This window comes from Narcine bancroftii, chromosome 11 (genome assembly GCF_036971445.1).
Source record: "Narcine bancroftii isolate sNarBan1 chromosome 11, sNarBan1.hap1, whole genome shotgun sequence".
NCBI classification, from domain to species: Eukaryota; Metazoa; Chordata; class Chondrichthyes; order Torpediniformes; family Narcinidae; genus Narcine; species Narcine bancroftii.
In genome coordinates this window covers 89,318,386-89,390,474 of record NC_091479.1, presented here as the reverse complement: position 1 = coordinate 89,390,474, position 72,089 = coordinate 89,318,386, and the positions used below count along the sequence as shown (strand labels likewise).

Below are 72,089 nucleotides of genomic sequence, written 5' to 3'. Positions count from 1 at the left end.
TTTTTTCCATAACAACTCCCAAAATGACTTAAGTTGTACAAAATTGTAACAGCTCTGTTTTTATCTGTGAACTATTTCTGATTATTCATCTTGCAGAAGGCCAAACTTTACAGTTTTATTGCAGTTAGCATTGACAGCAGGACAACTGCAAGACTTCCAGCAAGATAATCAGATAAATAGTTTGACATATAAATAATTCGCAATGGAACATTAGTATCACATGGATCTATTCAGAATTGGTTTTCTGCAGTGCAAACTTGCATAAAAGACATGGGTACTTTTGAGATACAACCTCAACGAGTTTTTGAATGATTGCAAGAAACTGTCACAAACCTGACATTACAGACAAGATCTGCAAGTTTCTTGCAAAAATGAATATGCAGTAGTGAGGAAAGAGAGAAGCAACTGAGCTGCCAAGTAGCAGTTTGACCAAGAGCAGGCAATATTCACAATACTTAAATGCCACGCTTCTATCAAATGTAGGCATCACGGAGGACAAAAAAGTAAACTTATCAAGCATAACACATATCCAGCAACACATTCACAAACAAATGGAAACCACATTGCGGTAAATAAACACAGTAATTAAAAAAGTATATCTAAAATGTTGTCCAAAATAATTATAGCATCTAATGTACTTACCATTGGGAAGATCTACATAAATATCAGTAGAAAATGAAAACAAATTCAAAGTTCAAACTTCAAATTTATTGACAGAGTACCTACATGACATCACATGCAATCCTTTTCTTTTTAAAATATTTTTATTGATATTTAAAGTATAAACGATTGAACATCATGCAACCATGAGATTCGTTTTTTCCTGCAGGTCATTCGGAATTTCTACTTATAAGTAACTTTACTCAAGAAGAAAAATATGAATACAAAAGAGAGAAATGTGAACAAAAGAAGAAATGTGAACAAACTGTATTTCTGTGCAATACAGAAATAATCAATATCCAGTAATAAATAATGTCCTTAAACGAGTCCCTGATTGAGTCTGTTGAGGAGTCTGATGATTGAGGGGTAGCAATTGCTCATGAACCTCGTGGTACAAGTCTTGTGGCACCTAAACCTCTTTCCTAATAGCAGAAGCGAGTACAAAGCATATCTCAGAGGTGTGAATCCTTGATGACTGCCGCTTCTCTCCGATGGCAGAGTTCCATGTAGATTTTCTTGATGATGTAGAGAGTTTTTGTACTGGGCTGTGTCCAGTACTTTTTGTAGGGCTTTCTGCTCTGAGGTATAGGTGCCCCATTCCAGGCGGTGATGCAGCAGGTCAGCACACATTCCACTACACATCAGCAGAAGTTTGAAGTTTGCCAAGGTTTCCAATGTCATACAGAACCTCAGTAAACTCCTGAGGAAGTTGAGGTGCTGGCATGCTTTCTTCACAATGATATTAGTTATGTTGAATCTAGAAACGGTCATCTGACATAGTGACTCCCCACCTCTGATTTCCCTGAATGATTACTGGATCAGACATACCTAGCTTTCCTTTCCTAAAGTCTACAATCGGCTCCTTGTTCTAGGTGACATTGACTGAGAGATTGTTCTTAGTATACCATTCAGCCAAATTTTCAATCTCCCTCTTGTATGCTTCTCCTTTTATACAGCTCACTACAGTGGTATCAGCACCACATTTGTAAAAGACCTTGAGGTTCTGAGCCATAGCGAGTTGAGCTATACTTTCTGGTGCTTTCCGGTCCTGATGGAGATTGTGGAGATGTTCTCACCGATCCAGATTGAGGACTGGAGGAAATCTAGGATCCAATTGCTCAGTGAGGTATTGAGGCTCAGTTCTTGGAGTTTGCCATTTTGAGGGAAAGATGGTTTTGAATCCTGAACTGTAGGCCTATTGCTGTGCCAGGCAAATTGGAATGGATCCATGTTGGTACTCAGATAGGAGTTGATATACTTCAACACCAGTCTCTCAAAGCACTTCATCATTGTGGAAGTGAGTGGCGCTGGTCAGTAGTCATTAAACCACATTACCACCTCTTCTCGGGCACCAGTATGATTAAGGCCAGTTTGAACTCAGAGGGACCACCCTCTGTTGGAGTGAGATGTTAATGATATCCATGAATATATTGGTCATCAGATTTTCAGGACATGGCCAGGTACTCTATTCGGACTGGATGCTTTCCTCGGATTTAAATGTGAGTGAAACTTGAATCAACAGTATAAAGAGGAGCCTCTTTAAATAAATAACTCTTTGAAATATGCAAGTTCAAAAATTTGTTGCCATAAAATAGAGGGAAATAGGTGGATGTTGTGTTCTTGGATTTCCAGAAGGTGTCAGACATGGTGCCTCATAAAAGGCTTATCCAGAAGGATGCATGGAGTTTGAGGTAATGTATTAGCATGGATAGAGCATTGGTTATCCAACAGAGGGCAGACGGTTGGCATAACAGTGTGCTTCTCTGGTTGGCAATCGGTGGTGAACGGAATGTTGCAGGGGTTGGTGCTAGGGCTGCAACTATTCAAAATTAATAACTTGGAAGAGGGGACCAAGTGAGGCATATTTAAGTTTGCTGATGACACTAAATTGAGCGGAAAAACAAATTATGCTGAGGATAAGGAGGAGGTGCAGAGAAATATAGATCATTTAAGTGAGTGGGCAAGGTGGAATACAATGTTGGTAAATGCGAGGTCATCCACTTTGGAAGGAAAAATAAAATATCAGATTATTATTTAAATGATGAAAGATTGGTTTGCAAGGTGCAACAGATAATCAAAAAGGCAAATGGCATGTTGGCTTTCATTGCTAGAGGGACTGAATTTAAGAGCAGGGAGGATCTGCTGCAACTGTACAGGGTGTGAAGGTGCACCTAGAGTACTGTGCACAGTTCTCGTCTTCTTCCGAGAAAGGATATATAGCCATGGCTTTGGAGGCAGTGCAGAGGTGGTTCATCAGATTGATTCCAGATGTAAAGGGATTAGCCTGTGAGGAGAAATCAGGTTGCCTGCAACAAAATCGCTGGAATTCTGAAGAATGAGTGGCGATCTTGTAAAAATATACAGTATATAAATTATGAAATTATTAGAGAGGGGATAGAGGCAGGAAAGTTGTTTCCACTGGTAGGTGAGATTGGAATTGGGGGACATAGCCTAAAGATTCAAGGTAGAAGATTTATGACAGAGATGAGGAGGAACTGCTTTTCCTGGAAAGCGGCGAATCTGTGAAATTATCTGCCAAAGGAGCAGTTGAGGCTGCTTCATTAAGTATATTTAAGGCACAGTTTGATAGATTTTTACATGGTATCAGATTCAAGAGTTATGGGAAAAGGCTAAATAATGGAGCTGAGTCCTTGGCCAGATCAACCATGATCTTATTAAATGACAGGCCAGATAGCCTCCTCCTGCTCCAACATTTTATGTTCTTATGATCTCTCTCTTTAGCTCTGCACTTCTGTACTGTGTCCTCCTTGCTGTACTAAGCATGAAATATGAGCTGCACTGTTCGCAAAACAAACTTTATCACTGCATCATGGGGAAAGTGACAATAAACTTGAACTTGAACATGAGAGTAAAGCTGAGTATTTGGCATGCTCAGCAACTTAGTGTGGACACTAGAGTGAATGATATTTACTTTTAACTCCACAATGTTGCTGACATAAGCTTGAATAAGTATTTAATATTCCATTGGTGGCACGGTTAGTGTAATGATGCTGTTGCAGCGCCTGTGACCTGGTTCAAATCTGATACTGTCTGTGAGGAGTTTGTACATTCTTCCCGAGTCTGCGTGGCTTTCCTCTGGGTGCTCTGGTTTCCCTCTGTCCTTCAAAATGTATGGGGGTTGTGGGTATTCAGCCTATAGGGCCTGTTACCATGCTGTCTATCTAAAAAAAAAATTAAAAATTAAAATCTGGTGTTTTATTGTTTTATTCAAATTAGTAAGAAACTAAAGACAAAACATGAAACTGACTAGAAAATACAATAGAAAATTTGCAGAGGATCTTGTAGAAATATACATCACTAGGAAAGAGATAAATAAAAAAGAGGTAGGAAAATGATATGGAAGGAAAGGAATATCTGGACACTGGTGGACAACAAGACTTCGTTTTGCAATTGTTTCTATAGTAAACTGGCAAAGACACTGAGCAAGTGAAGATCCTCCACCACAAGAGGGAAGGAGTAGGTCATGAACAATGCACTCCAATCCTTAGTAAACGTGTGTAGACTTCATTAGAATGAATGTCCTTAACAGTCTGTATAGGGGAATGAAACAGAAGGAAGCTGAAGGATGCTAGAGTTTTACTGCACAGAAACTTGTCTGTTGATGCCACCCAAACTGTCCACCCAAGCGAGTCCCATCGGCATGATTTCAGCCTATATCCCTCTATACTTCTCCGATTCAAATACCTGTATAAATGATAATTGTTCCTGCCTCTGGCAGCTTGTTCCATATAGCCACCCTGTACAAAGAAGGTGCCTCTCAGATTTCTTGAAAATATTTCTCTCTCATAATAAATCTGTCCTCCTGTTTTGACTCCCCTACCCTCAGAAAAAAAAACCTATGGCCTTATTTATGCCTCCCACACTCCAAGAAGAAAAGTCCCAGCCTATCCAGCCTTCTCCTGATAATTCCAGATATGCTAAGAAAGCCGTAGATAAGAAAGTCAGAATATTTTCCCATGGTAGGCATATTAAAAGCAGAGGGGTATACTTTTAAGATGAGAGAAATGAGTTTTAAAGTAGACTTGAGGGAAAATGTTTTCTTTACACATTTTGTGATTGACATCTAAAATTGACTGAGAGTCAAGTGTAATAACTACGTTTGAGATTTAATGCGGGCAAATGTGATTAGTGTAGATGTGCAAAATGTGGACAGGGACATGGTGGGTTGAATAGCTAGTTCAGTGTTATATTACTCTATGACTCCATAGTTTGTTGCTCAGTTACTGCCTGTGGATACTTTGCTGTTTCATAGTTTGGCCCCTCAGCAGCTGGAGGATGGCAGTTTTAGTTGATGGCTCGCCACTAACTTTGAGTACGCAGTATGCACAATAATCTTATGATGTGCAAATATTTTTCCTGTGACAAAAGTATGTGCACACTGAATGCTTGTGCAAATGTGAACTTGAAATTGTTTCAAGATAATTTCAGCACGGCCTTTCTCCCACGGCTAATAAAACTGTATTGGCATGTTTTAATATAATACAAGTATGATCGCCTTCTACGAAGTAACATATTTAGTTACTTATAATTATTAATGACTACATTATTTTAGAAAACTAACCTTTTGTGCGCACATTAATTTCCTTTGCACTCTGTTTGCAAAGCATGTTTGCGCGCGCACACGCACACAGCTTAGAGGAAACAGTGCGATTGTGTATTCCATGGCTGTTGGGCTCAAGGGAACCAAATGTAACATAGCAGTGCAGTATGAAGCTGAATCAGTACACAACCAACTGTTATACATTGCTTTGCCTACAATTAGTGAGGTGGTAATTCCACAAATACTCCTCAAATTTTGTGCCAAAATTAAGTCACCTAATTTCTGTAATTTAAAGGTATCCAAAACAGCTGTATTTACCTAAGATTACAAATAAATGCAGGAAATATCACCTTAGGATTTAGAGCAATCTGTTTTTTTAATTGAAGTGGGTTTTTTTTAAACCTTGAGATTTGAACCAAGATGAAATTATGCCTGGGGTACCTATTTGTCATTAAAACATTTTTTTTCTGGAATACATTACTCATCTATTTACCACAGCTTGAAAATGAATCCCCTTTTCTTTCCGACAAGCAATGGTACATCTCCAATATAACAGCCTTGATGAATATACTATCATGCATTACATTTCCAATGTCTCATATTCATTAGATCATGAATTAACTTAGATATGAATGTAATAGTGGTATATTTTCTTAAGAATACACATCATTAAATGGAAAATCATTCTGGTAACCACATTTGAGATCTTACATCACCAATCTGAAGCTACCCTTGAAGCCATTAAAGAACTTCTTCCATATCTCTGGAGAATGTTAATTTATGTGTTGCTTATCAGTACTATATTAAGGCATTTAAAGTTCACAATACTGATCCCCCAAATGAAGCCTCAATTCATTGTTTTACAGCTATAAATTTCTTAATGGAAGCATTACAATTCTCCCCATCTATCTGCAAAACGAGTTTCAATACAAAATGTAACATTCTTGAAAGATGTTGAAATCTAATATGATGGGCCAGAATTGATCATGAAAATATTCGCTGGAGTTTATCAGTAAAACAATTTACTAACTTGGATACGCAGCTGAACGTGGAGACGGAAAATATTGTTGTCTAGGAAAAGGAGCTGCTAAATAAACCACATGAAAAACTGTCGCAATAGTTAGCACCCATTCAAACCCAATTCCTGCCATTAAGTTTCTGTACTTCTGTTGTAGGTGCAGACTAATCTGTCACAAGTGATCAAATCAGATCATATTCTTCACCATTTTTATCAACAAGGCAAGAATTACTTACTCTCTTAATCCAATCCAATCTTTTACTCTCTATATTTTGCGTTCTTCTCAAATTGTACTGCAGCTAAATACCTAGATTATTTGAATAACACTTACAGCTCACAACATGCATCATCAGAGATGAGGGCACTGAGTCTAAGTTCTGGAACTCCATGCCCAGCACTGCTGTGGTGGATGTTCACCAGGACCACTACCTTCTCAGCAGCATTCAGGGATGAGCAGAACTTGGGCTTTGCTTGCGAGGCCCCCCCAGGGCTTGAACATTGATTTTGTCCATCTCTTACTTCCTGGTTCAACTCTTTGCTCTCTAACACACAATCACAGAAGGTGCAAAGAGTCACTGAAATTAAATGGGCATTGTACTGACAATAACCACACCAGCAGTACGAGTATAAGACAGCTTTAATAAACTAATATGTACGCTAAGAGGTCTTGTCTCTCTGCAACACGAACCTGGAAGGCTAGACTGTAGCTCTGGACTGCTTTATATACAAGGTCACCGGGATGACCCCTGGTGACCTAGTGGTGTAATTACATATTACCACAGGCATAAAAAAGAGATCTGGTCACCCAGTCTCAACAGAGTATTCAAAATTGTCACGGTATCAAAACTGTTGGTTCTATTCACAACATATGTGTGAACATTATAATTACATAATTACATTAACTACATAAATGAATGTTGCTTAAAAATAGAACAGTTTGCAACTAAGCTGTTGATTTTAGATTAGTTAGTATTTAGTACCAAGATATATTGATTTAATGTTGTAATTCCAATGACTGCCTGTGCTTATTGACTTCCAAATGTAAGTAAAATGATGCAGCAAAGTCAGAACCATGAGAGGAGTTGAAATTAAAATGAAAATGACAGTAAAGTCCAACACAAGCTTGAGGAACAGCATCTCACCTTCCATCTGTGCATACTACAGCCTTCTGGGCTTATTACTGAATTCTGCAACCACATTTCACTTGATTTTGTATTTGTATCTGTTATCCAGGTAACTTGCTTGCTTTATCTTCTCCCATGTTCTTTTTTCTCCCTCTGTAATAGAAGATGTGCCCAGCCTGACCTGCTGCAATGCCCTCTTGCTCCATTCCACAACTCCCACATTCTTTTGTTTGGGTTATTTCCCCATATTCTCATTCTCTAACAACTTCCATTCACTCATTGACCAGATAACCTTGCTTACAGCTATCCCCATGGTCCTACCAGAGCTATTCCCCCCTCCACCACCTTGACAAGCTTCTCTCATCGCCTTCCCAGTTCTGACAAATGGTCTCAGACTTGCAATGTTAATTCTTATTTCTCTTCCTGCAGATGCAGCCTGACCTGCTGAGCATTTCTAGCATTTTCTGTTTTTATTTTACGAGAGAAGTATTTAATTGTGAGCATTCATGGGGTGTTTTCATTTTAATTGCAAAAGTGAATAGAATCGAGTCAAATTAGGGTGGCATGGTTAATGTAGCAATTAGCACAACACTGCTAGAACGCCATTGACCGGAGTTTGAATCTTCCGCTGTCTGTAAGAGTTCTCCCCATGTCTATGTGTGTTTCCTCCAGGTGCTCTAGTTTACTCCTATCCTTCAAAACATACCAGGTTGTAGGTTAATTGGGTGTCATGGGCTTGTGTGCTGAAAGGGCCTGCTACTGTGCTGTATGTCTAAATTTAAATGATGATCTGAGGTAAACAAACAAACCCACCTATTGGTGCACACTTGTGGGATGAGCTCAAATAAAATCTGCACATTATATCCTCCTGCAACGTCACTTTTGTCTGCACAACACAGCAACTGGTCGTCATTTCCTGTGATACTGAAACTGGAGCTAACAGGCCTTTTTCATTTTGTAAATGGTGGTGTCTTATTTAGTTGATGTTTTGCTGCCGAGAGTTTATGAAAGACCCCATGACTCAGTCTAACAATAAAAAATATGTAATGTTTCTAGCTGTAAAATGATGAAATGAGACTTCATTCCATCAATGTCTTGAACCTTAAATGTTTTTGTTCTAATTTTTACTTCCTGGTTCAAATCTTTGCTCTCTAAAGTCTAATTTCAGTATGTAAATCATGAACTACAATCCTCCAAATTAGAATGGAGCAGAAGACTTCTCTCACTACAGTTTGTACTTCAGTAAGAATCTTCAATTGATACCTGCATTGTACTATACATGAAATGGGATAATGAAAGGGAACCCATTATCCTCACCTTTGAACATTGTCATATTTCCAGGGGCAGTTCTACAAAGCACTCCAAATGATATTTTTATTGCATCGTTTAATATTTAACATTTAACATGTGCACCAAACAATGGAAGTTAATTAAAATTAAATCACAGTGCACACAATGTGCCTATAATAATACATGATTTTGCTTCCAGGACTTCTGTGCACGTGGTTCTTTCAGACAGAGAGGCATCGAGACATGAGCATTGTGCAAGGAGAGGAATAATTTTTGTGTGCTTTAAATGTGCAGGGCCAGTTCTAATACCCATGCCTCAGGTCTAATGCATAATGACACTGAGTAGTGGGGTGGCCCTTTTACATGTCATCCACTGGCCCAAAAGACATGCTTGATGCTCCTTTTTCCACAGGGAGAGTGCGCTGGAAGAAATGTTCGGATAATATCTTTCAGGAAAAATTAACTGGATATTAGCTTCTTCTCAATGGTGATATTGTTCCCAAAGAAACAGAACTGACCAATTTTTTTTTTTGCTGATGCAAAATTGTTATTACAGAAAAAAAAATATTAACTTTGAATCTGACACCATATTTCCAAGATAGCAATTGCATATTTATGTGATTTTCTTTCTTTAAACTCGAGCATTGGGCAGACATCATTCAGGTCATTTGTCCAAACTGCATTTTGCAAAGCGCCTGTGCTCTGTCTGGAATGGCTATCCTAAGATCCTGGTTGCATGCTATTTCAAGTCCCTTCCCCACACCAAACTGTCCACACTTGGCCTTCACTGCCAGAAAGGTGCTTAATGTAAACTAGAGGAACAACACCTTAGAACATTGAATTTTCCCCTTTCAGGTAACATCACATCTCTCTTCTTCCAAGCTATTTCCATTTTTCCCACTTTCCCCTCCCTCTCTTCCACCATTGTTGTCCTGTTTACCACCATCACCTAGCCCTCCCATCCATTCTCGTCTTTGGTGACATCCACCTACTGGATTCCTCCCCTCTTCCTCTGCTCTTTCTGGTCTCTCATTACACCACTATTGTCACTTTCTCTTCTGATCAGATTCCGGCACTGGCAGCTATTGTCTCCATGTATCATCCACTTCAGCCACTAAGACCCACCTTCCTCTACCTGAGCCCTTTGATATCTCTCTCTCTCTCTCTCTCTCTCTCTCTCTCTTCCCCCCCCCCACCCCCTCTCTTACCCCCACCCCCTACTTTGTCTGGCACCTGCCAAACATCTGCCCTTCCCATCATCATTCACTCCCTCCCTAGTTCATCATTGCCCATCTGACCTCTGCCCTACCCCTTCCATCCTACCCCAGCTACTTCTCCTCTGCATTCTCCAGGTTCTAGCCCGAAAGGTTGACTATTCTTTTTCTCCCACTGTTGCTACTCAACACACAGAATTCCTCCAGACAGCATTGGCTGTCTTGTGATGCTTTTAATCTGATTTCCAAATTATAATATAGTTTCAAAAGATGAGATCGTGAATCATTATCAGATCTGCTTGCATAGAAGAAAATTCAGAACTATTCCTAAGAGTAAATGCTACATCATTGCAACAATAATAAATGTTATAACCTCTTTAAACAAACTGAAAAATATTTATAAAACAATATTTCTGAAAGGTTCCTTTCAGCATGTCTTTTTGGCTCAGGTTCAATTAACCAATTGCTTTTCTCCGACACTTGGAGTAATTATTGCTGAACTCTAATTTTGTGCTTTGTGGGTTGTAAAGGTGCTTATCAGCAAGTCACATTGTGCCATTGCTATTTCCTGCTGCTTATTTTGGACACTGCAATGCTACGACTCAAAGTTTGCATCGACTGGGTTGAAAAAGATGACTGTGGTTCTTTGGTTGGATTCTCTAGCCCCAATTGTTGAAAAGCTGCTAGGTGCAGCCACTTGACATTTGTTCTTGCATTTAATGATGTTGCACAGCACTGGCACAGTGCACCCATCTGCAAGAAACATTTCCTGCTGCAATAGTCTTTTATAATAGTGCCACCTGGAGTGTCAGGGTAGAGTGTGCCATGACCACCATAAACTAAACCTTAAACTCTTCAGGAATCCATCTTCAAGTTCAGTATTTGAACAATAATTTGCCTGTTTGCTACATCTTCAAACACATTCCCAATTATTTTGCAAGTCTCTTTTGGATGGAGAAGAAAAGATTGGGGTTCATTGGCTGCACTTTGCTCTCAATGCATCTGAAAGAGCGGGAGTCCAATGAGCCAAGGGAACTCTGGTCGTGGCCTACCCAGGAGGGTGTGGGAAGAATTCATGCAATTAAAAAACCCCAGTGGAAACAATACCAGAGTGGAGTGCTTCTCAAGTGTCACGGGACTGCGGTAGTTAGGAAGGTGCTCAAATGTGATGTAGAGCTCGTGAACAGTAGACAGATCAGGTCAATGGAAACTATTAATCTGTTTCCTCACTTGGAAATGAAATTGACAATTCCTTCAACATTTGAACCTAGGGTGGTAACATCTATCAACCCCTCCTGCTCTTTGTGGATTGCTAGCTTTATTGTCACAAAGAAAGTTAGAATTCTGGGAAAAGTGCGGAGCATTGCCACACTACGAGACCCACCTCTTTTTGCAATGCCAGAAACCCAGTAAGTAAACATCCCATTCCCTCATCACATTCTGGCAGGAATGAGGAATTAAAAGTGAACTTACTCCTTCCTTGCCTAAATATATCCAACTGAATTTTCCAATCACAGTAAATCCTCCAAATTCAGTGGAATCCTCCTAAATGGATTCCATTGACCTTATCTGGGGTCAGTATACTATTTTAATCTGACACCTCTGTGAAGACTTCCTTCTTAGGATGAATCTTTGGGAGTGGGCGTATTTTTAATGAATTGCTGGAAGTACTCAGCAGGTCAAGTAGCACCCGTGGAGGCAAAGGAATGGTCAACTTCTCTGGGATAAGTCCTTGCACCATGACTGGGAATGTAGAAAGAAGGGAAGTAATATAGAAAGGAGAGAGGGAAGGTGAGACAAGGGCTGGTAGGTACCTAACCAGGTTAGGTAGGGGAGATGTATTCCTGTATTCATCTTCTAAGCTTTAATTAGATTGTTTTACCTTCCCTTTTGTCTTCTAGTTCTTTCCTCACCTTCTCTCTGTTCATCAAACACTTTTTCACCGTAATTTCTTTAGCTCTCAGATGCTAATTATCTTTCTTCATCCTTCCATAAGTCTCTGCTTTCTTCATTAGGCCATGGACTGATACAAGCTGGGAAGCAAGCCTAGATGCCATGGACCTCTGACCAATTTAGGAGGACTGCGAGCAGACCTCTTATGGGTTTCATTAAGGTTTATTGAAGTTTCCAACCCTGCGATTCCCAGATCAATCAGTGCTCTAAAATATTATTCAAATGCTCTGGGAGAAGAAATCAGTGTTAGGAACCATGTGTGTACATTTTGGGATGGGGTGTGGCAAGGAGCTTTCCTCATTTTGCCGTATATGGTCTAAATCGGGCTGCGTCATGGCTAGTACTTTTAATGAAGCTACCCAGTGGTCAACCATTCACAGTACAAATTCTCTCAAGTTCTGCACACATGTGAAACTCCAAAATGATTTGGAGGTCAGATTCAGATGCATCTAACCTCTAGTTCTGATACTGGACTCACAGTACAACAAAACAAACCGTGTGGGGGGAAAAATTGTAAGTGCAGGTATTTACATTAATTTAGAGTCATCGAATCATAAGGCACAGAAACAGATCTTTCGGGCCACCAAGTCCATGCCACCTATTGACACAAATCCGATTTTATTCTCCCCACCATTTCCCATCAACTCTCCTTACATTTTTCGCAAACCTGCACAACGGTGACAATGAACAGGACCCATTGAAACTACCAACCCCTATGACTTTGGGATATGGGAGAAATTGGAGTTTGTGGGTATTCCTTAGGTGAAAGAAAGAACTTACAATTCCATACACACAGCACACAAAGCCAGGATTGAACCCAGGTCACAACTGTGCCACTTCAGAGAGTAAGTATTTAGCCAATTTTATCATTGCAATTGATCTTACCTACATTCTATTCTTAAACTATGTTTCACCCCATCCTAAACATGCCACCTAGTTTCCTGCTGAAGACTCATTCCCAAAGCCTTCTCCAATCCACCCTGAAAATAAAATCAGCCAGTTTTTATTGGTTACAATAGACTTACTTTATTTTAAGTGTTGAATTATGCTTTAAAGAATATTATGGTGCTTATAATTAAATTTGTTTTAATTTTACATTTTATTTTGTTTAAATTATTCAAGTTATTTACATTTATTTTCAATTTAGGCTGTGCAATTGTCTTTGACAAAGGCAAGTTGGTTCAAAATTAGGCAGTACAGTTTGCGTAGCATCAGCGATCGGGACAGGAGTTCAAATCCCGTGGTGTCTATAAGGAGTTTGTACATTATCCAGTGTCTGTGTGGGTTTTCCCTGGGGGCTCCAGTTTCCTCCCACCATTTGAAACATACCGGGGATGTAGGTTAATTGGGTGTAAATTGGGCAGCACCGACTTATGGGCCAAAATGGCCTTTTACCGTGCTGCATATCTAAATTAAATTACTTTTCTTTTTAATCAAGAGATTTTTGGAAGCAGTGAGTAGATCAGGCAGCATCAGTGGGGAGGGAACCAGACAATGTTTTGTGTCAAGGATTCTTCATCAGAACTGCAAAAATGGGGATTCAAACATGTTTAAGCTGCAGAGATGGGGACCAATGAAGAGAAATAGAGGGAAGATCAATGAAAGGGTGCACCTCAAAGTTGCCACTATTCAATTCAGCCAAATGCACCTAGAAGTCTTGGATCAAAATAGACTTCTGTAAAAACGTACAGCTGCTCTTGACTGCAAAAGGAATGCTGTTCATGGCCAGATACTTCAGGACATCTGCTCTGCAATATCCTCTGCCTTAAACAGCCAAATTTTCTTCTTTTGTCCAAGAATCTGCAAATAACCTGTTAGTTATTGCAAAATGAAAATGATCATCAGTTGCAAAATAGTTTGTCAAGAATTAAATAATCATGTAAGATGAAAGGTAGCATAATGTTAGATAATTACCTTTCAAAATATATGTTTAAAAAATCAATAGTTTCGATTCTAAAACTTTTGGTTGAAGCTACGTCCTATCATTTTAAATATTGTATATGCATATCAATTATGTTTTTTAATTCATATTGTTGATCACAGTTTTTATTCCACTAGTTCCACTTTGCATTATTTTATAATCATAACAGAAGAGGAGAAATCATCCTAGAGCAAAAAAGAGAATGATTTATCCATGATAAATAGTTTGCAGTATACGTCACACCTAATGATATTCAGAAATGGCTGGGTTTCATCAAATGATGAAATTCAATCATAAATGAAAAGATTAAAAGGGTGCAAAGGTACAGAAAAATTATAGTTATTTAGATGGCAATTAAAATATTTTTCCCTTACAACTTTCCTATCCACCCGAGAAAACCAAAATATCATATAAATATTAACCTTTAAGTAATGGCAAAATGTTAACTTGTACCAGTATCTCTGAAGCAGCAGATAATGGATATAGGTTGTACCAATAAGAACCATAGAACACTAAAGCAGAGAAACAGGCCTTTTGGCTCTTTCAGTCTGTGCTAAACTACTATTCTGTCTAATCATTCTGACCCACATTCGGATCCTATCCCTTCATACGTATCTATCCAAATGTTCCCTAGATGACAAAATTGAGCCTGTATTCACCAATTCAGTTGGCACCTCATTCCACTCTCCCACCACTCTCTGCGTGAGGAAGTTCCGCCTAATTTTCCCTTTAAACCTTTCTTCTTTGTCATCTCGTTATCTCACCTAACCTCAGTGGAAAAAGCCTTTTTTTGCATTTACTCTATACCCATCATAATTTTGCGTACCTCTATAAAATCTCCCCTCATTCTTCTATGCCTCTATTGCGGAAGTCCTCCCTGCTGCACCATCTCTTCAGCCACATATGAAACTGCATTATCCTCCTATTTCTACCCTCACCTGCAAATGGCATGGGTAGCAATCCTGAGATCACAACCCTGCAGGTCCTATCCTTCAACTTAGAACTCACTTTGCAGGACCTCATCACCCTTCCTACCAATGTCATTAGTCCCTACATGGATAATCTGGCTGCTCACCCTTTCTCTTGAGAATGCTGTAAACTTGATCTGAGAAGCATAAATAAAGTTATAATAATATTGTCAATCTACAATCAATTGTTCTAGTTCTGATTCCACTAGTGACTTTGCGTCGACATAATTTAAAAATAATATGAACTTATTTGAGTTTGCCAAGATCAGCATCAAAGAAAAGTCTCAGATTCAAAACTGGTTAAATAGATTCTCTGGAGACACATGAGACTGTAGCTGTTGGAAACTGGAACAAAAAAAAACCAAACTACTAATGGAAACTCCATGGGCCAAGCAGCAACATTTTGGTTCCTTACTCAGAAGTAGATTTTCTGCCCCATTGCCAATTGTCATTTTCACATGGATCACTGAATAAACAAAATATGTGCCTTTGTTTGTCATAGACTCTTATTAATAAAATAATTGTGGTCCAGGATGTGCAAAGGGGCCCCAATGATCTTATAGACTGGAAGCATTCAAGCTTTACATTACAGCCACTCTCAAGTGTTTTATTAATGGTACAGTCGAAAAGAAATTAGGAAGTAAGTTTGGTTTGTAACAATCAGTGGGAGTAGAGGATTCCTCTGGACCACACCATCCTATTCCCAGCTCTACATTTTCCAATTGGAATCCACCCAATCTTCCCATGACAACCCTGGACAGCAATATGTCTTCCACAAAAAAATTCATGGGTTGCATCTGAAAGGTCTGCATTTCAAGATGATCCTCAAGTTAGTTCTCAGTGAATTAGGTTCCACTTTATCAGAATGTGCTTTCAATCACCCATTGTAATTTCGATGGCAAATTTGTAGAATAATTTGAGATAAGGTATCAAAGCTGTTTGTGATACTTCACTCCAATACAAATCATCCACCAGGGTTAAGATAAGCAATTAGATCACCTTCATCTCTTTCACTTGTTAGGCTTAAATGTACTTGAAATGTAAATACCAGTCCAGAATCCTGGATCCTGGACAAATAGCTTCTCCTCATAAGGGGGCACAGCAGTGCCTATGCTTCCTTGAGTTGATGAGGTGGGCAAGGCTACGAGCACCCATCTTAGCAATATTTTACAGGAATACAATTGAGAGTGTCCTGTCTGGCTGTAACATTGTGTGGTACAGTAGCTGCAAAACATCGTTTTGGAAGTCAACACAGAAGATCATGAAAATGGTTGAGAAGATGACCAGGGTCCCCCTTTCCTATATTGATGACGACATTTATCAGGAGTGTTGCTTAAATAGGACTCAATAAATTGTTGAGGATCCCTAACATCCACATCATGGGATCTTTGGCCTTATATAACCATCAGGAAGGAGGCACAGAAGCATAAAAATCAAGATGCCATTCTGGGAAATAGCTTCTTCCCATAGGTTGTAAAATTGATGAACATCACCCTGTGCGACTCTCAAGTAAGTTGTTCCTAAATGTAAACATTATTTTGGTGTATGTGTGTGTATATATACACAAACACGTATATAAATTATGTGCTGTGTATTATGTGTGCAAGTGGTGCTGTAGTCTGGATAAATGCTGGTTTCATCTGGTTATATATGTACATTAAGATGATAATAAACTTTACCTTGAACAGAGTGAATCTTCCTCTACATAGCATTGGCTCCAAGTTAGTGAAAATGGTTTCTTTAAATGCTAAGTCAAAAATATATACCTCTGTGTTAATTTTGTGTTATTTTATACAATATCGCCATCCCTCTCTCCAACTATACATCATTACCTTACCTAGTTGCTGTGTTGGAGATGGCAGAATAATGGAGCTTTTTGAACAGCTGCACTAAGATACCTGGGTAGCCCACCAGGAGGTGCAGTTGATTTAAAAAGTTCCTGATTCTTAATCAGTTGTCTCACTCAAGAACTTCAGTTATCTAATGAAATACTGTTCTGGGTGCTTTCAGATTCCACCTTAAACTTCAGGCAAAAACACTAAACTGGCTTAAATTAAATCTATGAGGCAATCAAGAATTATTAAGATGAATAAATACAGTATATTGATGAAAGAATGTCAGCTATTTAATCACAGAAGGGTTTAGGGCACAGATAAAAACCATTTGCATGCCAGCCAGAAAAAAAAAAGAGCTGTTTATACCAATTCCTGATCCATGGGTTTGTGGATTATAAGTTCTTGTCTAAGTATTTCTAGAAATAGTATTTCTGCCACCACCTCCTTCTCGTCTACAGCTCAACCTTCAACATCATCATTCTTTCAGTGCTGGTCAATGCTCCAAAATTGCACCCAGGCACCCCCACCCCCCCCCAGCCCCCGCAGCTGGATCTTTGACTTCCTCATCGGAAGACCACAGTCTTGGAAATAATGTCTCCTCCTCACTGATGATCAACAAGGATGTGTGCTTTGCCCACTGCTCTACTCACTCTACAACCACATCTGTGTGGCTAGGCACAATTCAAATGACGTCTTCACATTTGCTGATGACACCACGCTCAGCAGAGTTACAGACGGCACTGAGGAAGCCTACAGGAGGGAGAAAGGTCAACGAGTGTGGTGTCACAGCAATCTTCCACTCAACGTTACCAAAACCAAGGAGCTGATTGCGGAAATCAGGAGAATATGAACCAGTCCTCATCAAGGGGACAGCAGTGGAGCGGGTCAAATTCCTGGGTGTCAACAATCTGAGAATCTGCCCTGGGGCCTCATCTGTGCAATCATGAAGGCGGCTCGCCTGTGGCTATACTTTGTGAGGAATTTGAGGAGATATGGTATGTCACCAATTTCTACAGGCGTACTGTGGAGAGTGTGTGTGTGTGTGTGTGTGTGTGTGTGTGTGTGGCTCCGAATCATGGGTCCTCTACCGGCATCACCTACAGCTCCTAGAACGCTTCCACCAGCGTTGTCTCCGCTCCATCCTCAACATTCATTGGAGCGCTTTCATCCCTAACGTCGAAGTACTCGAGATGGCAGAGGTCGACAGCATCGAGTCCACGCTGCTAAAGATCCAGCTGCGCTGGGTGGGTCACGTCTCCAGAATGGAGGACCATCGCCTTCCCAAGATCGTGTTCTATGGAGAGCTCTCCACTGGCCACCGTGACAGAGGTGCACCAAAGAAAAGGTACAAGGACTGCCTAAAGAAATCTCTTGGTGCCTGCCACATTGACCACCGCCAGTGGGCTGATCTCGCCTCAAACCGTGCATCTTGGCGCCTCACAGTTTGGCGGGCAGCAACCTCCTTTGAAGAAGTCCGCAGAGCCCACCTCACTGACAAAAGGCAAAGGAGGAAAAACCCAACCCCCAACCCCAACCAACCAATTTCCCCCTGCAACCGCTGCAACCGTGTCTGCCTGTCCCGCATCGGACTTCTCAGCCACCAACGAGCCTGCAGCTGACATGGACATTTACCCCCTCCATAAATCTTCGTCCGCGAAGCCAAGCCAAAGAAGAAGAAACTGTGGTGAGCATTCTGACTGGTATGGAGGTGCCAATGCATAGGACAGGAAAAAGCTCCAGAGAGTTGTTAACTCAGCTGGACGTCACGGGCATCAGTCTTCACTTCATCAAGGAAATCTACAAGAAGTGGTGTCTTAAGAAAGCTACTGCTGTCCTCAAGGACCCCCACTCCCTCTTCACTCTGTTACCATAGGTAAAAGGTACAGGAGCCTGAAGACAAGCACTCAGCAGCACAGGGATAGTTTCTTCCCCTCTGCCATCAGATTTCTGAATGGACAATGAACCACAGACCTCACTTTCTCCAACATTTTGTGCACTATTCATTTTAAACGTAATTTCTAGCAATATTTGCACTGCAATGCTCCTGCAAAGCAAATAATTTTGAGACCTGTTCATGACAATAAATCTGATTCTGATTCAGACAATGAGCTCTGATCACCTCCATCATCTGGGTGGGGAGAAAATAGCTTGTTCCCTCTCATCCTTTCTACAAGAGAATCCTACAGAAGGATTCTCTGACTGCTGGACTTTGGTGTATTCCAGAATCTGATCAGGATCTCACATTATTTGTTTCCACATATATAAAAACAGAAATTTCTGGTGCTTTTGTCCAATTTGTCTGAAGTGAGGGTTCAAATTCTAAAATTTACACCAGCTTGATGATGCACACTTCTTTCTCTCTGATGGGTAGACTTGGTTTTGAGTTTGTGTAGAGAAAGTTAACCAGAATGATTTCTGACATAAGGAGCAAAAAAAAAAGCAGCTGGAGCAACTCGACGAGTCAGGCCGCATCTGCAGAAGTAGAGGAATGGTCAACATTTCAGGTTGAGACCCTGCATCGGAAGGGAAGGTAGCCACAAGTAGAGAGATAAGAGGCAGGAGTAACACAGGGGGTGGAGGGTGAGAGGTGGAATTCACTGCCCATTGAAGCAATGGAGGCTACCTTAGTAATTTAAGACAAGGGTTGTGTAGATTTTTACATTGTAGCGGAATTAAGGGATAGGAAAAAGCAGGTAGGTGGAGATGAGCCATGATCTCATTGAATGGCAGACTGCTTATGTGAGCTGGGGAATCATGGACAGCTGGAGCCAGGTGAACTTAGGAAGAAAATATTTTGCTACAGCTTCATAAGGATTTAATGAGAACCCACTGGAATTTTGTATGTAGTTTTGGCTTCCTCATTTGAGGAAGGATATTCTCCCTCTGATGAAGTCTTCTTGCACAGTGAAACCTGACTAAACCAAAGCTAGATTGGTGACAGCAGATAGAAATCAGACGGCAGAGATAAATGTATTAGTAACAGATTCACAGTTCTGTTTGATGGACTGTTTTATGGACAATGACATTAACAGGACTGCAGAGACAGAGTTAACATTCTCCACTGAGGAAGTGTTCTGGCACAGAGGGACAAAATGGCAGGACTGATGTTTGAATAGAGATTCAGTTGGCTGGACTCAGTATTCACTGAGTACAGAAAAATGAAAAGGAGCTTGTGGAAAGTAATAAAATTCTCAGCAGGCCAGACTACAGGGAGGGTGTTCCTGACGGCTGGAGAGTCCAGAACCAGGTCCACAATCTCAATACATGGGAATGCTATTTAGACTCAAGATCAAGAAAATTTCCTCACCTGGAGGATGATGAATCTGTGAAATTCTTTGTTACACACAACAGTGGAGGCTGTCATTGAACATGATCATAAAGAGGGAGGATTTGTTTCTTAATATCAATCAAGGGAACATGGTATTGAAGTGGACAATCAGCCACGATTACATTGGATGGTGAAGAAGACCTGAAGGTCTGTGGTTATTCCTGCCATTCTGGAGTGTGGAGATGTGGCAGGGAAACTGACTCTTTAGCCCATGGAGAGTGCACCAGTTATCAAGCAGCATGTTACCCTAATCCTTTTCTCCCTGCATCGTATCAATTTCCGCCAGATCCTATTACTCACCCATGGGACAAATGGAAGTGGCCATTTAACCTGCAAAGACATGCAAGGCAACCAATTTTCCATTCTTATTGCAGAAACTTTAGAGTATCAATTACTTCCCATTGGATTCTCTTGTACTGGACAGCAAAAGGAAACTTTCTGCTCACAGGCTAGTCTTGTGCAACATGTTTTAGACCATAGTTTGTGCACGCACACTCATCAATTATATCAGTGGTTCTCAACCTTTTTCCTTCCACTCACATCCCATTTTAAGTATTCCCTATGCCAATGGTGCTCTGCAATTAGTAAGGGATTGCTTAAGATGGGACGGGGGTGGAAAGAAAAAGAAAACCACTGTTTTGATCGTACCTACTTGTTACGTGCACAGTGTTATAACTTCAAAGGAAATGGGCCAATGACATTTTTTCTCAAGCAAAATATTTCAGTAACAATTGGGTCTAGAGCAATGATTCTCAACCTTCCCTTCCCACCCCCATCCCACCTTTAGCAATCCCTTACTAATCACAGACCACCTATAGCATAGGGATTACTTAAAGTAGTATGTGAGTGGAAAGAAGGTTGAGAACCACTGAATTAATATGCTCCTCTGACTACTTCTTCACCAGGGCTAGGAATTTTAATTTTACTCATGGTGTCACAGTGTGGACATCCCGATGAGGAGGTCTTTCCTACGGGCTCCTGCATCCGTGTTCCCCAAGGCAGAGCAGGGTTTAATATTTGAGCGTTACTGCTAAGTTATATTGCTCTGGCCATGGAAATCATCCCTTTTGTTACATTACTGCATTTTCCATTGTTTTGTAATCTTTTTTTTTCATCATTCAAATAGCTTTCTCAGATAAGTTGATGTATTCCTTATGACTCTGAGACGGCCTTAATAAAAATCACTTTAGAAATATTCATAAAATTAAAATTGCACGTTAATTTGTAAATGTGTGTGTAAGTAAGGAAACTTTTGCATGTTTATTTCTCAGATACTCTATCCTTAGTGGTTGGCGTCAGGTGAAATAATTGCCTCACGAACAGTAAAGAAGCATGAAAACTGCAAATGCTAAATCTGGGGTGAACATGGGGAGAAGCTGAAAGGGCTCGGTGGGTTAGGCGTCATCCATGGAGGGGAAAGGTCGTATGCATTGATGTCTCTTCATGTATACTCCCCGAGTTCCCCACACCACCCTCGCACCCCCAGCTTCTCAGAGTTCACTTCAAAAACAAGGTCTGTGGTTATTTGCATTGTGAGTTTCGCCCTTAAATACTTAAACCTGCTTCTGTGCTCCTTTGCACTGTTTTCAATCCTTAATTTAAAGGTTTAAGTTATTTAAGAGTCAAACGCTCATGCCTTGTCATGGCTAACAGAAAGGTCACTGAGCAAAAAAAAATGTTAACGTTGTCTCTGCAGACCTGTTAATGTCATTGTCCATAGAACAGCCCATCAAACTGAACTGTGAATCTGTTACAAACACATTCATCTCTGCCATCCAATCTCTGTCTGCTGTCACCAATCTAGCTTCAGTTTAGTAAGGTTTCACTGAACATGATGTAATACAGATGAAAAGTTTGAATGCCATGCAGACTCAGTAGGACACGTTCTATGGTTCTAAGTGTGATATCTATCACTTCCTGTGTAAGATAAGGCTTTGTTCTCGATTAAAACACAAACTGTTCGGGACAATGGCAATGGGTAAATGACAATGTGGTTTGGAATACATAGTTGCACTTCAGGTGATCGTGGAGAATGGAACTGGTGCATGGACCAGGTCACTATGGCTTTGTAAATCTGGGGTCCTTACAGTCCTGAAGCACCCTAGTGCTGGGGTGTAGTATAACATTGCAAGTTTACAATGAGCATTTATCTCTTTACAAATTGGATCTGCAAATGAAGTTGAGAAACACAAAAGCTGCAGATGTTGGAATCTTGAGCACCTAAAACAACTCAGCAGGTCAGACAGCATCTCTGGGTCAATCAAAGTTTAGAGCTGAAACCCTTCATCTAGTCTCGAAACGTTGTATGGTCATTTCTACCCATCATGAAACTGTCTGGTCTGTTGAGTTCTTCCAGCAATTTGGTGTTTGTTCTAAATGATGTTACCAACTTTTAGGATTAATCCCATTTGGCCGGCCTTTGGAATAATTTACCAAATGGCCAAATGGCCTTGCTTGCATTGCCAATGTTATGTTTATTCTAGTTAAATTTTAATGCGTGTTCTTGGGTCCTTTGACCCAAGGAGATGACAAGAAATAGGAGCAGGAGTAGGCCACACAGCCCTTTGAGCCCTTTGAGCCTGCTCTGCCATTCATTGTGATCATGGCTGCTCTGACGATAGGCTCATCTCCACCTACCTGCCTTTTCCCCATGTCCCTTAATTCCTTACTAGCTGTAAAATCAACTGCAGGAGGTGAATCATCTGAGACTTCCCTTGCAGTGTTTTGTTAAAAGAGAATGAACTTAGAGGTATGAACTCTAAGGTCACAACATCAAAAAAGTAAAAATCTATCCAACCTTGTCTTAAATATATTTATTGAGGTAGCCTCCACTGCTTCAATTGGTAGTGAATTCCATAGTTCTCAATTGTATTACTTGTTCAAACCATCCATGGGTGCTGGCGGACTGCTGAGTTCCTCCATCAGCTTATCGGTCTTTATGCCATGTGCCAAACAAAACGGGAATCCAAAATGTGATGTTATATAGGTGAAGACAGTACTCCTTCGCAATGAGCACCTGGAAATGAGCTCAGCTCCAGTCAGATGTGTCCCTGTTCACTGTGCAGTCTGTCATGTTGTTTAACCTCCATACTTTGACACATTCCTTTCAAAGTGAGAAACACAGCTGAACAAAGGCACTGAAATAAAAGCCTTCAAAGTGAGAGTTTGGCTTCAGCAAAGCAATCATCTCTGGACACACATGTTCCAGTGATCTGGATCATTAAACATCTTCATGGGATTATATTTCTAAAACACCCACGTCATGGGCTACTTTAAACAATGTACCTATGTCGTCTGGTCAAGTGGTGCTTTCCCTCTGATTTTTTTGGACTATTTTATTTATAATCTTTCAAACTCAAACAGTGTCAACAATCCATAATAATAAAAACGCACTACATTTTCCAGTTATATACGAGCTTCACCATTGAGTCCAATTCCCCCTCATCTTAACCCCCTCCCTAATCTCCATTAATGTAATCAGAGACAAAATTGATAATGACCCTGAAAAGAAAGACAGCGACAATAAATTAATCTTCGTCCCATATTCCTGTAGTATTTACCTCCGATTTATTTTTGAAGCTGTGACGTATCTTATCTTCAAGCTTCCTAGAACTGTTTAATGGCTTTGAACTTCCAAGAACAGTGAGATTTTAGTTCATTCAGTGCAGCCTTTGAGGTTTTGACATTCTGCCTTTCAGCAGACCTTGTCCAGAGCATGAACCCATAACTTCTTGGGCATTCAATAAGTAGAATCACTCAATAAGAGCGCAAACAAGGAACTCAGCAGACCGCCAGCACCCACGGGTGGCAATGGTTAGCTAATGTTTCCAGTTGGGATCTTTTCTCTTGATTTCACCGATTTAATGGCAGATTTCTACTCACAGATGATACTGGGTTCCTCCAGTTTCTCATCATTTGCTCAAAATTCCATCATCTACAGTTTTTGTGTTTCACTCAAAGAATTTTTCTTTGACCAGTTGGACATAGTCACCAAGCGTAAATGGTTTACAGTTTGTCATCATCAACAAGCCTCTATGGTTGTTATACAATAAATACAATTCAGCAAGCCTCTGTAATAAAAGTATCTGCCATGGCAGGTGGTGGACAGAAAGACCATTCCACCATTTTAAGCATTCAGGAACCTGACAGAAACAGTGTAAACTTACAAAAACTGTGAAAGATCCACTGGAGAAATTGTCCATCAATATACATCCCTCAATTTTGTTAACATATGGTAGCAAGCTTCTAGCTTTTTTTTTTAATAAAGTTTTCCCTGTTAATAATAGTAGTTTCTCATCTCATTAATAGCATCCAAGGCACTGGCTGGCCAAAAAAAAATCAATGTTTTGTCAATGTTTTGTTGAAAGAGAATGCACATAGTAGAATGGACTCGAAGATCACAACATCAAAAAGTAAAGTTCAGGCTGGAAGATCTTTCTATTTGTTTGTCCGCCACAGTTGGGGCAGAGGGGAGGCACTGTTAGCATAGGGGGGGGTGGCATGGTTAAAGGTGAACGCAATGCCTTTACAATGCCTGCCATCTCAGACTGTCTGTAAGGAATTTGTACGTTCTTCCCGTGCCTGCGTGGGTTTTCCCCAGGGGCTTTGGCTTCCTCCCACCATTCAAAACCTACCAGGGGTATAGGTTAATGGGGTATTAAGTGGGCAGCACGGACTTGTGAGCCGAAATGTTCTGTTACCGTGCTGTATGTCTAAAATTTTTCTTTAAATTAAAAATTAAAAATTTTAATTAAAAAAAATCATCGGAGGAATAATTTTCTGATTTGCCTTTAATTCAATATTTGCCTTTAACCTGTTTGAAAATTATTGCTGTACTCTACTACTTAGGTAATTTCACCGACGTATTCCTTTTCATGCTCCACATTAATTATACTCCTCCCTGGGTCACTTTTCAATCATCCTATTCAAAACTGAAAAGCACATTTACCTAATCTTTACTCATACCTCATGTCAGGAGTTAATTCAGTCTGAACCATCTTCGGAGTTGGATCCTTACCTTGTATCTTGTTGAACAAACAGGATATTGTACTCAAGATATAGCCTGATCTAAATACTATATAGATTGAGTAGGACTTCCTTTGACCTGCATTCTATTGAGTTCAGCCTTTTTTGTTTATGTTGCTCCTTTGTAGTGGTAGGAGGTTGAATCCAAAAACCCTCAATCACCTAAATTAGCTGCACGTAATAGTTTCCTTCTTACATACATCATGTTACATTTATACATCACTGTTTTTATATCTTGTGACATGGCTAATTTCCAATTAGCCCCTTCAGAAATAATTGTGCAGGTGTTAGAACAATTTTCTGGGGATTTGAATTATTCTTGAGAAATTTGACTCTTAGACATGCACATGGATGAAAGAAAAATAGAGGGTCATCAGGTAGGGAATGTTTAGGTTTTTTTTTTGGTAGGCACATTTGTCAAAGACCTGTACTATGCTGTAATTAACTGAATGAGGTTACACACCTGGGAAGTCTCCTTCAAATAGGGCTGCACGGTTAGTGTAGCAGTTAGAACAATATCGTTACTGCACTAGCGATTGGGATCGGGGTTCGAATCCTGCGCTGTCTGTAAGGAATTTGTACGTTCTCCCTGTGTCTGCATAGATTTCCTCTGGATTCTTCCCACTGTTCAAAACATACCAGGGTTGTAGATAAATTGGGTATAATTGGGTGGCATAGGCTTGTGGGCCATAATGGCCTGTAACCATGCTGTATATATACATAAAAAATTGAAATTAAAATTTAATCGTGTTATTGTTCTCCATTTATTCACTACATTATGCAATGTATTTGACTTCTTCTTTCTTTGGCTTGGCTTCGCGGACGAAGATTTATGGAGGGGGTAAAAAGTCCACGTCAGCTGCAGGCTCGTTTGTGGCTGACCAGTCCGATGCGGGACAGGCAGACACGATTGCAGCGGTTGCAAGGGAAAATTGGTTGGTTGGGGTTGGGTGTTGGGTTTTTCCTCCTTTGCCTTTTGTCAGTGAGGTGGGCTCTGCGGTCTTCTTCAAAGGAGGCTGCTGCCCGCCAAACTGTGAGGCGCCAAGATGCACGGTTTGAGGCGTTATCAGCCCACTGGCGGTGGTCAATGTGGCAGGCACCAAGAGATTTCTTTAGGCAGTCCTTGTACCTTTTCTTTGGTGCACCTCTGTCACGGTGGCCAGTGGAGAGCTCGCCATATAATACGATCTTGGGAAGGCGATGGTCCTCCATTCTGGAGACGTGACCCATCCAGCGCAGCTGGATCTTCAGCAGCGTGGACTCGATGCTGTCGACCTCTGCCATCTCGAGTACCTCGACGTTAGGGGTGTGAGCGCTCCAATGGATGTTGAGGATGGAGCGGAGACAACGCTGGTGGAAGCGTTCTAGGAGCCGTAGGTGGTGCCGGTAGAGGACCCATGATTCGGAGCCGAACAGGAGTGTGGGTATGACAACGGCTCTGTATACGCTTATCTTTGTGAGGTTTTTCAGTAAATATAAGTAATTTAATATCAACCATTGGCAATAGTCTGAAATCTATTTTATGAAGAAATAATTATTCTTCCACTCATAAAACAGAACTGTACAACCAACATCAACAAGGAGCAATGTTTTCCAGAATTTCTTATGTCAGGAGGCCACTTCAGCCCATCAAATCTAGCAGCTTCACAGAATGATCCCATTGGTGTAATCTATCATAATTGAAATGATGTCAAATGTAGTATTTAAAATAGCAATGGCAATCAGAGGTATTGATCTCACTACCACAATGGCCGAATCTCATAGGAAACCAGTCTGCTCCAGTGACAAGGATGAAGTATATTTTAGGTCAATAAGTTAATTAAGTTCATTGCTGATTAAGGAGTGAAATTAAAAAGGAAAAATGTTGTGTCATTAACCAGAATTGTTTAGTACTTTCAGAAAATAACAAAAGCCACAAAGGTAAATGAATTTATTTTAACATTGTAAATTACACTGTTATGCCAAATCTACAGGCATCTTTATTTTGAAGATAAATGTAACATAACTGTGCTCATTATATTAAAAGCTGAATCAAGAAAAAAGAGTAACAGAGTAGGAGTTGTTTAACGGGGAGTTGGAGAGACTTTTGCAATCTTATAGTCTGGAAACTTTCACAATGTGAGAAGTTTATCACTGAACAAAAGCAGAAAATGTGTAACTGAAGAGTCCAGAATGTTGTGATTATAAATTAAAGTGAGGTTCCGTCAATTTGCGGAAAATAATGTCAAATAATCCAAGAGCAAGGTACTGCCGATGGCAGAAATCGAAGGGAAAATGCAATAAATGCACAATAGGTCACATGGTACAGATATAAAATCAGTGTTTAGTCATTTCAGGTAATGTTCATAAAGGCCATCAACATGAAGAGTTAACTATATTTCCCACTCCATGAGTGCTGTTTGACACTATCTCCACAATTTTCTAATTTTATTTAATAAATCAACAAGCAACAGATTATATAAATGGCAGTAATTTGAGGTGGAATGGCTGGAGGGTCATACCTTAGTACTTATTTGTGACAGAGTTGAGCCCATACATGTAGAGTTTAAAAGAATGAAAAACATAAGATGCTTTCATGTTTTGTTGTTTTAAGTGGCTTCACACAATTATAGCAGGGATGATGTTCCTCAAGTAGAAGTGACAAGAACCAGGGTCTTGGTTTCAACGTTGGGGAAGGGCAGGGGATGGTGTTCAGCCATTTATTATGGATATCTTCACCAAAAGGTTAATGAAAATTTGCAACTCAGTACAGTTGTGACAGCTCAGTTACTATGTATATCAAGACAGATATCGGTGGATTTTTAGATGTTAAGATAATCTATCCCCTGAGTCATAAATTCTTACAGTAAAGAAACAAACCCTTAGACCACTATTTCCACGCCAACCATCTGTACTAAACCCATTCTCAATAGGTCCATACCCATCTATGCTTTAACAATTCAAGTGCTTGTCTAAATGCTTCTTAAATGTTGTGAGATTATTTGACTCCACCATATCCTCTAGCAATATATTCCTGATTCCAACCATTTTCTGTGGGAAAGATTTACCCTTAGATCACTTCTAATCCTCCTAACTCTCATTTGAAACCTATGACTTCTTCTCTTAGACACATCCTTCAGAGAACATTTCTTACTATCTACCCTATCTACCTGTGCAACCATTTTTTAGGGATAATGGACCAGTCGTGGTCCCTTCCCTTCTTCTTTCCCCATTTATACACTTGATATCACCCACCTTTTTCTATTGTAGTCTCAATAATGGGTCCCAACCTGAAATGTCAACTGACCATTTCTACCCATGGATGCTGCCTGTCCCATTGAGTTCCTCCTCGTTTGCTCAAGATTCCATCATCTGCAGTCTTTGAGTTTCTCTGTGATATATCTAACTTTTCTTGATCATAATATAAAGCGTAGTGATGTAAAATCACTGGAGTAAATAATTCATCACACAAACCCTAATAGGTCTTAACAAGCAAATAAGAATGAACACACAAAAATTCATGTGAAACAATTTTTTTTCCCACAGGCTTTTGTGATTTTCATAGTATCATTTATTATTACAAATTCAGTTGGACTTATTCTCCACAGATCAACTGAATATTGCCAGAGGTACAAGATACACCTACCTGCTGATGTATTTAGGACAAAAATATTCTATTAACTATGAACTTATAGATGACCTTCTATCTTCAAAGACTGGAAATGTGTTAAATCTTCTGTGATAAGTTGGTAGCAAACCAGTAATTACTCATCATGCAGTTAACACTTTCCCAGAATTGAGGCTTTCTGGTTAGATTTTAATGGCTAAAACCACAAAGGTTGGCACATAAAGTTTACACTTTCATGTTACTCCAGTTGAGAATGCAAATATATAATATTGTAGAGTTATGCACATCCAGAGGGCGAACGAAATGCCTCTCAGCCAAAATCAGGAAAGACTTTTACGAATCCACCTTCAAAAAGTCGAAGTGCAAGTGCCATGTGCTGGATATATAAAATAAGGTATTCTAGATATTTTATATCCCGAACAAAGATCAATGTTTATGCATTATTGAGAAAGCAATCCTGGAATACAAGCATATGTTCTAAAACTCAATCCCATCAACAGATATTTAAATATTGGAAAACACATATCTTAATGACATAGATCTCTTAGGGAGTGGTATGGTTAGCGTAGCAGATAATGCAATGCCTTTACAGCGCCAGTGATCGAGTTCGGGATTTGAATTCCATGCATTCTGTAAGGAATATGTCCGTGTCTGCGTGGGTTTTCCCAGGGCTCCAATTTCCTCCCCACCATTTGAAACTGGTGTAGGTTAATTGGGTGTAAATTGGACAGCATGGACTCGTGGGCTGAAATGGCCTGTTACGTTGTATGTCTAAAAAATAAATAAATTAGTTAATAGTTAATGCGTTTAGTAGTTTTTTTTTATACCCCACCTGAATATCAATGCATCAGTACTTTTATAGTTATGTTTTCAGAGCCTATCATCCTGATTACAACATGGGAGATAAATGTAAAAATTTGCAGGAAACTCAAGGGAGAGCTATTCATCTATAAAAACCCAGGTGTTTCATTTTACAATCTATTTGCTTTCAAAATATTGGGAAGCGCTATAATGAATTCTTGTATGTCCTTGATCTCCTTAGTTAAAAAATGTATAATTGCTTGTGTCCACTGACATTAACCAGTGTGGTCTCTCCAGACCATTTATATTTCCTGCCACGTATCTAATTTTTAATCCTTCACTATCCAGATTCATTTTTTCTACATCTTCATAGACGATGATTGAACTGTGCTCTGAGAAGTGAAGAACTTTAAACTCATTCAAGGTTGGCTCAGACAACCTCCAAATAAAAGAAGTTTTCAGAAATAAACTGCTCAACCAATGTATCAACAAATCATAATTAGATAGAAATTACTCATAAATTAATTGAAGATTTAATCCATATTATATCCAGTCTGAGTGTAAAATGTAAAATCTTGAGTGCATAGTTGTCAAGGAAGAAGAAAGAACACAGGCAAGGCGAATATTAACATAAAGACTGCAATCTTTTTTATATTAACATAACTGAAACATCAAATTTAGTTTACCAGACACTCTGTCAATGGATTAAGGAATAGAAATGTGTTCATTGCATGCTTGGAATAAATGCGTTTTCTGCATTTATATGCAACCGCATGATGCTTTTATGCCGGCACCACTGATATTTGTGTCGTCAATAGGTGTACATGTCAGTGAATTAACAATAGAATTAAAAATTCAAGCCCAATCCACTTTAGGATCTGGTGCATCCTAAGTTATTAAAAATGTTATATCATGTCACAGGTCCCTGAAATATTATACAGCGGTTAGATTTCTCATTTTTTTTAAGTAAATACATATTAATTTCATAAAATTAGATATATTCCAGGAAAAAAAATAGAAGGTTGAAATGTACTGAAATAACCTCACTAATTTATGTCAGTCGTCAGTGACATTTATATTTTGTTCTATCCTAAGGGATTCCACTATTTTATATGCGGGAAATTTCTCCTGAGATGGATTTTATTTTTGTTTGTTTTCTCTCTGCTATAAATTTTCATGCATTTATACGTTAAATGAATAATGAGCAAGCTGACACATCTTGCAAGCCATAATTCTAATCAGTGACTTCAGTACAGTGTCAAACAAAGATTGACACATTGCTCCAATTCTTTTCTCAGTTTTTGTGAACATGAACCAGTCCTCATCAAGAGTGAGCAGTGGAGAGATTACACCACTGTCTGGTATGGAGGCGCCGAAAATACTCGAGAGGTCTGTGACATCATGGGCAGATGTTTTCACTACATCAAGGATATCTCCAAGAGACAGTGTCTTAAGAAAGCAGTCTCTATTTTCAACGACCCCACCACACTGGCCATAGCCTCTTCACTCTGCTTCCATTGGGAAGGAGGTACAGCAGACTGAAGACAGCTCAAGGGCAGCTGCATCCCCTCTGCCATCAGATTCTCAATGAACAATGAACTACAGACACTAACGCACTTTGTCTTTTTTTCCCTCCTTTTTGCACTATTTTTATTTATTTTAAGGTGATTTATACAAATGTTTACACTTTGATGCTGCAGCAAAACAATGGATTTCATGACATGATCATGATTCTGATTCTTATCACCTTGAAACCAATGACCTCACAAATGGAGTGGAGCTGATCAAGAGGATGAATGGGAAACAATTGAACTTCATCATCATCACAGATGGCATTTGTGTACATGCCTAGTTGATTATTGACTCATTCACCAAAATGGACAGGAACATGTACCTTGGACTAAATATTTGTAAAGCAAAGGTCTTCTTTAATCTTCTCCCCACTGGGCAAACTACCTCAAAAATAAAGGTAGACCATGGACTACTCAAAAAGCAGATCAATAATAAAATTCACCACTTTCTCTGAGGAAAATAGTTGCAAAATTATGTCCTATAATAAAATCATTGTCTGTAGGGTACCAGTGATCCTTGCCCTCGTCTTCAGAGACACGAAATACTTAAGGGAATCTCAGCATGCTATGTCCCCAAAAGCATTTAAATCCATCAGCAGAATAAACAAATCAGGCCAACATCCCCAGCATTGAGGTGCTAATTCCATTCAGACCACTCCATGGGATGATCCACATCATCTGGTCACCCTACACCAGCCTCTTGGAAAAGATACTCTGAGTTCTGTCATAAACAGAGCAAACAATTCAAGGATGTTATTATATTTCCTATGGAATGAATGTAGGGGAACCACTGGCCCTGTCTGATCAAAATAGAGAAGGAATATCCAGGCTGACACTGTCTCAAGCATCATTTATGGAAACCCAGCATAAATAGCACCTACCACCTGGTCATCCATCACCTTCCACCTCTCTGTGACACACAGTGTGAATCCCACATAGGCACCTTCAGCCACCTGAGAGTTAATTGAAGGCAGTGAAATAGAACTTTTCATGAGTCTGAGGGTCTGTCAAAGAAGTAGATAACAGTATGTCTGGAGAGTATTTATCAGAGAGAAATACATATCGACTGATAAATTTGAGGGTTAGAATCAAGGAGGATCAGATAATGCCTCATTCATTTGCAATGTGCATATTTTAGATTGTATATTTAGTTTAGAGATACAGAACAGGAAAAAGCCTTCTGGCCCACAAACTCATGCCACCAAATTACACCCATGTGACAAATTAAACCCATGTCTTTAGAATGTGAGAAGTGACCAGAAAATGTGGAGAAAATCCATGGGGTCATGGGGGGGGGGGGGCGGTGGGGGAACATACAAACTCCTTACAGACAACAATGATAGAGGATATTTATTGAATGTTATCTACGCTCAGAGCTCTACGACTTGCTACTATCCTACAGTGATACAGGAAGCAAACAATGCTGACAGGTGATCTGGAACCAGGAGACATAGCTTCAATGTTTGTGGGAGCTGATATAAGACAGAGATAAAGGGCAACTTCCACCAATCTGTGGAATTCTCTGCCCAATGAAGTAGTCGAGGTCTCCTCATTAAAATGTATTTAAAACACATATGGAGAGATTTTTTTTAAATTAAGGACCTTGATTTTTTTCTGTTCTCAGAAAATCTCCACTGAGTTAGCACTAATTTTAATTTTTAAAAAGGCATCCAACAGCTAAGACCAACATAGTACCTTCCTTTTTTTGTTGGCGTCCATTGGTCCACTCTAAACTAATGAGAAGCAATGGGTAAGTAGCTTAACAGAATATCTTCCTCAAGCGGAAGTCATCAGGTGACATCAAGCAGCATTAAGCACTTACCTCTCCATATACTCATCAGCTCTGCCAAGAGTCTGCTATCAGGGTGGAACATTTTTCCTCATATGGCGAACAGTGAGAAACGTTACATATAAGTAAAACACAACAATCTGCAGACACCCTATTGAAGCAAAAACAAATAAAGCTGGAGAAACTCAACAGGTCAAGCAGCGTCCTTTATATAGCAAATATTAAAAAAGACATAACCAACGTTTCAGGCTTAAGCCCTTTATCAAGGTATGGGAAAATGTCGATAGGTGTCAGAACAAAAGAGTGGGAGGGGGGACAAAGGGTGGTAACAAGGCAGGAAGTGATAGGGAGAAGGGAGGGCAGGGACAGAAGATGTCAAGGGGAGGAGGGATGGCTAGGCGAAGGGAGGGGGGAAGGGGAAGAGGAAACAGGTAAGTAGAAACTGGAACAGTCGATGTTAATGTCATCTGGCTGGAGAGTGCCCAGACTGAAAAGCAGGTGTTGTGTTGATATCACACAAGATAATGTCATTTTACGCATTTGAAACGCACTGGATTGGACAATTGTGACAAATTTTCTATTCAACTTTCCATGGCCCGTCTTCCTTGTGCACTGATGAGCGAGCCAGATTTCATCCTTTCAGTGGTTCTCAACCTTTTCCTTTTCTCTCACATACCACGTTAAGCAATCCTTAACTAATCACAGAACATTTACGGCACAGGGATTACTTAATGTGGCATGTGAGCAGAAAGAAAAAAGGATGAGACCCACTGCTTTTTAGATAGATATTTCTGTGACCTGATTGAGCCTGCAGGATTTAACACATCCAAACTGTTTCCTTTAACGAAATTCTCTGATCTCATGGGACCCTTTAGCTGTGCCATTCTTTGAATTCCAGCGCGGTGTGTTCCTCCCACGACAAAGCAGCGACTCCGCTCTTACGAAACATTGGGCAGAATTTTAATTTCATTATTTCTGTGACAAAAATATTTTCAAGATAAAGTGCAACACAACAGCCGATATTTAATACAGCATCTGACCATTGCTTGTTATCTCTGGAGAGAAAGGTAACTCCTCACAGATTCCTCTCAAGCTGATGCTGAACGCTTGATACAAGATTAGAAAAAAACCAGCTCCACTCATTCGCTTGTCTTTCTCGGGTCGTTTTATTGCAGACGAGCTTCACCTGCTGCCACCCAACACATTGTTTGGAGTTTTGCTGGAATATTCACTGATTACTTGCGAATAGTCAGCCCCCAAGTCCAAATCAAAGAACTTTTCTCCATTGAATTGATTTCAGGCATTCATATGCAAATAATAAATGCATGGACAGTCATTACACGGCGCTCCAGTGTTTTCCAGCGGCAACCGATAGAATTGATAGAATGACCATTGGGATTGTTTTCCACAGGAACGAATTTGAGTTACAAAACAAAATAAAGAGACTTCGTGGACTCTTCTGTCATTTAGAGATTTAATTGTACGGAAGGTGAACTAAGAGACTGGCGATGTGGAATCTGCGGGGAAATCTCAGCGGGTCGAGCAGCATCCATGGGAGAAAAAAGAATGGTCCAAGGTTTCGGGTCTGAGCCCTTCCTGAGACTGTCAACAGAATAACAAGGCATGTAGCTTATTTAATTTCAAATATGTATTTATTTAATCAAATAGAATTTCAATGTTCTTCCTAACATGATGAAAATGTTACAAGTGACCATGAGCAATGCAATATGGATCGCTACACATAACTTACTGTAAGTCATTCCAAGGATGTGTATAACATTATACACAAGAGTCCAGAAATAAACAGGTCATTCTTGGGAAACGATTACTGTTTCACTGTGTCCCGAGTTATATTCCTCCTTCATCGATTGCCGCTTTCCCTTCCTGTCATGATAATGAATATGCATGAGATGTATGCAGATAGAGGTCGAGCTATTAACCTGACCGGAAGTGAGAGGGCATGCGAGCATTGTATGTAGGCGCGAAATGGAGGAATAATGGAAGCAGAGAAATAAAGACACGCTGATGTTCAACAGGTAAATCATGTGTTGACGGTGTTATCAATTTGACATTTCGGGCCACAAATGTGACATTGGTGATGAGAAGAAACATTTTGGATTTTGAATCTGTGGCTTTGAGCTGGAACGTTTCATCATGGCAGTCACTGGAGCTGAATTTCTAGCACTTCGCGGTGTTCCTAATTTTGACCCGACGGGCGATGCAAGCACTGTAAGTGTGAACACCTGACTAAGCATGGCTTGAAGAGTTCGAAGCTTACGTCGACAGTCATGGCCTATTTCTCGATGGGAGTACGGCGGAACAGAAAGCGCAGCGGAGGGCATTACTTCTCTTCACCGCAGGACCTGCAGTTCGGGAAACTTTTAAGACGATTTCGAATACTGGAAGGAAGGAGGAATACCAGAAAGCTGTAGATGCATTGAATGCACACTATGTAGTGACACCGAATGTCACATTTCAATGCCATTTGTTTCGCAAAACAAAACTGGAAGATGGGGAAACGATCGCCCAGTACGTGACGAGATTGCGACCACTGGCTGTTGGATGCAATTACGTGGCAGCTGATTTGGATAACCAGTTATTGGATCAAGTCGTGCAGCACTGCAGATCAGACAAACTCAGAAGGCGATTGCTGGAAAAAGGGGGTGAGTTGAAACTTACCAATGCTTTAACCATTGCTGCTGCATTAGAGGCTGTTGAGGGGCAATTTTATACCATGAAACTGAAAGACAACTCAAGCCAGCCCAGTAAAGACAAACTTGGTCAACAAGTAAATAGGCTCTTGCATTACCATAGCCAGCCAAGAAATATGCCGACACGTGACTTGGAGTGTTATAGATGTGGAGACAGAGGTCATTTTGGAAAAGACCCATGTTGCCCAGCAAAAGGCAAAGTTTGTAGAAAGTGTGGAGGTAAAGACCACTTTGCCAAGAAGTGCAAAAGCAAGTCAAATGCAAACCAGAATGGGAAGAGTACAGCTTCTAAGGGCAAGGCTTGGGGGAAAGGAAAGTCTCCTGGAAAGAAAGGCAATTATGGACAGAGAAAGCAAGGCACTATTCGCCATAGAGAAGGTGACCCAGAAAGTGACGACAACCAGGATGGGTAGAAATACTATCAGTTTACATTGAATGATGACCATTATGAGAAAGTCCCAGTGATAATTGGTGGTGTGACAGTTCTGGTCATTGTAGACTCAGGCAGTGACAGTAATGTAATTGACCGACACTTATGGGAGAAATTGAAAAAAAAAGATAATTTGTACGTCAAAGAAGTATTCAAAGAAACTGTATCCATACACAGCAACCAAACCATTGCAGACCATTGGATGTTTCACTGCGGCTGTTGAATCAGGTGACAAGCACACCGAAACAGAGTTTGTTGTCATAGACGAGAGGGGAGAACCATTGCTGAGTAGACACACGGCGCAAGATCTGGCAATACTTCATACTGGAGCTCGTGTCAATTCAGTTCAGTCATACGAGGATATGAAGCAAGAATTCCCTGCAGTTTTCCAGGGAGTAGGAAAGCTGAAAGGTCGACAACTAAAGCTAGAAGTGGACAAAACGGTCAAACCCAAGGTGCAACCAGTGCGCAGAACCCCATTTGGACTTTGTGGGAAAATCGAGGCCAAAATCAAAGAGTTGATTGAGCAAGACATTATTGAACCTGTAGAACATTCAACGCAATAGGTAGGCACGGTAGTGATCGTGCCCAAACCAAATGGTGACATGAGACTGTGTGTTGATATGAGGATGGCCAATGAAGCTATGATTTGAGAACGACACCCCATACCAACAGTAGAAGAAGTACTCCAGGAGTTAACAACCAGTCAGGTGTTCTCAAAAATCGATTTAAAATGGGGCTATCATCAACTAGAGCTGGACCCAGAATTCTAGGGACATGACAACATTTGTGACTCACTGTGGATTGTACCGGTACAAGAGGCTATCGTTCGGCATCAATGCAGCTCCTGAGTTCTACCAGTAAGAAATCCATTGAGTGATTCAAGGCATTCCTGGAGTCACCAACATTTCTGATGACATCATAGTCCATGCGGCTACACAGGAAGAGTATGACAGATGGTTGAGGATTGTGCTATCCAGACTACAGGAGGCAGGCCTTACTGTGAATGGAGACGAGTGCCAGTTCGGTGTCTCAGAGATGGACTTCATGGGACACAGGCTTACACGGGAAGGACTGAACCCAGCTGATGCCAAGGTGAAAGCTGTTGCCGATGCACGTGAACCCCAGAATGCAACGGAGATGAGGAGTTTCTTGGGATTGGTCAATTATTGCGCAAAGTTCATCTCTAACTTTGCTACACTGGCAGAACCACTGAGGAAACTAATCAAGAAAAGTGTTCCATTCCATTTTGGCCCTGAGCAGAAGGAGGCATTCACAGCTCTGAAACAAAGTCTGATGAATGCCGATACTCTTGGATATTATGATCCAGATGCACCAACCAAAGTCATAGCTGTTGGTTTAGGAGCCGTGTTGGTCCAGACGCATGATGAGGGACCAAGAATCATTGCCTATGCCAGCAGATCTTTGACAGATGTTGAAAGGAGATATTCTCAGACAGGGAAAGAAGCACTCGGACTTGTATGGGCCTGCGAGAGATTCCATGCATATTTGTATGGCATTGAATTTGAACTCATCACGGACCATAAACCATTGGAGGTGATCTACACCACCAGGTCCAAACCGTGTGCCAGGATAGAACGATGGGTGCTCAGACTCCAACCGTACAAGTACAGAGTAGTCCACATTGCTGGGAAAGCGAACATTGCTGATCCGCTATCCAGATTGTTGAAAGATGGATGCCCACAATCCAAGTCAGAACTGAGGACAGAAGCAGAGAGCTTTGTATGCTTCGTAGCTATCCAGTTGACACCGGGAGCTGTGACAACGAGGGAAGTTGAGATAGAGTCCAAACATTACCCAGAACTCATGGAAGTTAGAGAATGTATCCAAAGTGGACAATGGGACAAGTGCACTCACAAGGCATATGTTCCCATTAGAGACGAACTTTGTTGCATCGGGCAGTGTGTGTTGAGGAGTTGTAGATTGGTGATACCACAGAGGTTGAGACAGAAGATCGTATCATTAACTCACGAAGGACACCAAGGTATTGTTGGTACCAAGCAAAACCTCAGGAGTAAAATATGGTGGCCAGGTTGTGATAAAGACATGGAGAAATTCATCAAAACCTGCCATGGGTGTCAACTCACAAGTAGGAGTAATCCCCCAGAGCCGATCCGGAGTACGTAACTCCTGACAGGACCGTGGATTGATGTAGCTGTTGATTTTCTCGGACCTTTACCAACTGGCGAGTCAATCATGGTAGTGGTGGACTACTACAGCAGATACTATGAGTACTCTGTGATGAGGTCAACGACCACTGAAAAAACGATACAAGCATTGGCAGAGATCTTCGCGAGACATGGATTGCCTGTTATGCTATACTCTGACAATGGTCCACAGTTCATCTCAGAGACATTTGCTGAATATATGAGGACCACAGGCATCCACCATCACAAAGTAACTCCAAAATGGCCGCAAGCCAACGGAGAAGTAGAGAGACAAAATCAGTCCATCGAAAAATGACAACGGATCGCTCATGCAGAAGGACAGAACTGGAGAGAAGCATTGCTATCCTATGTAGCTGTCTATCGGGCAATCCCTCATACAACCACAGGAAAAAGTCCAGCAGAAGTAATCTTCGGGAGGAAAATCCACACAAAAATGCCCGAACTGAAGGAAATCAGGGATGACCAGAGATGAGGGACCACGATGCTGAAAAGAAGGGGGCAGCAAAGCTGGATGCAGACTCGAGACATGGGGCCAGGTACTCAGACATCATGCCCGGAGATAATGTTCTTGTGAGGCAAGAGAGTGGTGGTAAGCTAGACACACCTTACTACCATCAACCCTACACTGTTGTATCCAGAAGCGGCAGTATGGTGACAGTCAGGTCTCCAGCTGGAGTCCTCTACAAAAGAAACGTGTCTGGTGTCAAAAAGTACCAATCCAGAGCGGCACCGAGTGAAGTGGTTGGAAATCCAGTACGAGTTGCTCAACCTGAGGGACCAGACGACGTTCCAAGGTAGTTACCAATTTTCCCGATGAAGTGGCCAGAGTACCAGAAACACCAGAGGCCGTAGCGAGCAGTGTTTCCGGTGCTGAGAGTGAGCAACCAAGTCGCGACAGTAGTATTGCAGGAAGGCTGAGACGGGACAGGAAACAACCTAAGCGATATGAAGATTTTGTGCCATATTTCTAATCGTGCCCGCATTATCATGAAAGTGAAAGTTTGTGATAGTTGGAATGAGTTTCAATTAAGAAAAAAAAAGGCATTGGTTCGGTGGAAGCGCAGTAATGATACACACCAAGGAAAAGTGGAAATGTGTGATGATTGTGAAAAAAAAGAGAAATAATGAAAAGGGTGTACGCCGAACGCTGCCCTTGTGAAAAATGCAGTGAATGCTTATATGTGGAGGTCAGGAAAGAAACCATCGCGAACTCCGAGAAAGAGACCTTTGCGAAGTTGTGCTATGATTACCTGGATCATCGCTGCTTTGTTGTGTTTAGTGTTATTAGAAAAAGAAAACTGTACGCCCAACATTTATTTTATACTTGACGTGGTTTGACTTTGGACCATCAGTAGCAGTAACCAACAATCAGAAGTATTTTAATGCAGGAAGAGAAATGATAATGGGAACATTTGGACAGTGATTTTGATAAATACATCATAAAGTACATGTATGAGCGCTATAAGAATTGCATTTTTGTTTTGGTCGACTATTTGGTATTAAATGAAAAAAAATGTATAATCTTAAACGTGTACATTTTGCATATGAGGTGACCATTGTATTAGTATAACTATAGAAGAAATGTTGAGCCATTTGGTTATACCATTTGGTTATAACATGGTTACATTACATTTGGTGAAGAGGGAATTTGATGTTGCTTTTGTTGGTTTGAAGGCAGAAAAATGCTATTGATAGTGTTAAAGTGTTTGCATTTAAACAGAAAGAAACACAGCAATGTATTATGTTCGGAGATATTCATACGAGATATACACTAAGATTGAAAGGTTAAGACACATAAAGAAATAAAGTTTATTTCCAGTGAAAGGAGGGATGTCATGATAATGAATATGCATGAGATGTATGCAGATAGAGGTCGAGCTATTAACCTGACCGGAAGTGAGAAGGCATGCGAGCATTTATGCAGGCGCGAACTGGAGGAATAATGGAAGCAGAGAAATAAAGACACGCTGATGTTCAACAGGTAAATCATGTGTTGATGTTGTTTCACATTTCGGGCCACAAATGTGACACTTCCGTGCCCTGGTTTTCTTCTGGGTGTTGAGCAGCGGCTCCCAATCTCCTGAAGGAGGATGAACAGCTCCCTGACCACCTTGGCCTTACTCGCCTCGCCCAGCAGGAAGAACTGAGCAAGAATAAAAAGAATGAAATTAATTCAATGCGAGAAAACGAAAGCCTGTTCTACACGAAGCAGAGAAGCACCAGAGAGGTTCTTCAAAGTCTTTCTCAACTCAACTCAGATCCATTCTTTTTCTGACTCCTGTTCTTTTCCAAATTGGGGCTTTGATGCCGCTGACAAATTTCGAGATACATTTTTATCCCTTTCATCTGAATGTGTCCAATGGCCATAATGTTTCTGTCAAGTACCTCGCCCACTTTCTGCTTCAGTTGTTCAATGTTCTTGTTGGCGTTCGTTTTCTCTTCTGTATCCTGCAAAGAACACAATCAATTCAATGGCAAGAACTCGTTCCATTGCCCATTCAGCACTGCTTTGGCTCCAGTCGCCCCTCCTTCCACCTGTGACCTGGATCTGAGTGGCCTGCCCCACCGAGAGCGGAGTCACGACGCTGCACAGCTCCCTGGTCCTTTGAAGAAGCCAGCGATCTCGAGTCTACACTCTCCCGCATGGCTTCGATCAGAGCAGGAAACACTTACGCAATCGGCCATGTGCTTTTTCGTGAGAACGGCGAGAAATTCCTTGACCTCTTTCAGATGTGAAAACTGGGCGAGCCATTGGTCGGGTTTCAGAACGGTTGCAAGATAGAAGTCAATCACCTCTCGGAGGACGTAGCAAGGACCGGATTCCTGCAAAATAAACCATAGATCTTTCAGATCATCTCCACAGGCCACTCCATACTGTCCATTCTCCACGTGCTCGCCCCAATGCAATGTTCTACCTCGAGTCCTCGAAAGAGATCCTTTCCCACCAGTCTCGTGTGCGTGTCCTCGTCGTGCTTCGCAGCCTGTGGAACAATGGATGAGCATTCATCTTATTTTTCAAAGCACCAAATCAAAGTGATTTCCATGCAGAATGAAAGCCAGAACCCTTCACTTACATCTTTAGACAGGACATGGACCTTGTGTCGCATTTGTCGCAGTCGTTGTCCTTCCACATGACAACCTACCTTCAATCTCTCTGACTTCAACCTTGGGGCAGAGTTCGCCAGGACTGCAAAGCAGCCAAGTACCAACAGGGCGACAGTTGGACAGGAATGTCTCCTGAAAGCCATCTCTCAGATCGAGCAAATCCAACTCCTCAGTCCAGCTGGAGATCAGGCTGACAAGCAAGCGTGAGCCAGAGAAGTCACAAGTTCCACCTCACTCTCTGCTTGTGTGGAATCCATCGGCGGCGGGCATTGTTTATATATCTTTCAAAGGTAGTACAGAAATTTCCCTGAATGACTTGATGACGTGTGGCATTTACTCACTGGATTTCCGCTTTCTTGCAGGTGAGCTGGCGGATTTTCCGACGATGATGCAAATTCGTGCAGAGTTTAAACTGAAATATTATTATTCCGGTATTGTACATAATTATTTGATGTTATTATTCCACAATCTGGTCTCTTGTGATATCACACCCTATTCCCCAAGGAAGATCGTGAACACTTCATGCTGAAAGTGGCTGGTCAATCACCATCTGAAAGTCCACAGCCTCCAGCAGAAATTTTAAAAAGTCGTTGTGAACGATTGAACCTCAGAAGATAATATCCACAAATCCTTGTAGATAGTAGTTTGGTTGAAGAGGTGATGAAACATGGAAGAGGAATCTTTTCCTGTATTGGTCGAAGCAATGAAGCAAGAGGGATGCTGAGCTAGAATTGTATATGATGCTTCTTATGGAACCGTTTGAACATCAATGCAGGAAAGATGTGATTGAACTAGACACATGGATTTTGACATGGCGAAAAAAAAGTTGGCGTGGTTATCTTTGGTGCAAAGGAGACTGAGGGGGAACAACGGTGAATTGTTAAAATTAAAATGATTCAATTTATTAAGATAAACATACCAGAACATGGATGAAAAATAGGAAGGAGCTTTATCATGTGGCTTACAGTTCAGATCAGGAATGGAGTGGGAAGGCACAGATTTAACGTGAATTGAGAGGAGTGTAAAGTGTTCTTGGATGGTGCAGACAGGTGGAATTAGGCAGTGCAGTACTTTCTCAACTGTCGCAGACAGGATGGGTTGACTGGCTGTAAAATGTCAATGATCCTACATGGTGTCATGTTTTACAACACAGCAACCGGTCCATTAGCCCAACCTGTTTGGACTGACAGCGCTGTCCAATTTGCCTGCATTCGACTTATATCCCCCCTGAATCTTTCCTATCATGTTTCTGTCTAAATCTTTTAAATATTACTATTTTCCCTGTCTCTGTCAGCTCATTCCATATACCCACCACTTTCTGTGAAAAAAAAATCTCTCAGTTATTTTAAATCGTTATCCCTTTCTATTTAAATCTATGCTTGCTAGTTTTAGATGCCACTACCATGGAGAAAACACTATGACTATGTCAAATTTACCTTGTCTATGACATTGTAAATCTCAATTAAATCCCCCTCAACCTTCTTTACTCCCGGGAGAATACTCCCAGTTTATTGCCCCGCTCCTTACAATTATAGTCCGACAATCTTGGTGGCATTGTTTCCAGCTTAGTGACCAGATCTCCACATAATACTCCCACCATGTATCCATCTGCTTTCCTTCATAACAGGCTCAGAAATCTGCCACATTCACTCATTAGAAGATTTCCAGCTAGTAACATGGACTTTCTTCTCAAATTGTTTATTTGTATCATTTGAAATGAAACAACAAAAAAATGATATTAAAGCTCTACAGCTTATTTCCCCAAATTACTGTTCTCTCTCTGTTGCATCGTACTATTCAGTTACACTCTCTGTAAATAACAAAATGGTATATTTTTAGCAATTTTGTATTTTCCATTCACAATCAGTACACCACCTCCCTCATCAAAAGAACACCACGAGCCATCCATTCTTGCAAGCTCAAAGCATGCCTTAATTCTCAAAACTCCCGAAATGTACCAGGTGTGTTCACCTGCATGTCCAGCTCTCCAGTGTTCTTCACAATTTAACTACACCAAAGTTGAAATATAATTGCCAGGTATTGTTAGTTAAATATCTTTTCATTCTAGGAAATTTATCAGCAAAACATTTCTCAGTTTCTAAGAGTAAATAATTAAATGTATAATTCCTTCACTTTAGAATGGATTTCATGTGCAATCTTACCAACCACAATCTGAAATTCGACCGAGAAATTCAAAAGAGAAACAGCAGATTTTGATGATTTGGTGTAAATCTTTCAATAAATCTGATGATGGATATGCAGTCAATATATTTAAACTTGCCTTTTCCGTCTACAGATTTCAGCATCTTCTCTTTAGTCATGCAGATAAATGATAATAGCTTATAATGTGAGGGTTTTACAGTGTGACTCGTTATGAGAAACAGAGGAGGAAAATATTAAAGTTGGCATGCAGTGGAGCAGTAAAATTAGTTATTTAACAGCCACCCTGCAGTTGCTCAGAATGACAGAAGTGTCGATCAACTAATGTACAGTGAGGGGAGAACGAACACAAAGGAAAAGATTATTTGACTTTCTCCATGCCAGTCTACAGATGAGGTTGTCCATGATAGTACACTCCATGCAGATGCTTTGCAAATGTTGTCTTAGGCTTGGAAGGCATTTAAAGATGCCGTTGAGAATTTTATTGGCAACTACAGAGCATCAAACTACATCCAGCTGATTCACAACGTGCTTCAAGCAGACAAAACCATGAAGCGCAACAAGTCATTGAAAATAAATTTTTGCATTCGCACTCGACATCTTCCCTGCTGATTTGTTACAGTCAGTGATGAACGTGATGAAAGATTTCACCGGGACATTGCAACCATGGAAAAATGGTATCGGGCAACTGGAATCCATCAATGCTGCTGCAGGCTTTTTCTATATTTAGAAAAGAGCTTACATTTTTAAACAACGCTCTTGGTTGCCAAGTACTTTTAAGAAATTCTGCAATGCAATGTAAATTCAATGTTTTCTTTATCTTTGCTGATTGCAAAGAAATACACACAAGGCAGCGTGACTCTGCTATGAAAATATACACTAGTTATCCAAAACCAGAATATACTAATGAGGATAGAGTGCAGGTGGGTGAGTTTAATGAGGAATTTAAAGTACTGGCAATCCTGGTGCAAATATCCCAGCAAACTAATCAGATTCAGAATCAGAATTTATTGTCATGAACAAGTCACGAAATGTGGTGCTTTGTGGCAGCGTCACACGGCACACATTCATATTATGAACTATCTTACAGCAATAATATATAAAAAGGTAATTCATGAAAAGTAAGGCAATATCTTTGGTTCATTGATTATTCAAGAATCTGATGGCAGTGGGGAAGAAGCTGTTTTTGTGCTGCTGAGTACGTTTTTCCTGATGATAGCAGAGTGAAGATGGTATGGGCTTGGTGGTGGGGGTCTTTGATGATAGAGGCTGGTTTTTAAAGACACCGCCTCATATAGATGTCTTCGATGGAGTGAAGTCTGGTTCCTGTGATGTCGCAGGCTGAGTTAACAACCGTCTGGATGTTTTTCATTTCCTGAGAGTTGGCACCTCCATATCAGACAGTGATGCAACCAGCCAGAATGCTCTCCAGAATGCTGTAGAAGCTTTTGAGAGTCTTTGGTGTCATACTGAATCTCCTGAAACACCTCACAAAGTATAGCCGCTGGTGAGCCTTCTTCATGATTGCATCAACATGGAGGCTCCAGGACAGATCCTCAGAGATGTCTCCACTACTGAGGACTGGGTTGTGTTTCCCTGACTTCCTCCTGAAGTCTACATTCATCTCCTTGGTTTTGCTAACATTGAGCCCAAGGTTGTTGGTGAGATCTATCTCCCTCCTGTACGCTTCCTCGTTGCTGTTTGTGAATCTGCCGACAACTGTGATGTCATCAGCAAGCCTGTAGGTAGCATTGGAAATGTGCCTGGCCACACAGTCATGGGTGTATAATGAGTAGGGCAGTGGGCTAAGCATGTGTCCTTGGGGTGTGCCTGTGTTGATAATCAGTGAGGAGATGTTGTTTTCATTTCATACTGACTGGTCTTCCAATGAGAAAGTCAAGGATGAATGAAAGGTATGATAAGCATGGGGAATTTTTTGTGGTTAAACATATTTAGCTCAGTTATTTCCTAGAATCTAGGGACTCGTTGTCAACCTCCTCATGAACAAGAAATTGTTTTAAAAAAAAGAATTTAAGGTCCGAAGATTCTTTTACTGATCAGATTTCTGCACCTGTAAATTGATTCCTATCTCCAGGGTGGAGGTAGCACCTGAAGCCACATACACACATCCAGCAATATGTTGGGTACAATGGCATGGTGGTGCATTTACTGGTCCAGGGGCCAGTTTCGAACCATTGGTTCAGAGAAATGAGCTCAAATTGCACCAAATGAAATGGAAATCTGGGATTTTAAATTAGCTGGTTTGGTTAATAGTGTGAGAGATGAGTAAAACTAATATGAAAATATGAAAGATGAAGAAAACTAGTATGGATATATGTGTAATGAATAAAGCCAGTATGAATAGGATAAGGATAGGTAATAGAATGTCAGAAGTAAAGTTAGTCTGAATAAGATAAGGGTCTTCTAGCCTTTTAGACAGAATTAGCAAGTTCTGCATAAAAGAAGTTAGTAAGCCCTGAGAGTCGGGAAGGTGTGAATAAGGACAATGACATGATGGGACACCGACAGGATACCCCCTGGTCCTCCAAGTTCACAGAAACAGCACGTAGGCAAGATAGGATTGCCTAATGCCAAACTCATCCAGGAGGCAGAAGAATGGAAGGGGGAGGGTACTTCTATACTGAAATCAACTGTATAAAAGTTGGGTGAGCCCCAGTGTATGTGTGCATTCCCAGGGTAAGGGGAAGCACCCAACTTTGTATTGTTGTATAATAAATGTTCTTTGTTCTCAATTTTTGTCTCGAGCAAGGTACTTCTGTATCTCACAATAGTATCCATGAAATAACTGAATTGTTATATATAAAGTAAACTAATTCACAAACATGGGCAGTCTTGATAAAAAAGGGTTCCCACCCAAAACGTTGACGAACCATTTCTGCTCACGGATGCTGCCTGGCCTTGAGTTCTTCCAATATCTCATTCTTTGCTCAAAATTCCAGCATCGACCTTTTTTTTTGTGTTTAGAGATGAATTCACATACAGTGAATATTGGTTGGTGTTCAATTCGGGAGGCCCAAGAAAGAATGACATTGCCAGTGAAAGGTTATACCTAAGAATGAGTGATAGAGATAGCTTCCAAGCTAAGGGCATCAAATATAACACAATCCACCCAGAGCGTGGACATTCCAGAGCTGTTGAAAGCTATACAAGGATCAAGAAACTGGCAAACGTGTCAGGAAACTCCATACAAGTGCAAGTCTCTCGAACTTCACCTCACAACAAATATGCAAGCTCAACACTTACACGTCACTCATTATTTACATGGGGGGGGGGGGTGCGGTAGGGAGGTTGAAATGCAATTTTGCAGATGAACTGGCACGTGTGTGTATGCAGATTTGTATCGTGCGTATATCAGTTTGTATCGGATTCTTAAACACGCCTCTCCCCACTCGGCACTGCTCGGCACACTGCTACAAAAGAAGCCCAGTACCCAACACGGAGTTCCCCAGAGCCCCCTTTCAACACAGCGATTCCCATGTCCTGCGGAGGGGGGGTGGGTTCTCTGAAACCACAGTGCACATATTTCAACCTCTGGTCACAGATGACAGAGGAAACGTCGGCGGGGTCGCTATGCTTTCCTGGAAAATGTTTCCAGTATGCAAATTACGTACACGAGAAAGCACCCTTTTATTTTGCAAATGATGCATGTCAGCGTCAGTTCTCAGCAATAATCGGATGCACGGGCGCAGGAATTTGCAAAAACAAACTTAAAGTTGCTTTTGGTGATTTTTAAAATCAATCAAAGCCAAGAAATTTCTTCCACCCAATTCGTCCTCGTCTTTGCCTACCTGGCCCATATTCTTCTAAACCATTCCTAGCCCTATACCCGCCTAAATATCTTTTAAAACTATACAAGATACAAGGATAATGATCCATCTCCAGGGGAATGCATTTCCATCAAATTGTCCTGATTCTGCTGAATTCAAGCAATCTCTTTCTGATTTGTTAAATATTTCCATTTTAATGTCAAAGTTGCAGCATCTGCTGTGTTTGGCATTCTGATCATACACAGATTACTGACTGAGGCTGATCTGACTGAAAGAATCTTGCTTTCAATTTCAATAAGATTTCACCTGCATTGAATTCGCCCATCGTTATCGAATGAAGATCTACCGGGACCAAGGCCTGAAGAGGGCACACAAAATCAGTGAACCGGTGCGGACTCGAAAGGCCAACATGGCCTTTTTCCGCTCCGTAAATGGTTATATCGATGCTGTCGACCTCTGCCATCTCGAGTACTTCGACGTTAGGGGTGTGGAGACCATTGCCTTCCCAAGATCGTGTTATATGGCGAGCTCTCCACTGGCCACCGTGACAGAGGTGCACCAAAGAAAAGGTACAAGGACTGCCTAAAGAAATCTCTTGGTGCCTGCCACATTGACCACCGCCAGTGGGCTGATAACGCCTCAAACCGTGCATCTTGGCGCCTCATAGTTTGGCGGGCAGCAACCTCCTTTGAAGAAGACTGCAGAGCCCACCTCACTGACAAAAGACAAAGGAGGAAAAACCCAACACCCAACCCCAACCCACCAATTTTCCCCTGCAACCGCTGCAATCGTGTCTGCCTGTCCCGCATCGGACTTGTCAGCCACAAACGAGCCTGCAGCTGACGTGGACTTTTACCCCCTCCATAAATCTTTGTCTGCGAAGCCAAGCCAAAGAAAAAAAAATGGTGAAATGGTTAACTTGTAGTTATTCAGCTTCTATGGTTCCTCAGGCAGTGTTCCATACACATGAGCCATCTCTGTGAAAAAACTGCCCCTCAGGCCCCCTTTAAATCTTTGCCTTCTCACTTCAAACCTATGCCCTGTAGTTTTAGACTCCACTATTCTGTGGAAAGAAAACCCGTGACCATTCACCTTATCTGTGACCCCCCCCCCCTTAATAATTTAATATACGCCTCAGCCTCCTACTCTCCAGGGAAAAAATCCTAGCTGATCAGTCCACTGAGAACTCAAGCCCTCCAGTCCTGATAACATCCTCTTGTAGTGTAATGACCGTTTCTGTAGCTTGGTGACCAGAAATAGATGAAATGCTCCAAGTGGGGCCTCACGTCTTGTGCAGTGGTAACATCACATCCCAACTTTTAACCAATGAATGCATCTGCACCTCCCTGTGTCGCCACTTTAACGGAAGACATTCTCAGGCCTCTCTTCAGATGCTGCCATTTACTGTGTAAGTTCTGCCTTGGTATATATTCTCAAAATGTAATACTTCACACTTGTCAGAGTTTAATTCCATCTAACACTCCTTGGTCCTTTTCCTCACCCAGATCTTTTTGCAGTCTTAGATACTCTTTTTCACTGTCCATTACATCACTGATTTTGATGATATCTTTATATTCTCATCCAATTTACAATACATTTTTAGGAATTCAAGCAACCGGCAGCCTCAAACAATCCACAAATAAATTACAGAAAGTTTAAAATTGGCACCCCCTAGTGGTTAGTTTGTCAATCACACAACACACAATCTCAAGCAACTGGAAAATTCACATATCCGGCATCTGCCAATCCCCCCCAATGGTGCCAGATACAAGGGGTTTTACTGTATTAATACAGATGACAAAGAACAACAGATCTAGTGCAATATGCAAATATGCAGGAGAAATTCAGAAGGTCTTACAGCATTCATAGGAAGTAAAGGGTAACTAATGTTTCACACCTGAGCCCTTCATCAGGATCTAACCTTCCAGACCAGCTACTTACCAGGAACAGTTCCTTCGAGAAAGATACTCCATTTAATGTACTAATTAATTAGAAATTGACCATTTTTAATCCACTCACATCAACAACTGTTAAATTTAAACTATGAATGGAACGGATTGTAGGGAGACGCAGCTGGTACAACCACAGCCTTGCAGCTCCAGTGATAAGGTATGATAGAGACCTCAGTTTACATAATAATTGTGATCATCAACACAAGTTTATCATTCATGTTTTTAAAAATACATTTATTAAACTAACTGTGGGTATTTTATTACAGATATTAAATTTGGTAATGTTTTACTCTATTCAATGTAGTAGAAATTAGATTGTATGTCACGTATCTTTTTGTTGTAAAACAATCAATATTTGAATTTTAGTTCTCAGCCTCTACACTCATGGAACACCATAAATTAAATGTTTTAAAATAATAAATAGAAGGGGGAAAAAATAACATTTATCAGACATAAAGCAAACATTTTAATTCAAATCTGAACAGGATGTAGTTTGTCGATTAAAAAATCTCGCATCTTACCAAAAGCCACACATCCTTCTTGGTAAGAACCACTAATTACAAAGATTCATGGGCCCATCTCCAGAAATTATCTCTTCTGTTCTGAGCAAAGCCCTGAGAACTAGATGCTACTGAACATGCAGTTATTTGTGACCATTCGATCATCCTCTGAAAGAAACATTTATCCAAACGTAAATTGCATTTAATTTTTTTTTGTGTTAATTGTAAAACCCTTTATAACTGACTGATCTTTGGTCAGAATGACAGAGTCCTAGTTTTAATCAGCGCATCAGAATTATCTTGTATATGCAACAATGAAATAGACAGTTTAGCTCTGTCAATCCATAAGATCAAAGTAAGTAAGAGTATAATAGTAGCAAGGTCCTTCAAGGACATGGATAAATTTCTGCTTCAGTGTAATTTTTCCAGCCCCCTATTCATTTAATGCTCTAAAATCGGTCAAATCTATTGAGTGAGCTTCCACCACTAATTTGGGTTTGAGAAATCCAAAGGTCAACTATCTTCTAAGTTAAGACTTCATGGTCTATTCAAGCCTCTTCCCATTCTTCCTCATCCAGATAGTGCAGGAGACCTGATAGAGAAATCATGAGACGAAGAAAGGTGGTTGATGTTTCGGATCAAGATCTTGCATCAGGTCTGAGAGCACACAAGGGAGATAGGCTGGATAAAGAAATGGGACAAAAGGCACAGGCACAGGTATGAAAAATGGAGGAAATGTGAGTGAGGGCTCCATCAATCGCAATAGGGGAAGCCGCGTTTCCTGAAAAAAGGAGGATACGTCAGATGCCAAAAACCTCATCTCAAGAACAGAAAACTTTCCATTAAGTGTGATACCTTCATTATAGTAGATATTGCTCATTTTAAATATGTACTACAGAAAAAAAAAACAGTACCTATGGGGTAGGTAAGCAAATTTTCCAGTTGCTTCATTGGTGAACTAACTGCGGGGGTGGGTGGGAGGGGGCCAATTTTAAACTTTAAAATTTTTTTTTTACCTATTTACCTATTTATTTTCAGCAATTTTTTTTGCTGGTTGCTCGAGGCCTACCAGTTGCTTCTACTGCTGTAAATGTTATCTTATTTTCCTAATACAGTAAATATGAGACTCATTCAAACAGACAAGTGAGGAGGAGGAGGCCATTTGCCCTTTTGCATTAAATGGCAAAACACAAAGTCACTCACTTAACCTACCAATGATCCTATCAAACCTTTTATATCATTATGATTTTCCACAACTTGTTTTTCTATTTATCTTTGTGCCATCAGTAATGTGACAATGAGTGCCTTCAATCGAATCAATCAAACAATTGTGAGAAATGTAGGTCCCATTGCCAACCTGTGGCATGCCATTTTTACATCTTATCAGCCAAAACAAATAAATTTCTACTCCAATTTTGTTTTCTGTTAGCAAACCAATATTCTGTTCACAACAATAACATAGAAGACAACATATGCTCCACACTATAAAGTTTCATTTTCCACATAACCTTTTATGTGGCCGCTTATCAAATGCCTTTTGGAAATCCACATATAGAATATTATTGGACCCCATCAAAACATTGGAAATAACTATTTTCAGCTCCTCTGTGTATGTTATTTCTCCCTTTATGCAATGAAGTTAATTTACTGTTTGCTAGATTCAATCGTCTGTTTATGTCCTTAATAGTATGTTTAATGAGTTACCTTTATGCTGGAACTCTGGATGTCTAAGTGTTCCTTGTATCTGATGTAGTAAACTTCTTGATGGTGAAGTAGTGACTAAAGCAGAATTCGGGTCAAAAGCAGGATGAAGCTTTAGTGATGAAGGTGCAGACTTTACAAAGTATGGGCTATTGTAATCTGCAGGCATGCATTCTTCCCTCAAAGGAATGGGGTCACACGTTTTAATTCCAGCTGCTGGAGATTGTTGGAGCAATTCAGTCTGTCGTAAAGAAAGATCATTTATGGTTTTACTACAACAACAAAGATTACAAAACAACTTTATGCACTATGTACATGACAATAAACTCTCATTTCATATCCTTCAGTGACTTACAGGATAAGTAAGGGCCCCAGAGATCTGAAGTTCCAGAGTTGAATCCATGTCTACTGTAACCTAACTTTAGGTTAAGAGCTGAAGGACAACTAGAACTGGAGCTGGATAAGCAGGTAGTGGAAATCACCTTGAATTCCTACCTATGATTGTAATTAAGTAACTTGTGCTGGAAAGCACAAGGATGTGAAGTATCAGTTATTTATCCTTGATCAAACAGATTAGTAACCCTCATTATTTCAACTTTTTAGAAGAATAATCTTTGTTTTAGATCGCAACAGGTAGCTTACTTACATGGATCTTTTTATCAAATTTAATATGTTCATTTTAGATTATTTCCCAAATGTTATTAAATTCTGAAAATAACAATGTTGAACCACTTTTAATTAAAACTTTAAACATTTCCAAATATATCAGATTATATTTATTGTTAATCATGTTGCTTTTAATATGTTCAAACAAATTCAAAATAGTATAATTACATTGAAGTGGACTTTTAAAAAAGGTTAAAGAACTATAATCCTCATCTGAGCTTTTCATTGCAATCGTTTAGACTACAAACCATGATCAATTATAAATATAAAGTGGAGGTATAAAGACTTAGAGTAGAGCTTTATAAAGAAAATCTCCATCCCCCTAAGGGGAAGCACATTGTGCTACAACGTGAAACAATTCCTAGGGCACCAGATGCTTTTCTTTACTTTGCTCAAGAGTCAGATATTTTTTGCAGATTATTTGAAAGAACATCATAGTCTCTCAAATCCCTCACATACCTTTCTCGGTATTTTGCTTCATGATTCTGAAAAATATTTATTGGGTGAATACACTTTTCCCAACGGAGGCCGAATTCTTCTACGAAGGGGTGATGGTGATTTCACTTGACGAGGAGCAACCAAAACAGCACCCTCTAGTGAAGTAAAATTATCAGTTAGGACTTCATTATCTGATGCATGCAGTTTTCAGGGATTAGAGGGAGGGTTATATATTTTTCTTTTCTCTATTACCACCCTCCCATGAAGCCTTCCTTCGTCCTCTACAGCCTCCAATTTACCAGTTACAAAAATACCAATGATTTCAGAAATTATTTTTGACACAAAATCTTTTATACTCATTGAAAATTCCAGGGAACTTTTCACCAGTTTCTAGAAGTGTTAGCCTGTCATTCTAATCTCCCATCTCAGATCAATTTTCACATGAAGAAACTTTAGAGAACTTCTCTCTATTTCCCACATTTATATTCATTTGGAGCATTTGCTCCCTGGCTTTCAGTTGCACAATTTGGGAGAGATGGTTGTTAATTCAGTTAATTTTCCCTGTATGCCAAGCCAATTCTGACCAATCTGGATACTCATAGCTCCCACATGTTATGCTAGTTTAGAAAGTAAGACATTGAGACATGGTGCAAGAACAAGAAGAAATTAACAAAACAGATAGGCTCAGAAACAAAATACAATCCACAGCAGAGTAACCTAAAGTAAACGTTAGAAGGAGATAGTACTCTACATTATCTTTAATATCGTACTAAACAGTCCTTTTCATTACACAAGCAAAAAATTGAAAAAATAATTAAATATAAATAAAAAGGGGGCATTTGTATTATACCAGGCAAAGGCCATACCAATGGCAGGTGTGGTCAGGTCATGATGAGTTTGTTGGGCACCATCAGTTGACTTCAACTTTGGAGTGGGCTAACAGAACCAGAGGTATCAGTAAAAGAATTACATAAGAAATTGAAGGAATATGGAGAAATATCAGGGTACAAGATCAACACAAATAAAAGTGAAGTGATGCCAATGAGTAACGCAGACTATACAGAATTTTAAAAAGAATCACCATTTAAATGGGAAGCACAAGCAATCTGATACCTAGGGATCAGGTTAGATACTAACTTAAGCCACTGGTACAAACTAAATTATCAGCCTCTAATAAAGAAATTTCAGGAAGACTTAGAACATTGGAAAGAATTACCGCTAACGTTGATAGGGAGGGTAAACTGCATTAAAATGAACCTGTTCCCAAGGATAAAATACTTATTTCAAACATTACCAATTCCCTTAACAGAAAAATTCTTTAAGGAACTAAAGAGAATAATAAGGAAATTCTTGTGGAAAGGGAGGAATCCTTTATTTTAGAAATTATTATGGAGCCGCACAATTAAGGTATTTATCAGATTTTTACCAGACAAGGGAAAAACCAGACTGGACTAAGATAGAACTAGATAAAATAGGGGAAAAGGTACTGGAACATATACTTTGTAAGTGGGATGAAAAGCTGGTGCAATATAAAAACTCACCAGTACTGCATCATTTACTTAATACATGGAAGAAGATCCACTTAGAAAGGAAAAAAATGAATTATCAAATACCAAAATTACTATTGAAGCAAAATCTGCTAATCCCTTTTACAATAGACAACCTTTCCTTTAGATAATGGGAGAGAAAAGGAATCAAAAGAATAGAAAACTGTTTTTTGGGAAATAATTTATTAACATTTGAACAGTTGAAGTACAAATATGGAATAACTCATAGTACTATGTTTGTATATCATCAATTGAAAGCATATTTAAAGGATAAATTGGGAAACAGCTTGAGATTACCTGAAGGAAGCAGCTTTGAATACGTGATTACAGACACAATGATAATCAAAAGATTTATAACCAACATCTCATTAAGATGCAAGATTAGGAAATTGAAATAAACTATAAACCTAAGCAGAAGTGGGAAAAGGATCTAAACATAAAGATAAAAAAAAATGAAGTATGGGAAAAGTTATGTTCTGGAACTATGAAGAATACAATAAACACAAGGTTATGCATGATACAGTATAATTAGTTACACAGGGTACTCCCCTAAAATTAAAAAAATGGGATTCAACATTATCGGATAGATGTTTTCATTGTAAGAAGGAACTGGGAACAACATTACATGCAACTTGGGCATGTACAAAAGTGAATACGTTTGAAAAAAATTAAATCAGATATTAAATAAAATTATAAAAAATAACATACCAAAAAAACCAGAGATATTTCTTTTAAGTAACATAAGAAGTAGAGTATTAGGCCACAAGTTGGATAAAGTGCAAAAAAAATTCATTATGATAGCTTTAGCGATAGCAAAAAAATGTATAATGTCAACTTGGAAAATGGAAGAGAGCATGAGTATACAGCAATGGTACATGGAAATGAATAAATGTATTCTAGTGGAAAAAATAACATATAATTTAAAAAATAGAGTTACAATGTTTGAACAAATTTGGGAACCATACATGGAACATATCAGAGAGAGCTTGCCTATGACCTCCATCCCCTAAAATGAGAATGAAAATGATAAGAAGACAAAACGACTGGATTCAGTGTGTAATAAATAGATGATGCATTTTTCTTGTTTATTTTCCTTTGTGTTAAAATATTGTTTTATGGTTTTATTGTATTGTATATGTTGAATATTTATGTGTGTGAAAAATAAAAAAATTATTAAAAAATCCAAAACTTTGGAATGGACAATCACCCACGTTCATCAGATCCAAACTCATTCTGACAATTGGAGTCTCACTTTCCTGTTACATCATGTCCATTTAAAGGGGCTGCTTCTCTAAAAATGTAATGAAGTCAACATTAAATTTTAGACATCCCTTATAATTGGTTCTTTTGATTTGGAAAAGAATTTAAGCTTGAAAATAAAATATTTCAAAAACATTTTCTCCCAAATAGTGCATTGTAATCCAGGGAGTTTTTAAAAAAAAATAGAGGATGCCAAACTATTATTAACCACACAATTAATACAAAAATATTCTGCTCAAACATCACAGCTATCAGCTACATTTAAATTTGGAAATAAAAGTGTAATAATAACAAATTTAGATGTGGAGAACTTTAGACAAATTTCACATAGAGCTTTGGATTTTATTAACAAGTCGACTGTGAGAAGACAAAATCAAAGATCAAAGCATGGAAATTTTATATTTGTACATATTTCAAGAGGTTGGGTGAATTTGATTACATTAAATACTTAAATTGCCAAAAGTTTAATCCCAAAGTTTAGACCTTATTAAACAGAATGTTTTTACAACTCCCTTGCCAGCCCCTCTTCCACTAGGATCTTAGACCAATATTACCTTTCCACAACTGGTTCCACTTCTCCATTTCCCTCAACCACCTCCTTAGCTTCACAGTTTTGGTCTTGGTCATCTTCTGTTAGTTCTCTCCCTCCTCATTCCTGAATTGGCACATTTTCCACATTACATTTTTACAGAAACTTACTAAAAACGGTCTAGCTATACCAACAACTCAACTGGGGAATGATTCTATTTTTGTTTAAAAATGCAAGGTAAAGTGAATCTCAAGAGTTAAAAGGCATTTAAAAGCAACAATCCGCACACTTTTTTTTGAACTGTCACAAAAGTTAAAAGGTCATATTTCTTGGGGCAGGTTAAATTCAGGCCTTTTTTAATTTTATTCGAGTGGTCACTGTATAGCAAATACTGGATATTGTTACCTGGACATTTCCTACACAGACTACACAATGAAATATTTAGCAGGATGTTGAATACCTGTTCAGCAGCCAGTAATGGGGAATTTGGTATTTGATTTTTCCAAGCCGTTGGTATTCAGAACTTTTCTCTAAACTCTTCCATGATGCAGTTTTTAATCCTGTTTTTTTTTTTTCTGGAGTTTGATCTATTAATGGCAGGGGAAAAAAAAAATTCCTTGACAGAAAAGTATGAAGTCAGAAAAAGGAATTACATAAAGTAATCAATAGATGGGAAATTAAAACCCATTAACCTATTTTTTCCTGAAGTTATCTCTTCCCTACATTAAAATGTAGGGATTAAAATTATTTTGTGATTATTTAAATCCAATTCCATATGACTGTTGCCTTAACATTAAATTCACATTAGCACCTAGTGCCTCATGCTATGCCAGATGAATTAGAGGTCTTGCCACCAAAGAATGGTCTGGATGAGATATTACCCTTCTTCCTAGGATGGACAATTCTTCATGTGGTTTCAGCCATAAACATACAATTGAGTACAAGTGTGTCAGCAATTGAAATGAGTGAGAGTAAAAGCAAATGATTAAAGTGAAGATGACAAGAAGGCCATGAAGAAAATTGACAGTGTAAAAGGAATTGAAAAAGAACCAGATAGCACATGGCATGTTGAATGCAATCAGAAAATAAGTAGTCATCTTTCACTAATTCTCTAATTTCCTAATCCATCTAGCGTTCATTATCTTTATTTTTGTTTTAAAGTGGTCCACCAGTTCCTAAAGGCACATTAAATCATTAGTCCCAACATAAAACCACAGGCTTGGATGTTCTGGAGAAACACTAGCATTTTCCTGCTAACTGTCAGGAGGTTTGTATCTTCTGCATAAATGTGAGTGCTTGAAGTTTATGACATGTATACTTGAGATTTCACTGTTTATACTCATGACTGAAAACACAGAAATGCTGGAGGAACCCAGCAGGTCTCGCAGTGTCCTTAGGATATGAACCGAAGTTTCAGGCCTCTTCCCTTCTTCAAGGTATGAATAAAAAGCAAACAGGCACAGAAATTAAAAGGCTGAGACAAAGGGAAGAATGCGTAGGGGTAGGAGTACAATCCAACAGTCGAAGTGTTAAAGGGAAGGATCATAGGAGAGAGGAAAGGTGAGAATTGATTGGGGATGGGGTTGATTTGCTCTGTGGAAGCAGAGCTGGGGAAAGAGGAGAGAAAATAAGACATATGGAAAGATGGGGGATAGGGGGCTAACAGAAACCAGAGATGTCCATGTTAATGCCATTTGGTTTGAGGGTGCCCAGATGGAATAGGAGGTGTTGTTCCTCCAACTTGCAGGTGGTCTCAGTCTGACACTGTATAGACCATGGGCAGACATGGCTACGTTGGGCACCATGGTGCTGTCTGCCGCAATATCCCAGTGGCCACCCATTTTAAGTCCTCACCCCATTCCCTTGCCAACATGTCTATCCATGGTCTCAAGCACTACCAGACTGAGACCACCTGCAAATCAGAGGATCAAACACCTCATTCCATCTGAGCTCCCTCTAACTGATGGCAATAACATCAACTTCTCTAGTTTCTGTTAAACCCTCCCCCTTCTTTCCCCGTCACCTTTCCACAGCTCACTCGCTCTCTCTCCCCCTCTCTCTCACTCACTCACACAGACACATATCTCTTTTCTCTCTGTCTCCTTTCACAAAGCCAAAATCAATTCTCACCTTTCCTCTATCACAAGGGTGTGCAACCTACGACCCACAGGACGGATCCAAATGTATTTGCTGCTGCTTCCATGCCAGTTGATCAGTTGCTCGAACTGCCATGCAAAATTTTTACAACCGTTTTAGGGAAGAAGATTATTACAGGTCATAAGAGGCTGCAAGTATATTTTTAAATATTTATCCTAAACTTTGCACATGCGAGCTCCAAATTTGTAAAAATAGTAGCATATTTATTTCTTGTTATTGCCATCGGTGCTCTTTGATTAGTAAGGGATTACTTAAAGCTTTACCCCCTCCATAAATCTTCGTCCGCAAAGCCAAGCCAAAGAAGATGTGAGTGGAAAGAAGAAGTTTGAAAATCACTGTTTTAATCGTACCTCATTGACTCGTTATGTGCACGGTTTCATAATTTCAAAGGAAATGGGCCAATGACAATTTTTCTCAAGCAAAATATTTCAGTAAAAATTGGGTCTAGAGCAGCGATTCTCAACTTTCCCTTCCCACTCACATACCACATATGCTGGAACCTGGACTCACAACATCTCCTCATTAGTCAGGAAGACACAGCAGATATAAGGAGGCTGAGGATGGCAAGGTCACCGGCCTCCACCTTGTCAACATTCTACAGGTGCACAATTGAGAATATCCTATCTGGCTGCATCATTGTGTGGTACGGTAGCTGCAAAGGAACAGACTGGAAGTTTATACAGAGGATCATTATCACAGCCGAGATAATCACTGGGTCTCCCTTTCTGCTATGAATGACAAGTACTTGGAGTTTTGTCTCAATAGGGCCCAAGGATTTGAAGAAATCTCCATTTCCATCTAGCACACAGTATTTTCAACCCACTAGCTTCAGGAAAAGGATACAGGAGCATCAAAATCAGGACTGCCAGGCTGGGGAATAGCTTGAGACTATGAGACTGATGAACAGTAACCTGCAGCCGTGAAAGTCATCCCAAATATTTATATATATATTTATATTGATCACTTATGAGATCTTTATGTTCTGTGTATTGTGTGTTTTGGCACATTCACCATGGTCTGGAGAGATACTGTTTCATTGGGTGGTATATGAACAATCAGATAATGATGAACTTGAACCACCTCAGTTGCTAAAAGGCATTGCGCTTCCCTAAATAACAATCCCCACGGTGGAAGCCGCACTCTCCAGTGAGGGCAACGTGAGGTCATTAGATATGCAACAAAAGCTTTAGTGGGCCAAATGCTGACAGAAATGAATGAGCAGACTACAAAGAGAAAGTTATATTCCAACAGAGCAGGCAACAGTTAAGTCACCACTGAAGGAGAAAGCCGGCCTCCAAAGACAGCTTTCCTCTCTCCCTTTAAATTAGAGTTAAACACTAATACTTCAAGCATAAAACTTTAAAGGAATTGAAATAGACTTTACCCACAGATAAGAGCAATTCTGTATTGTTGAAGAAGGGCTCAAGCCTGAAATGTTAGTGATGCATCTTTACCTTTGCTACATAAAGGCACTGTTTGACCTGCTCAGTTTTTTCAACATTTGTGTGTTTTTTTCGCAACCACGGTGTGAAAGGTAGGATTATTGATCTAATGAAGTTCAACTTCAATGCCTCAGGTAGAGGTCCCATATCTTATTAGACTGAAGTAGAATATTCATTGCCTGGCTATTATGAATCAAAATTCAAGTGTTGGATTTAATCTTGAAGATAATTTAAAATGATAAGTGTCAGGTTTTATCGACCACTATTATGAAGCTTGTGCCTTCATTTCAAGCACCTGTGATATTACAAATAACCTATTTGAGGAAAAAGACCATTCCAATACCTGGAAATTCTTTGATACCTTTACAATAATGTTGCTGTAAAATATTGAATATGGCAGATTTTTGAGCATGTTTCTAAGGGAAACAGAGGGATTCGCATGTTAGATTTATCATTGAATAATAAAACACTAAAGCATAAAAGGATGCCATTGAACCTGTCTGTGCCAGTTGTCTCAGAGCTACCCAGCACAATTCTATCTTCCATCTTTTGGTCTAGCCCTGCGGGTCAAAAATTTTCAAGCACACTTCCAGGCATGTGTTGAATGTGATCGGGGATCCACCTCTGCCACCTTTCAGACACTGTTTTCCAGATAACTTCCCCTCCCACCCCAGGTGGGAGCCCCGTCAGTGTCGGGGATGGGGGGTGCGGGGGGAACAAGATTCCTGTTTCTTCTACCATTTAGTTTAAATATAATTTTATGAGCCCAGCAGCAATAAAAATTCACCAAGACAAATGTTTACTTAAACAAAAGTTGCTTTTAATTATTTTTAAACATAAAAACAGGATCAAACTTTAACTTAGCACTACTAACTTAATCTAACTTAATCCCCTTCTAATTCTAAGCACACATCTATGATATATGTGTAGAAGTTCAGTAAAGTTCTTTAATTCACAGTCCAATCTCACTTCTCCAGGTTCACTGGTATCAGGCAATTCTTATACTATCCACAGAATTTAACATTTATGAATCTTCACCAGACTTTGGTGCTTGAAAGGTAAATGGTTACCACTCAGCAAGCTTCTTGTCAGTTTTCAGAAAGAGAGATTTATTTCTCATTGGACACAAGCTGATTCCTTCTGATCAGCCACATCAGTGTCTTGCCAAAGAAACTTGCCCCATCATGGTTTTCCAGTTGATAACCTCTTTATTTCAGGTCACTACAGAGTTTATTTTATGTTTCCCTTATTACAAGTGAAATATTATAAAGCCAGCCATTCCTCTTGTATGGACCACAAGGGCTTTGAACAGGCTGAACTAAGAACTCACAACCCATCTTCAAAATTGGCTTTTTCCACAAGCTTGCCAGTCCCAGCTGCTGCTGAACTGTAGAATTGAATTCTCTCACTCTCTGTCTCTCTTTCTCTCTCACAGAGAGAGAGAAAAACACACGACCCTCTAAGAACAGCAAACTCCACTCAGACTGCGGCACCGGACCCAATCTTCTGAGTTCGTTCATCTGTTGCTTTCCAAAACAATAATCCACAGCAGGTCCAGTTAACACCTACTTGTGAAGTCCTTATGGGCATTCTTCAAAGTTTTTGCAAGGGGATCCTGCACTGTCTGGCTTGAGCAAAGCTCTTTAATTTTAAATGAGATCTGTTGGTCTCTTTTTGTGATCTACACTAAAAAACCTGCCACCGTTTATCTCCTTTTAAACATATACAATATAAAATTTAACATAATCTGTCACAATATCACCTGGCCTGACACTCCTCACCTGGAGGTAACAAGACCTTCCAATTTGATATACCCTCTATAATTATGAGAAGCCAAGATCTTTCGCTGAAGCCTCCCAGTCGCTCCTCTGTTCCAAAGAAAACTGTCCCAAACTTTCCTTGAGCTGAAATGGTCTGATCTTATTATCCTCCTGGCAAATCTTTGCATCGTCTTCTATGCGGTTGTAGTAGTCGAGCTATGGCTTAATGAGGGGTGGAAGTATTGCTAATTTCTCCCACTTAACGCTATGCCAACCTCTGTTCCCCTTCTTTTAACTGAAGAGTTGAACAAATTTGCACACAATTCCAGTGGAGCTCTCTGCCTTTATCATGTGTGCTTTGGAGAAGGAAGAAAATATTTTGGCATGTCTTTCTCAACACCCGCTTCTATTAAAGAACAATTTTTTAAAAACCTGCCTGTCAGATTTACTGGAGTCGGCAGATCGAGCCACGTAAGATTTTAACCGTAAACGTTCGTGGTTTTCCCTTGGGTGCAATTAAGCAAAGACACAATGAAAGAAAACTCCTGTTATTGGCTCAGAGAATAATTACATACGATAACTTAATATTATTGTATTTTACCGTGAAGCTCTTTGCAAATTTGCACCATCGTCGGAAAATCCGCCAGCTCACCTGCAAGAAAGCGGAAATCCAGCGAGGAAATGCCACACGTCATCAAGTCATTCAGGGAAATTTCTGTACTACCTTTGCAAGATATATAAACAATGCCCGCCGCCGATGGATTCCACACAAGCAGAGAGCGAGGTGGAACCTGTGGCTTCTCTGGCTCACGCTTGCTTGTCAGCCTGATCTCCAGCTGGACTGAGGAGTTGGATTTGCTCGAGCTGAGAGATGGCTTTCAGGAGACATTCCTGTCCAACTGTCGCCCTGTTGGTACTTGGCTGCTTCGCAGTCCTGGCGAACTCTGCCCCAAGGTCGAAGTCAGAGAGACTGAAGGTGGGTTGTCACGTGGAAGGACAACGACTGCGACATATGCGACACAAGGTCCATGTCCTGTCTAAAGATGTAAGTTCTGGCTTTCATTCTGCATGGACATCACTTTGGTTTCGTGCTTTGAAAAATAAGATGAATGCTCATCCATTGTTCCACAGGCTGCGAAGCACGACGAGGACACGCACACGAGACTGGTGGGAAAGGATCTCTTTCGAGGACTCGAGGTAGAACATTGCATTGGGGCGAGCACGTGGAGAATGGACAGTATGGAGTGGCCTGTGGAGATGATCTGCAAGATCTATGGTTTATTTTGCAGGAATCCGGTCCTTGCTACGTCCTCCGAGAGGTGACTGACTTCTATCTTGCAACCGTTCTGAAACCCGACCAATGGCTCGCCCAGTTTTCACATCTGAAAGAGGTCAAGGAATTTCTCGCCGTTCTCACGAAAAAGCACATGGCCGATTGCGTAAGTGTTTCCTGCTCTGATCGAAGCCATGCGGGAGAGGGTAGACTCGAGATCGCTGGCTTCTTCAAAGGACCAGGGAGCTGCGCAGCGTCGTGACTCTCCTGTCGGTGGGGCAGGCCACTCAGATCCAGGTCACGGGCGGAAGGAGGGGCGACTGGAGCCAAAGCAGTGCTGAATGGGCGATGGAACGAGTTCTTGCCATTGAATTGATTGTGTTCTTTGCAGGATACAGAAGAGAAAGCGAACGCCAACAAGAACATTGAACAACTGAAGCAGAAAGTGGGCAAGGTACTTGACAGAAACATGATGGCCATTGGACACATTCAGATGAAAGGGATAAAAATGAATCTCGACATTTGTCCGCGGCATCAAAGCCCCAATTTAGAAAAGAACAGGAGTCAGAAAAAGAATAGATCTGAGTCGAGTTGAGAGAGACTTTGAAGAACCTCTCTGGTGCTCCTCTGCTTCGTGTTGAACAGGCTCTCGCCCTGAATTAATTTCACTCTTTTTATTCTTGCTCATTTCTTCCAGCTGGGCGAGGCGAGTAAGGCCAAGGTGGTGGGGGAGCTGTTCATCCTCCTTCAGGAGATTGGGAGCCGCTGCTCAACACCCAGAAGAAAACCAGGGCACGGAAGGGAAAGCGGCAATCGATGAAGGAGGAATATAACTCGGGACACAGTGAAACAGTAATCGTTTCCCAAGAATGACCTGTTTATTTCTGGACTCTTGTGTATAATGTTATACACATCCTTGGAATGACTTACATTAAGTTATGTGTAGCGATCCATATTGCATTGCTCATGGTCACTTGTAACATTTTCATCATGTTAGGAAGAACATTGAAATTCTATTTGATTAAATAAATACATATTTGAAATTAAATAAGCTACATGCCTTGTTATTCTGTTGACAGTCTCAGGAAGGGCTCAGACCCGAAACCTTGGACCGTTCTTTTTTTTCCTCCCATGGATGCTGCTCGACCCGCTGAGATTTCCCAGTCTCTTAGTTCACCTTCCATACAATTAAATCTCTAAATGACAGAAGAGTCCACGAAGTCTCTTGATTTTTTTTTAATTATTGTAACTCTAAATTTTGTGGATTTTCTAGGCTTTAAAATGGAAAATATTCTAATGATGGTCCTATCCACTAAAACCTCTGTCTTGTGCCAAACAGACAAATAACTTTTTAAAAATCCAGATTAAAGCGAGCTGATTCAAAACAGTAGAAACAAAAAGTCGACATAAACGCCAAATAATCTAAAATAATGACTTCTTTATCAGGGGAAATATTTTTGAATATTAAAGCATCCGGATGAATCAAGTAATTAGCTACTAATAAATATCAGGACATTTTTTAAATAATTCTTCATGAAAGCACGTCTCGTGTTACTTTGTATTTCTATTTTTAAGCACACAGCAATAAAAACGGCACCCTAAATGAAATCGGATGGAATTGGGGAGACCCTCTTAAATTCGCAGATGGGAAGAATATTGTCCCAATACATGAATAATGGAAAAGTGTAATTGACCCCAAATTAGCTTCACTAAATATTTCCTCAGAAAGAAGAAGGCATGGAAAAGATGAATAATTGTAAAACTGGGTGTATTTTAAAAAAAAACATTATCCTCGTTTCGAGATGCAGGACAATCCATTTCATCATTTAGGAACAGACCATTTTAGTGTGATAACATGATTGGGGTAATAGTCATAATTTCTGCCGATTTTCACGTGAATATTTCGATACTTTTTCACGACGATGTTTGCCTGCTGCTGAGAGAGAGAGAGAGAGAGAGCTGAAGGGTGGTGACCTAAATTAAATACATATTTCAAAATCAGGGAAGTATGCCCGCAAGAAAAGGTTTTCCAGACGACAGTGTGCCCTTGCTAACATTGCAGTATAGGTCACGGGTTTTGGGAGATGATGTGGAAGACCCATTATTCTGAAACCCCATTCTCTGGTTTTGGATTACCCAACCCCTGCCATCAAAAGGGATACATTTATCCCCTACTGTCTGAATGGATACATCTTGCAAGATCATTCTTGCCAAGCTCCCCTAGATTTACTTGCTGCTTAGATGAAATGTTGTCCAGATCTTTGCTGCACTCAGGCGCATATTACTTCATTATTTTCAAAGCTATGAATTTGTGTTAAATACGCCTCCAGCCCATGGGCATTTCCCCTTGATTTTTTAATTGACTGGTTTATGAGGAGCTCCTTACAACTACTGTCAAATGCTCCCATGATGTAGTCAAACACTTAACAGGTCAGGTAGCATCTGTGGGGCACATCAGACTGTCTCAAGCCATATTCTGCCCAAACAGGGATAGCACAAAGGAAATGATTCCCAAATGAACATCAGTGAATCTGTCTTGCCTTTAATTATTTACATCTAATACTTTAATGAGTTTTTTTTTTATTTAATAGATGCTATACAATCAATTTCATTCACAATTTGTCATACACGGCTTTTACAAGTTGAAAAAAAAAGAGAAGAAGACCCAACCCACCCAATCCCCCCAAAGATCCGAAGAAAAAAAATCTTAAGTCCCCTCCTTAAAAATAAACTGGAAAAAAATTGAAATGAAAGAAGAAAAATGGAGTGAATATTACAAAGATATAAAGATTACATAAACCAACACATTATAACATCACCAAATATGTAAATTTGATATTTTAAATTAATCCTAATTAACCATATCTATTAAGAATCTCATATCTCTTCCATCTTCCAATTTAAATTCCATGTTAAATCAATTCTCTAAAGTAAAATAAAACATCAATGTAATCAATATAACTCCATTCATGAACATATATTTAATAATAGAACTCCCTCCATGACACAAAGGAATATAGCACCATCTCCCCTCTATCATATGAGATGTGGCTTATTGCCACAAATGAGGCTTCAAATAATGGAAGACGGACTCCGGCACCATTCACCTCCCAAATATTACATCAGAACAAAGTCTCTGGTTTCCAAATAATTCCAAATAATTCCTTCTCATTTACTCAGCTATTTAAAAGGCAAAGTTTCCACCAAATCTTATTTGATTACGGCCGTGGTCTCCGTGCTCTATGTTCTTTTAAATTTCAATTGGACCTCATATTTTAAATCAATTCCAAATGTTAAATTCCAATATTCTAATATTAATCCTCATTAATCATATATCCATTAAAAATCTCACATCTCTTCCATCATCCTATTTAAATTCCGTTTTTTTGTAATTCTTATTTTATCGCACTATGAACCAGATCAACCAATATATTTACAGATGCATCTCTTTAAATATTCATAGTGACATTTTCTTTTTTTCCCATCCCTCCTTTCCCCCTTCCCACCCCCTCCAAAAGCAGTAAATATTGAACAATATAACAAAAAACAATAAAACAATATCTTTAGACAAAAGAAATACAAACAAAAAAGATGTATCATCTACTTATATACATTAAATCTGATCGTGTTTATCTTCTTATCATTTTCTGAGGCCTGCTCTTTCTGTTATGTTCCATATATAGTTTCCAGGCTTTTTCAAACATTGTGACTTTGTCTTTTAAATTATATTTGATTTTTTTTTCCAGTGGGATACTCTTAAATTTGGTTATATATTCCATTAATGTTTATAGTCATATAGTCCAACGTGGCCACCTTATATCTTTATTTTCACTTCTTTTCCACCTCTTCACCACCTCCATCCCCTTTTTTTCCATTACTGATTTTTAAGTTTTCCTTTTTAATCTCAATATATGACAACACACTTAAGACATGAAATACCCCAACAATCCCCACAAGCAATAACCCTTTAACCCCAAATGAACCTCCCCTCCTTGGATTGCCCCTTGTCCCTTGATGGCAACCACAACTCCCCTACCATTCAGTTTGCGAACTTACTCGCAAGCGTCAACCAATTTCACAGTGACCATTATTCTCCCCCCGCAGCCCCCCCAGAGAACACTATTTTCCTATACATATAACAAGACACTCTCTCTCTCTCTCTCTCTCTCTTTTTCACCCTTCTTCCTCTTATCTTATCCATCTTTAAATCTTTATATATACATTATCTTTACTTTATATTTTTGTATATTTTCTTGCCAGTCTTCTCACTCTCTTCTCCTGTCCTGCAAATGTTCAGCAAATTCTTGGGCTTTCTTTGGGTCCGAGAGCAGTCTATTCCATTTCCCAGGAATAAATACTTTGAGTACTGCTGGATGTCTTAATATAAAGTTGTACCCTTTCTTCCATAAGATAGTTTTCGCCGTGTTGAATTCCTTCCTCTTCTTTAAAAGTTCGAAGCTTGTATCTGGGTAAAAAAATATTTTTTGTCCCTTATATTCCAATGGCTTATTGTCTTCTCTAACCTTTTTTGCCTTCTCCAGTATGTTCTCTCTTGTCGTATATCTTAGAAGTTTTACCAATATGGATCTTGGTTTTTGATGTGGTGTTGGATTCGGTACCAGCGCTCTATGCGCCCTTTCGATTTCTATTTCTTCATGTGAATCTGTCATTCCCAACTCCTTCAGGATCCATCATTTTATAAATTCCTTCATATCTGACCTTTCTTTGCCTTCTTTCAGGCCCACTATTTTTATGTTGTTTCGCCTACTGTAGTTTTCCAATACATCAATTTTTTGTGACAATAAATCTTGTGTCTCTTTAATTTTTTTTCGCTCTCTTCCAACTTCCCTCTTAAATCATTTATTTCCATTTCTACAGCAGCTTCTCTTTCCTCCACATTTTCTACTCTTTTCCCTATTTCAGTCATGACCAACTCTAAGCTTTGCATTCTGTCTTCAGTTCTTTTAATTTTTCTTTAGAATGAACTAAATTCTAATGATGGCCATTCTTTTAATGACCTCATTTGTTGTTCAAAAAAGGCTTTATCTAAATTTTGTCCTTCTATTTTACCTTCTTCTGTGTCAAATTCTTGATCAAATTCTTGATCTTCTTCCTCCTCTTCTTCTGTGTCTGTATCTATGTCTGTGTCATCTTCTCTTCTCTGTATTTGTGTATCTTAATCCTTCTTTGGTGAGCTGCTTCTGTACCCTTGCTGGGCCTCCAGCTGCTGTGTCTCCTGCTGTTGGGCCTCCTGCTGCAGGTTGACCCGTTGTTGGGCTTCCCGCTGCAGGTCAACCCGCTGCTGGGCCCCTTGCTGCAGGCCGACCCACTGCTGGGCCTCCTGCCGCAGGTTGTCCAACGGTCGCCCCGTTGCCGCTCATCCTCTTCCTGCTCTTCATTCTCTTTCTCACCACTCTTCTTTTCTTCTTTCTTGTTTGCTTCCCCCAGCTGAACACCGATACTGGGCGTCTCTCAGCTGGCCGGTCCGCAGCTGGTCGCTCCTCAGCTGAGTCCCCCTCCCGCCGGTGTTAACCTTTTCTTTTACTTGCGCACTGTGCATGCGCAACTCTTTGCGCATGCGCTGTTGCACACCTCTTCTTGGCTCTAAGAGCCATTTTTGAAGTCCGCCAGTCAGGAGGACACTGCTCCTCTGGGGACTCATCAACATCGGAGATCGGCCGCTCCTCTCCATGGTGGCTCTCTGCTCTGACGTGCAGGTAAGGCCTTCTCCAGTGATTTTCCTTCTTCCCTTTTCTCTGTTATTCTTACGATTTCTCTTTTGGGTGCCATCTTCTGTCTCTTCTCTGTAACTTTATCTTTCTCTTCCTGTATTTTATGTTTATTGAGCTCTGTTTTTTCAAACTTTATTTTTCTTTTCTCTGGAGAGGGCTGTTTCCACCCGACCAGCCACTACTCCGTCACGTGACTCCACCCCTTTAAATTCCATGTTATATCAATTCTCTAAAGTAAAATAAAGCATCAATATAACTCCATATCAATATAACCATTCATAGACTTTTATAATAGTAGAACTCCCCTCCCCCAACATTGGCGCTAAAGAATATAGCACCACCCCTGGGATGTGGCTCATTGCCACCAATGAGCCCATGAACAGTGGCCGATGTACTCTGACACCCTTTACCTCAGAACAGAATCTCTAATTTACTAGTCCTTCAACTCATTCCAAATAATTCCTTCTCGTTTACTCGTCCTATTAGAAGGCAAAGTTTCCACAAAATCTGATGCCTATGTGTAATTCATAAAAAATCCATAATACAATCTTCATCGGCACTGGATAACGTAATGTAAACTTGTATCCCTTCTCTTTACTTCATTAAGTTATCTCCTCTTAGCTAACTGCTGTGCAGTAATATCTGGATGAAGGAAAGCCTTCAAACCATGATATTCAAGAGGACTTTATTTTTACTTTATTTTTGTTGCTAAAGCTAAAATCTTGTCCTTGTCTTGATATTCTGAACACTTAATTACTATAAAGTGAGATTTCTCATTTAATTGCAGTCATGGTCTGAGGTCTCTATGTGCTTTTTCGATTTCAATTGGACTTTCAAATTATTTGCTCCCAGAACCATAGGTATCCATCCATGGAGAAACTGAATCATGTCGAGGTTTTCTTCTCCTTCCTCCAAACCAACAATCTTAATGTTGTTTCTCCAACTAAAATTTTCCATTTTATCATTTTTTTCTGAATTTATCTTCCTCTCAACAATTTCTTCCTTAACTTCAGACTCCAATTTTTTCAGCTTCCCCTTTACATATTTAACCTTTCGATAAACTTTCATAATATTCTGATTTTCCTCATCTTGTTCTTGTACTTGTATCATATTTGTTGATAATTGCTTGTATTTTTCATTCATATTGTTAACTTCAGATTTTAAATAATTTATTTGCTTCCACATCATTTTGATATAACCCCACATTTCCCATACCATCTGTTGCAATTCACCATCAGTGTTCTCTTTATTCTTTTGTTTAGTTTTATATTTAACTTGTTTAACATCTTCATAGACTAAAGCAACTTCTCCAAATCTTCTCTGTCCTTGTTCCACAACACTTGCTAATTTGCCACTGAACTCAGTCATCTCACTCGAACTCAACCCTCTGACCTTGCTTAAAGAATCTGTTTTCCTTGGCCCGACGCCATCTTCGTCAGCCGAAAGGCTGGTCACACTTGCTGCTGCACTCAGCAACTCAACTCTCTGATGGGCCTTGATTATCACTCCAGATCTGGGATATCTCTGCCTTTCTTCATGTTCAGGAACAACCCTTTCATCCACTCCAGCAACAACAATTCCTTTCTTCGAAGGCATTTTAAAAAGTAAATGGACTATTCTTATATTCTTCCTTCATATTTTAATCTCCATTTACTTCAATTAAATAATCATTTTCTTCGATTTTCCAGGGAATTTTAGGATCCCACGTCTTATGTCCTCAACGTCACACAACGCCCCTGGATATTATTTCCAATGGGATTCTTTTCCAGGTTTATCTTAATTCACTGAATTTAAATGCAACAGCTTGTGTAGCATATAGAGTTTTGACAAAGCCAATTAAAAGGTGCCACATAAACGATTATTGAAGGGGAATTCAAACAGAGTTGGAAAACTGGATCAAAAAATAGTTAGAAGGAAGAAAACTAGAATTAATGATATCTTTGTAGAGTGGTTGAAAGTGAGTGGTTTCTCACAGGATTCTGTTCTCAGCAACTTCTGATCACTCTATCATGGTTTTGGATAAAAGAATAAAGTGTACCATTTAAAGTTATAGATAATATGAATATGAGAAGCTCAGTAAATAATTCAGGAATTAAAGAAGTATCCAAACATGTCCTCAGTTTAACATCTGAGTTGAAGGACAGACACTCTGATAATATAGTACTTTTTCAACACTGAGTTAAAGTGCCAACCATACTTTCTCCAGTGGTACTGAAGTGGAGCCTGTACCCACAGCTTTTGGAAACCAATGTGAAGTATGTTCATTCTCTGCAAAGCCTCCTGAGACGGTTCTGAGGGGGCTTGACAAGATTGATACTGAATGGAGGATTTGCCTAGGGTGAGGGTGGGGCCAGTATAGTGAAGTCTATCTTTCAGAATTAAATGGAGACCAGCAACAATTTCATTCTTTCTGAAGTTTATGAATCTTTGGAATTTTCTACTTCCCAAAGTTAGGAATGCTGAATTCTTGAATTATAATCATGGCCAAGATAGAAAGATTGAGACCACAGCTGAATAACAAATTAAGGAGAACAGGCAAGAAAGTGGAGCTGAGACCCATACCAGATCAATCTTTTATATATCTAAAGAACTATATAATAAACAAATGTGCTATATTGCACTATACATTTTACCATCTACATAATGTTCTACTGCAGTGTTTACAAAATTTTTCTCACTTTGCAATGTGTCCTGTCTCTTGCCCCCCACCCCCCCCTAATAATTTACGTACCTTACTTGTTCTGCTTTGATTTCACACATACAAACATACAAATCAGGCACAAAAGTAAGAACATTGCCCTTTGACTCTACTCCACCATTTAATAGATTGTAACTTCAACATCACATTCCACAGAATATTTTTAACATCATCTGTCTTAAAAGGGTGATTTTTTTAAAACACAATGACTTGTTTCCAGATTTATCCATGTGAGGTAATATCCTTCTTTCATCTGCTGCATAATCCCTCAAGGTCCCATTAGTTTCTATCAAGTCACCAAGATGATCCTGTCCAACCTTCTTCTTGAGCCAATCCACCCATATAGGTGTTGTCTTGTTAAAACTTCTTTGAGTTTCCTTTGAACATTTCCTGCCATAATTTCAGATATTTCCTAGATAATTTCTTATTTTCTACATTATTCTCCATTTGACAGATTTTTGCCATCTTCAAAATTTATGTTCCTATGCATCTTTGTGGCATCAGCACTTTGAGATTTACAACAAGAATTTATGTTACATATGGCACTCATGACATGGGAACATTTACATGGGACATCGAAGATTTTACTTTCTGAACACTTTTGTCTGCACTTTATGGATTTTGGGCTGCTGATCTCGAAAATCACCTTAAAACTTTCCTATCGCATACCATTTTTTTAGATCCAACCTATTTTTGTGAATTCCTGTCATATTTTAGGTCTATTAGTATTTATTACCCACAAGGGAAGCTGTTTTGGGCAGCCCAAGCATGCCTGGTGCTATGCAAATATTGTCTTAGGCATGGAAGACATTTAAAAATGTTGTTGAGAGTATTCTTGGCAATTACAGAGCACCAAACTAAACATAGCTGATTGACAACATGGTTAAAGCAGATAAAACCATGAGGTGCAACATGTCACTGAAAATGTATTTTCTTCATTCGCACTTGGACGTCTTCCCTGATGATCTTGGCGTAGCTAGTGACGAACATGGTGAAAGTTTTCACCAGAACATTGCGACTATGGAAAAGTGGTATCAGGGCAACTTGAATCTGTTAATGGTGACCGACAATAGTTGGGCATTGACGCGAGACATCAGATGCTGAGAACAAATAAAAATGATCAGCAAAATATTTTGAGGTCAATTAAACTATCGCAATGTGCTGCATCATTAAGCAATTTTAAACATGCAAAATTCAATAAAAGTTAATTTAATGTTCCTCCAACTTCTCACGTGATACAGCCAATCAACCTTAATTTCAGCTTGAAGTTGTCTATCATAATACCCAATTATTTTCAGGAAGCAAACCTTTGGAAAAAAAATTTTTGTCCGGTGTCTGATATCAGCAACATTATGATTCAATAGCCAAAAGTCTCATGAATAGATA

General features: G+C 39.8%; 2 protein-coding genes across 10 annotated transcripts; one reads left to right on the top strand and one right to left on the bottom strand.

Moving 5' to 3' along the window:
• Nucleotides 1-34,347: 34,347 nt before the first annotated feature.
• On the bottom strand, nucleotides 34,348-63,228 carry LOC138746104 (interleukin-22-like). Of its 8 annotated transcripts, XR_011346705.1 has the most exons (8): nucleotides 61,653-63,228; nucleotides 56,102-56,228; nucleotides 55,667-55,767; nucleotides 52,327-52,460; nucleotides 51,205-51,442; nucleotides 49,522-49,668; nucleotides 40,911-40,976; nucleotides 40,802-40,818 (listed from the first exon to the last, which is right to left on the bottom strand). XR_011346705.1 is itself a non-coding variant. In XM_069903964.1 (5 exons), exons 1-5 carry the CDS (start codon nucleotides 41,241-41,243, stop codon nucleotides 39,767-39,769), a joined length of 825 nt encoding a protein of 274 aa, XP_069760065.1. In that variant the 5' UTR covers nucleotides 41,244-41,263; the 3' UTR covers nucleotides 34,348-39,766. The 8 variants fall into 8 exon arrangements, 3 of the variants coding, with proteins under 3 accessions (XP_069760065.1, XP_069760066.1, XP_069760067.1); XM_069903964.1 differs by lacking the exons at nucleotides 49,522-49,668; nucleotides 51,205-51,442; nucleotides 52,327-52,460; ... (1 more) ...; nucleotides 56,102-56,228; nucleotides 61,653-63,228 and adding exons at nucleotides 34,348-40,138; nucleotides 40,381-40,443; nucleotides 41,070-41,263 and having other exon boundaries at nucleotides 40,669-40,818; XM_069903965.1 differs by lacking the exons at nucleotides 49,522-49,668; nucleotides 51,205-51,442; nucleotides 52,327-52,460; ... (1 more) ...; nucleotides 56,102-56,228; nucleotides 61,653-63,228 and adding exons at nucleotides 34,348-40,138; nucleotides 40,381-40,443; nucleotides 41,139-41,263 and having other exon boundaries at nucleotides 40,669-40,818.
• On the top strand, nucleotides 61,595-63,318 carry LOC138746105 (interleukin-22-like). 2 transcript variants are annotated; one of them, XM_069903969.1, is made up of 5 exons: nucleotides 61,605-62,045; nucleotides 62,132-62,197; nucleotides 62,290-62,439; nucleotides 62,665-62,727; nucleotides 62,971-63,318. In XM_069903969.1, exons 1-5 carry the CDS (start codon nucleotides 61,872-61,874, stop codon nucleotides 63,091-63,093), a joined length of 576 nt encoding a protein of 191 aa, XP_069760070.1. In that variant the 5' UTR covers nucleotides 61,605-61,871; the 3' UTR covers nucleotides 63,094-63,318. The 2 variants fall into 2 exon arrangements, with proteins under 2 accessions (XP_069760069.1, XP_069760070.1); XM_069903968.1 differs by lacking the exon at nucleotides 62,971-63,318 and having other exon boundaries at nucleotides 61,595-62,045; nucleotides 62,665-62,936.
• The last annotated feature ends 8,771 nt before the right edge of the window (nucleotides 63,319-72,089 follow it).

What these genes read in the sequence shown, in the direction of transcription:
- LOC138746104 (XM_069903964.1), bottom strand. Translation starts at nt 41,243, where the DNA reads ATGGCTTTCAGGAGACATTCCTGTCCAACTGTCGCCCTGTTGGTACTT. An exon ending in TCCATGTCCTGTCTAAAGAT is followed by an intron (nt 40,977 to 41,069) that starts GTAAGTGAAGGG and finishes ATTGTTCCACAG; the next exon opens with GCTGCGAAGCACGACGAGGA. An exon ending in TGAAGCAGAAAGTGGGCGAG is followed by an intron (nt 40,139 to 40,380) that starts GTACTTGACAGA and finishes ATTCTTGCTCAG; the next exon opens with TTCTTCCTGCTGGGCGAGGC.
- LOC138746105 (XM_069903968.1), top strand. Translation starts at nt 61,872, where the DNA reads ATGGCTTTCAGGAGACATTCCTGTCCAACTGTCGCCCTGTTGGTACTT. An exon ending in TCCATGTCCTGTCTAAAGAT is followed by an intron (nt 62,046 to 62,131) that starts GTAAGTTCTGGC and finishes ATTGTTCCACAG; the next exon opens with GCTGCGAAGCACGACGAGGA. An exon ending in ATCTCTTTCGAGGACTCGAG is followed by an intron (nt 62,198 to 62,289) that starts GTAGAACATTGC and finishes TTTATTTTGCAG; the next exon opens with GAATCCGGTCCTTGCTACGT.